Consider the following 72,089-nt stretch of genomic DNA (forward strand, 5'->3'; position numbering starts at 1 on the left):
AGTATACATTTATGAAAAGATACTAAAATGTTGCTATTGTCCTTAAAGGAAATGTTTCACATTAGCAGAATTTTTTACAAAACTATCAGTGACCTGAAATTTTACTTACTTAATTTTACAGCAGTGCTTGGCAATGAAAAAACAGTTTTTAAAAATATATGACTGTTCCAAAATGACTTTGTTTGAAAATCTGAATTTTAGCTTGGGCATTCAGGATGCCTTTACATGGAAAATAGCATGGAAATTGTATTTTATGTTTTGGCGATTACTTTTCTAATGTAGGTGATAGGTTATAAGTAAAGTTATTTTTCAGAGATATGGAAAAACAGGATATTTTAATGTATTGATTCTCAACAATTCCCCAGAATAATTATACCCAATCTTTGATTTAATTTAATGATCTCTTTCCTCTTACTACTTCCTCCTGTCAAAATGGCTTCATGTTATCTGTATATCTGTATATATATGTTACCAGAATAAAAATTTTTTAAAAAAATATAGAACTGCACAACACAAACAATGAACCCTAATATAAAGTATGGAGTCAAGGTAATAGTATAATTATAATAATATTGTTTCATCAAAAGTACCACACTACTGCAAAGTGTTGATAATAGGGAAAACTATGTGTGTGACAGTTATATGGGAACTCTCTACTTTGTGTATGATTTTTCTGTAAACATGTATCTTCTCTAATAAAAATAAATAAGTGTATAAAACCTGAACTGTGAAAACTTAAATTGAAAATAAATGGTTTCAGAGCACATAATTACTTTTCAAATTAAAGTAAAATATCTGGAAGAATTTAATAGTTCTTGTGGATTGCCATAACTAGAATGGGGAGTCCCTGCTTCAGTTGGAATAAAAGCTTTTACTTTGCATTTGTTTCTTCACACAAATAGATCCTTAATCATGTTCTCACAGATCCTGCTGGAGGGACTCAGCAATGGGCCAAAAGCCTTGAGAAAAGAAGAAAAAAAAAAAAAAAGACAAGAGAAAAGAATAAAAATAAGAAGGCTAATGAGGAAGAGGGAACAAAATCTGGGCAGAGAGTGAAAGGGAGCTGGAGCAAGTGAACAAGAGGAAGAGAGAGCAAGACAGAATGAAGGTTGATATGTAGGGGGAAAAGCCTCAATGACAAGAGAATGAAGGTAATTAACACACAAAGGGGGAAATAGAAAGGCATCAGGAATATTTACCTAAGTTTCTGATCAAAGACATTGCAATTAGTTGCCTGTCCCTTTGTGTGGGCATATAGTTTCTAAATCCCTCTCATTTTCATCCGAGTCATAACAGAGAGTAAGGAACGGGATTTAAGGCTATGAAACTTTTCATTAAGGATCTGTGTTCATCTGATGGGTATGCTCTATTCTACACTAGAATGAGGCTGGTAACATGTCATTCCTGGATCTCAGAGGGGTGAAGGGGAAGACATCTAGGGGAATGCCAATATTATTGGTCCATGAAAAAAATGCTGTCCACCTTGATAGAATTTCAGAAATCCTGGGTGACTGCTTAGACTCCCAGCTCATTAGTTTGGTTCCATTTGACCTCCACAATAGAGGTCAACCTGGACATTTTCCCTGTGGTCGAGTAGGATCAGTGTCTCCCAACCTCAGATCTTCAGGTTAGGTCAGAGCTGCATATGAGTAGTCTTGTCAGTCGCCACCTACTCAAGACCTTGAGATACTGACTTATGGTGCATTTGGGAGACCTGAGTTCTAATTTCAAGTGGCACTAATTAAATGCAATATGCTTATTGATTCTTTTTTAAAATTTAATGAAAAGGCATTGGTATCTCTCATATTAAGTGCTCTGAGTAAAAAGATTTACCTGATCTCGAGGACTTCACAGTCTAATGGGAAATAAACATGGAAACAATTTTATAACATAGGGAGCTAAATGGTATGATAGATGTTTGTAAAGAGTGCCAAAGAAGAGCACTGAATGCGGACTGAATGATAAGGATGACTTAGCCATTGGGAAATTACCTTAATGCAATGGCAGCCTCCAAGTATGCTTCCAGGAAGGCTATTTCTCAGAAACAAAAGAACACAAAGTCTCAAAAAACCAAACTGAAATGCCAGATCACATGGTTTATTGAGTCAATTTACAATATACAGCAAGAAAGGGGAAAAGATGAGTAGGTCAATATACTAGGATAGGTCGCATGCAGGCAGAAAGATCATGTTGCCCACCTCCTGGGATATGCCATCTTAATATGTCTTGTTTCTCTCTCTCTCTATTTCTATCAGCCTTCCCCACTGATGTTCAAAGATCATCAGTTCTTTGAGAGGTTCAAAATTAAGGGTGAGCAATGATGGAGGGTGTCTGGAGCTAATATACATGTGCTCTATTAGACAGACACAGGCAAATATGCCTGGTCACACCAGTGGCTTGACGCTTGGCCCACTGAGCACCTATGGACATAACCTGTCTATCTCAGGTGGAGGACATGTAGATCAGAATGGATGTCAAAAACGAGGAGCCGATTTAAGACCTCATGCATATGGGTACCTCATGAATGTTGGGTGTCTCATCAGGTTTATGATTATTTTGTGCTTACTCCATCTTTCTATCCATTCCTATCTGCCTTACTTTATCCATGTCTAAGATGTCTCTCAAGCTACTTGCTTCTACACTTAATTTCATCTATCCTCCTTACATGTTTATCTCACTCTCTTTAGCAGACTTGGATATTCATAAATAATCCTGAAAGCATGCTTTGCAGCTTTCTGAAGGAAACTCTATCTCAGCTTTGGTTCTTACGCCAGTGTGAATGTATTATGTCCCCCAGAAAAAGCCATATCCTTTGATGCAATCTTGTGGGGGCAGACGTGTTAGTGTTGATTAGATTGGAATCTGTTGAGTGTTTCCATGGAGATGTGACCCACCCAACTGTAGATGATAACTCTGATTAGATAATTTCCATGGAAGTGTGGCTCCACCCATTCAGCATGGGCCTTGATTAGTTTACTGGGGCACTATATAAGCTCAGACAGAAGGAGCGAGCTTGTTACAGCCAAGAGGGACACTTTGAAGAATGCCCAGGAGCTGAGAGAGGTGCTGTAGCTGAGACAGACATTTTGAAGATGGCTGTTGGAAGCTGATGCAGACATTTTGGAGAACACCATTTTGAAAAGCAACCTGGGAGCAAGCAGACACCAGCCACATGCCTTCCCAGCTAACAGAGTTTTTCTGGACGCCATTGGCCACCCTCCAGTGAAGGTACCCAATTGTCGATGCATTACCTTGGACACTTTATGGCCTTAAGACTGTAACTGTGTAACCAAATAAACTCCCTTTATAAAAGCCAATCCATTTCTGGTGTTTTGCATTCTGGCAGCATTAGCAAACTGGAACAGTCCTGAAGGGTGAGTAGGAGTGAACTAGGTGAGAAATAGAATGGGGAGGTGGAGGAGAGTTACAGTCATTGGTATCAGCATGGGCAAAGTCATAGATGGAGGCACGAGCATGCATGACTGTGGTAGGTTGAATTATGGATCCCAGAAAAAAAAAAAAGAAAAGCCCTTGTTCATAATCTTAGTCCCATTCCTGTGGGTATGAACTCATTGTAAATAAGGTCTCTTGAAGATGCTATTTTTAATTAAGGTGTAGCCCAACTGAATGAAGTGGGCCTCAATCTGGATTACTGGAGTTCTTTATAAGTAAAAGAAATTCAGACTTAGTAGGAGAGTAAGCCATGGGGGAGGAGCCAGAAGCTGGAAGTCAATGGAACCCAGAAGAGAAAGGAGAGAACACTTCCATGTGATGGGAAAGCCAAGGACCCTAAGGCTAGCAAGGAGGAATGCTACCAACTCTGGGAGGAAGCAAGTCTTCTAGCCAGTGCCTTGATTTCAAATTCTGGCCTCTGAAACTGTGAGCCAATAAATTCTCATTATTTAAGCCATCCCATTGTGTGGTATTTGTCATAGCAGACTGGAAACTAAGGCAATGACTTTTCCAGGGAGTTTGGTATGGCTGGGGATGGAATGCCTATGGGAGCAGCTAGTAATGATGCAAAGTTCAGTCCACAAAGTGGCCATGCTAAGGAATTTGGGTTTGTTGTGAAGGCAATTGATAAAATTGAAGAATGTTAAGCAGGGAAAGGACATAATAGATTTAAATTTTAGAAAGATTAGTGGGGATAGTGTGTGGACTGGATTAGACAGCTACAAGACTAGATTTAGGAACTGATTGCTTCAGTCCACAACCTGCCTAACCTAAGTACATCAACTTAAAACTTAGACTGTGGCAGTGGCTATGGGGATGTCGAAAGGATAATATGGATTTGAAAGAAAATGACTGGATATAGTGAGATTTGAAAACATCAGTATCTTCATCTGACATGAAGTTGCTAGATAGATGATTTGAAAATGTTGAAAAATATTTAAACTTTTAGGGATAAACTTTTTAAAAGGGATTTTAGAAATTATCTAGCCCGACTAGACAGTTTTACACATGAGAAAAATTTCTGTTTCCTTCTAGCTTTAAAATTCTGCAACCTGAAAGCATTTTCCTAAGTAATAGAATGAGTTTTCTTCTAGTTCTGCAAACTGTTTTGTGGCCAACTGTGGGCCTAAACTTTTGTGCCAAAAATGAGTAAAATAGGTAGCAGAGTGGTTTGAAGGGGAGGATAAGGGCCTCCTCCAAAAAGCACCTTACATTGCCCGTGGTCATGATTTTAAATCTGTCACTGTGGTTTATTAAGTTGGGGATGGCATTGCCTTCTCCTGGATCCTCTTTCAAATGGCAAAGTCCCCAGGGTGAGGTAACACATTAGGTCACTGACACCTTTGAGTGAATTCAATTGTATGATATTTTTCTCATGAGAGGAGGGCTCAGGGCAGCTGAGCGACACTGGAGACATATTGGAAAGGCTGGCTGCAAGGCAGGGAAAAACATACGGAAAGGAAAGGTTGGAATGCCAGGGTCTTTGCAATTTTTCCAAGTGAAGGCATTGGCCTGACACCATGGGTCTTTCCCAGCCCTCTGGGCCTGTCATTCAGTGTGGCTGAAGCTGTCCAGTTCTATCTTCTGCATTCAGTTCTAGATAAAGGACAGAGAAATAATGAGGAAGAAAGGCCAGTCTCTAATTCAGCAAGCCACTGGTCTTGCTTCATCATCTCAATTCTTGTTAATTGGAAAGTCTTACATCCTTGAAATATGTCTATGAAATAAGTGATAATCTTTTTCACTACCAGAAGTTAGTTAAAAGATAACAATAATCCACGGTCTTTTTGTTTTAACTATAGTTTGCTGTTTAGATGTCATGCTCGTGAGTAGAAATACTTCCAGGGAACATGAAATGTTGTGAGTAAGGAAAATAGAAAAAATGGAAATATCTACTAATGGTCATATACAACCTTAATGGCCATTTTAATTTCAAAGCCATTTTTTTTGACTAGGGAGAAATAAATAGTTCAAAACACCTTAAAGAGAAATACAAAGATGTTAAACCATTCTGAAACTCATCAGCAGGCTTGGAATATCAGAAGATAAGATTGTACACATAAATTATATTCAATTAATTTTTTTATCTAGACCAATCTTCAAAATAGACTATGGTATGATATAATTATTAGGAAAAACAAACTACTTCTAGATTTATGTGACATGCTTTTCATTCATTGTTATTCTTGTTATGTTGACTCTTATATATAAAATTGGGCACCCTGATATTTTACAGGGATTCATTGAAATATTTTAAGGTCCTTTGTTAAAAAATTTAACATAAGTGGGAGAATTTCAAGATCAAAATTTGAGAAGACAGAATGCCTACCAGATTTTATATGTGAATGCACCAGCAATAGATGCTTCAATTACAAGTGTGCTGGAACTTTTATTGTTTCCATGCGTTAATAGATACAGTGGGTTGAATACTGTTCCCCCAAAATTCACGTCCACCCAGAACCTTAGAATGTGACTTTTTGTTTGGAAATAGTGTCTTTGCACACGTAATTAGTAAAGGGTGGGAATAAAAATCATTCTGGATTAGGGTGGGTCCCAAATCCAATGACTGGTGTCCTTATAAAACAAGAGAGAACACAGAGTTACAAGGAATTAGCCCATGTGACAAGGGAGGCAGAGACTGAAGTGATGTGACCAGAGGCCAGGGAAGATTCTTTCCTAGAGCCTGAAGGAGGAGCACGACTCTGCTAACACCCTGATTTTGGACCTCTAGCCTCCGGAACCATGAGAGAATAAATTTCTGTTGCTGTAAGTCATGCAATTTGTGGTAGTTTGTTACAGCTGCCCTAAGAATTAATATAATTGGTCTAGCAGAGGCTTATATTTTTGTAATAATTTTATAGAATGAGAACAGAGTAAAAGCAAGACAAAAAGGAATCTAGGCTCTTCCTAGATGAAATTAGATGATCATTCTATTTTAAGTTATTATAAAGTACTTAAAACATTAAAATTGCCAAACTGGAGACACTGCTAATAAAACTCACCTGAATATAATCATAGACTCCTGGGACTAGCAGGGTTTTAGAAATCCAGTGGATATCTTCCTTTACTGACAAGGTAGAATGGCTGTTAAGTGCAGCATAGAGGAAGAATATAGATTCTGGAGCCAGTCAGCTTGGGTTCAAATATGACTCAACCTCTCACTGCCCATGTAACTTTAGATAAGTTACTTATCCCTCCATAGTTCCTGTAAATGGGGGAAAATACTGTACATAATTAGCTTGTTGTGATGATTAAATAAATCAAGTGCTAAGCACTTAAAATGGTACTTGGTACTTGACATGTATGTAATATTATTATTTTAAATGAGAACTAAGATGTTGAACCTTGTAGACAGACAAAAGTATTTTAACTCTGGAAGTGTTTAAAGGGTAAACAAGGAAGTTGATGATCCAGTTTTGTTTGTGGAGCAACTGTTCTTACATCCCTGTATCAGTCCCTAAAACCTCAAAGTGCAGAGTGGGGACATCAACTGGAGGAGGTTCCATCATTTATCTATGCTCTGGCTACTGAAGAGCCACTACAGGAGGCATATGACCTCTTCAATTTCTGTATTGGAGGGCATCTCCTCTAACTCTCATATGCAACTGTCTGCTGGATGAACTCAATGTCAGATTTTAACAGACATCTCAAATTCATTTTCAACAAGTTCTCAGATATACCATGCTCTACTGACCTGTTCCTTCCAGACCTGCAAATCAGCAAATTTCATTATGTTGTTCACCTAATTGCCTAGGCTAAAAACCTAAGAGCCATCATCAATTCCTCTGTTTCCCTCCGTCTACCCTCTTCCCCAACCAAGTGATCATGAAGAATGCAGTCTCCTGCCAAGACCGACATGCTGGATATTCACCCAAGAGTAGGAAGATGATTTGGATGCTGGGAAGTTAGAACTCCCACAGAAATGTCATTTCCAGATTCTACAGCACTGAGATTTTCTGTAGCACAATTTAGCACTCAATGACTTGTTTTGACATCTCATCTGCTTCATCTGCATTAGATTGTTTTAGTCCCAAGTAGCTTGTAATTGCCATGAGAACCCAGACTCTCATATTCCTCAGGGGCTCCAATAATGCACCAAATAGGCACTCTTTATATATTTGTTTATCAACTAATACTCTCTCTAGGAAAGTATAAAAATTGTGCATACCTCCATTAGTCAAATATTCCTCAGTTTACCTCAGTGTTACTTGAAACCTAAATTTTAGTCAGTGTAGACAGAAGAGAATGAAATTGAGCAATACCTATTACTCAAAAATCAGAGATTAAAAACATTTACTTTAAAAATACTATTTTAGATAACACTTCTTCCCACAAATATTCACTGAAATATTACCACTAACTGGATTCTGAAATTATGTAGGAAAACAGATCTATAGATCTGGTCTTGCTCACCCAAATGCTGTGGCTCATAACCAGAACAGTGTCTTATTTTGTAGCTCAAGAAGGGCCATGGCAAGGCACAAATATTGGTAGGGAGAAAAAAATACAGTAAAGCAGAAACTATCTGTACATTCTCTGTTTTGTGTTCTTTTCAAAGAAGGAATTAAAGCATATAACACTAAGCTGGAAAAAAAGAAGGATTTTTCAGATGTGTAGTTTCAAAGAACCTGATATCTGTCCAAAAAATAGTTGGAAATTGACCAATCTGAGGCACTGGTCATCAGAATAGGAAGGGCAGTTTGTTCTTTGACAGCTGAGATGTCAATTCTGTCTCTTTCTGATTCCTCAGGATAGCACACCATTTAAGGAGTGGTCCTTTCTGTCAAGATGTGAAGCTATTGTTCCAATACAAGTCTCAGAACTCCTGAGTATTCACTTGACAACAACATCTTTGTGCATCAGGGATAATGCCGACCCAGAGCTGTGCCAAGGTCTGTGGCACATGTGGGTTTCTCTTTGCAGGAAACAGAGAGACTAGTTAGGAGGTCCTTGAGGTAATCTAGGTGAGAGATGACTGCAATCTGAACCGGGGTGGTAGCCTTGAATTGGAATTGGAGTTGACAAATGGAGAAGAAGCAATAATCAATAACAAAATATGTAATAGGAAAATATTCTCCAAGGTAGGAAAAAAAATGACAGAGTTCATCTACTGGAATGGCTCAGTTAATGAATAGCAAAGTAAATGCAGATTCATGCTCATAAATAGTCTCTGAAAAAATTTGAATATCAAAGTTAAAGAAAACATCCAATAGGCATCCAGATAGAAAACAATGATTACTTATAAAGGAATGAAAGTCAGGCTACTTAGATCTTCTTCGTAAGTCCAAATGCCAAAAGAATGCTGTGATCCAAGAAGTTCATATACCCAGTCAAGATTGCATTTATACATGAAGTAATAAGTATAGAAAGACTCAAAAAATATGCAAAAGTTAAAAAAATTATTAAATAAGAACATCATATTAAAACATTCATGTATTTATAAACATATACCTCATTCCAGAAAACAAAAAACAAAACAAAAAACTGAGGTGAATGATAGAAGTAGAAAAAAGTCAGCTAAAGACATACACTAAAAATAAGGAAGATAAATCAATCAGAAGGAAAACAAGGGTGGAAAGTGAAAATTAGCTAAGCAAGCAGCAGAATGTATATGCAATGTCCTATGTAATTTGCAGCAGTGGGTTAAACCCTTGACTCTAAAAAGGCTGGCGAGAAATATGAGCAGGAATCACAGACAATTATAAGATCCTAAGGGTCCGTAATGAAACACATACACACACACATAGTACAAGAGAAGCACAATTATTCCTCATACTGTGACCCAGAAGATGATTTTTTTCATTAACACTCATAGAGAAGGAAGCACTGAATATCATAAAGGACAGTATCCTTGACAATATCTTTATATTAAATACTCAACAAGTTTCTTAGGGCTGAAGATTTTTTAGTGTCTAGAATAATACAGATCATCTGGCTATGCTCAGTAAATATTGTCTTTCTTAACTGAGATTTTGAAAATTGTCAAGAAGTGATTCTGAGATTGTGCTCCTTGAAATTTGGTAAAAAAAAATGCATTAATCTAGGTTATCAGTTAAGTAATGTTCTTTTGAGAAAAGAACCGATAAAATCTTGTATGCATAATTGGAATGCTTTGTCACCCCTAGTTGGAGGTAAGGTTATAATTAAATATTGAGTCATCATCAATTACAATCCAGGATTATTAGCTCCAATCTGTAGTGTCCGAGAGAGAAAGTCCTAGCAAGCAGAGATATCAAAATTAAGCCAAATTTCTTAAAAATTTTAAATTTGAATTTAGGCAACATATATATATTTAACTATGTTTTTGGTCAGCTTTCTTGCACCAAAATTTATAGTCATTGAATAAAAATAACCTTTTGTTGAGTTTCATAATGTATATAGCTAATTCCTATTCTACCACATTTTATCTTCTCTTCCATTTGGAATGGTCAGGCTGTTTTTTCCCCTCTGTAAGGTATCACTCAAAGTGATACCTTATAAGGTGAGGGTAAGGTATAAGGAATTCAAGTGTGTTATAAACTGGGGTGGGGAAAGGTATCTTGCCCCTCTCTCATGTCAGCCCAACATACTCATCACAATTTCAAATTGGTCCTTGTTTATTTGTGTCATGGCCTTAGGCTTAAGAATGCTCTGTGTAGTTGAGGCCATTTTGTCCCTTGGTCCATAATATTAATGAGACCCTTTTGTGTATCAGTGACTGTCCCAAGGGCCCTGGAATGAAGAAATATATTAAGTAAGATATGCACTATAACAAAGAGATCCAAACAATAGGTCCAAACAAGAAAGTTGTTATTTATGTCATGGAAAAGATTGAATAGATGCTCCAGGCTTGGTTCAGTGGCTCGGCCATGTTGAAGATTTAATTTATTGCTCTAATATCCTCAAAACGTGGCTTCCATTTCATCAACCAAGATTGCCACTCCAGGGTCTCTTTCCAATTTTGCATTCAAGTCAGTGGGAAGGGAGAAAAGCCACAGGAAAGGTATGTCCCACTTTTAAGGGTCCTATCTAGAAATTATGCATGTGACTTCTGCTCATATCATATTACTAGATCTTAGTCGCATGGCCACAACTCTCTGCAAATGAGGCTGTGAAATGTAGTCTTCAGCTGGGCAGCCACATCTGGTATATCCGTCATGGGTTCTACTGCTGAAGGAAGAAGGTGAGAATGAACTCTGGTGGATAACTAGCAGACTCTCTCTTAAGTAGTGAGACAAACAGGCATTACTCTTGGCTTCATCTTGGCTGTGAGATTAGATTTTACTCTTTTAGAACTAGTCATAGTCTGTGTCCCAGTTACAAGGCCATTTTACTCAGCCTTCCATGGCCGCTATTGTCCCAGCAGCCTCAATTTAAGGGCATTTAGGTATAAAATAGTACAGAACTTAACACTATATATCAGTTGCATTTCTTCCATTCTATCCCAGTAGCTCCTATTACTACTGCCTCCACAGGACTCATCCAAACTCTGCACAAGTAGTCCCTCACTCTACTATGAGCTCTTTTTAGCAAGGATGTCTTAACCAAATTAGAAAACTGCGTTGAGATCAGAGCCAAGTCCAGAGTTAGCGTCCAATACATATTTGATGGATTTCTGTTAAATTGGAAATGAAAGTTAGCACAAGAATTGGATGCTGAACAGAGCAAGAAAACTCAATCGAATAGACCAATTTAAATGTAAACTGAGCCTACATTATTGCAACTTTTCATTCTGTTTTTACCATGACATTTATGTGCTTGTTTAGTTTAGGGCTACACATAAGAATAACCATGAACATTTGACTTGGGAAAGGGGAGTCAGGAAATTGTTCACCTTCTTGACCACTTTGTCAACCCCTCTCTCCCAAAGGAGACATTCATGTAGTCCAACAACTTCACTAAACTGTAATAAAATATATCTTCATGTTTTCTGTCTCTATAATTTCTGTAGAAAACATATAATTTGCATGCATTTTATAGAAGGAAAGAATTTTGAAAAGAAAAGAAACTTTTAATTTTATATGCTAGCATAAGAAATATAGTCAGAGTCTGACAGTGTCAGCATGAAAGGAAAAAAAAAAGACTGTGGGGAAAGAGATGGAGGAAGGGATAAAAAGGAAGCACAAGAGATCTACAATGATTTTTTTTTGTTATAACTAGCTATTTATCCTTGTGATGTAAATTATTAATGAGCAACTAGTAAAACGGAAAGATGGTACATACACTGAAAGGCAGTTATTAACCCTAGAGGAGCATTAAAAAGCAACTACTACTAAATTAGAGCAAATAAGTCAGAGTATGAAGGAAAAATATTATTTGTGAAAGAGCAAATTACTCAAAGAATACCCACAAAATCAGAGATGTAGTAATAGTGTTATACTTTAAGCTGATGAAGAAAATGCTCTAAATCACATTTTCCGACTTGGAAATTCTCCCAGCTAATGGAATTTTATTTCAAGAGAACCTCTATTTCTGAAATAAATCCATAAATCTGAGAATTTTATTCATGTTTGTCATTTGAGCCACTCAGTAATAAAGCTATGATAAGCCTCCACTCAATCTGAGTGGTGCCATTTCCTCTTGGAAGACATTTTTTTTTTGTTTGCCACACTGTCCTCTGGATGCCAGGACTCAGCACCTTTGACCTAGATGCCTCTCTTCTTATTAATTTTGGCTCTTTGACCATGAAGGTATAATTTACCAGATTATTTCTTATATTAACATTGATGGGGGCATGAACCAGCCTTCCTTTTCAACCCCAAAGCTGTATTTTCTTCTTCGAAAACAACTTTCCTTTGTTTTAATGTTAAATTTTCGAATTTAGAAATTCATCTAATTTTAATTTTAATTTTATTGAAGAGCAGAAAAATAAAGGAGGAAAAAATCTAAGTAATTGTGTCCATTAGCACATAGATATTGATATCTCTTGTGGCCTGGTCAAAAAACACGGGATAGATTTTTCTAATGCTCACATAATTTTTCTCCTCATGTTTTGGGCTATTGTAAGCATTGTAAGTCTGCTCTCTAGTGTGCTTTTACCTACATCCTAAGATTAATTATGAAACAGAGATTATTAACAAAATATATCATTACCTGGAGGAAATAACGATTTCGTGGTCATGAAGAAAAACACAGCACACACGTTTTTCTGAAGCATTTAAGAAAAGAGCCCAGTTTAGATGCAAGGAACTTTTTCTTTCACAGTCTATGAACTGTGAAATAGTCATACAAACAATGGTATGTAAAATAAGAGTAAGGGAACTGAATTCAAATAGTTTGAAACAGAAATCCTCCCAGTAGCAACAGATATACTAAAGGAAAGGTGATATAAATTGAAAGCATAGGAACTAACAACAGCTTTGTAAAGGAGTCCTTCAGTTTATACTCATAAAAGTTCCTTATCCATCCGGCCAACCAAACAATGCTGGGCTGTCTTTGCATGAATTATATGCCAGCCCATACCTGATTGACATGGGCATGGAGCGACATCATAGCTTTCTTGTCAAGGTCACCTCTAGGAAAGGAGACAACGGAGTCAAATTCTGGCTCCACCCATGTCTAATCTTGGAAAAGCAATTTTAACTAATTTGAACTTGTTTCCTTATCTGTAAATTGGAAATATTAATATCTATTTTAGTGAGCCTTTTGTTAGGAATGAATGACGCAACTTAGGTAAACAGCTAGCAATATACTAGTTGTTTGGTGAATTCATTGCTGCCTTCTCTGGTTTTGCCATTGCTCACGCCACATTGGCTGCAATGGGAAGTGGCAAAACTCAGCAGACGAGTCTACAGGAGAGAAGCTGCTTATGTCAGTGGAGGCAAAAACCAGCCAAACAAACAAGATTGGATTAGTTGCTCTTTTTTTTTTTATCTGCCCTTTGTGCTCGTTTTAAGCAGTAGTGAAGATAATGGTGTAGGAGAGCCGAAAGTAAATACTGTGTTGTTTTTCATGAGCTTTTTTCTCTTGAGTTCACCCAAATTTTCACAGTTCGAAGACTGATTAATTTTTAGACAATTAAATGTGAACAAAGAAGAATTATAAATACTGTATAACCTGTTTTGTTAGAATTATCTCTCTCGGGGCTAATCATATTCTAGGTATTAATTTAGCCTAAGTGGCCCCCTCTTAAACTGTTTTGTTTCTATGGAGAGTTTTGTTCTGGTTTACTGGTATGTAACTGTTTCCTCACCTTTTCATTTCCTGAAATAGCACCAAGTACAGTATCTAAATTTTGACTAATATAAATCAAAGCACATGCATTTCTTTCAGGAAAGTCCTCTATTTCAACACGTGTGCAGGACGTTTCCTTTTAATGCATTAGACATCTGTTATTGCTAATGGGGCTAAAATGTCACATGTTAAAAACAATAAAAGTTATTAAAAGCAGTTCAGGTCTTAAATATTTTTAAAACATTCTTGTTAAAAATGTAGGGTTTTTTTTTTCTTCTTTTAGTCTATGGTAGAGTTTTCAAGCCAGGAACACATAAATTATGTAAAAATGAATAAGTAAAAATGTATGAAAATATGAGTATATAAAGCTTTTTGGGTCACATTTATCTCTGTATAATATATCCTTTTTAAAAGTAAAGTAAGTATTAAACTTTACTTAATCCCAATGTAAACACACACACACACACACACACACACACACACACACACACACACACACACACAGTAATTCCCATGGGGATATAACTGTATTCTTGACTGGTTAATAAATGTCTTAGCATTAGTATGTTACTATAGCTATTTTTATTGATCTTATATAAATATCTATACTATATATAGATATGAATTTATATATAGATATGAAATGTGAGTGAACTTGGTTAAGTTTAAGAAGGAATCGCTCAACATCTGAACTAAATTTTCCATTTCAGTGTCAGTGATATTAAAGTGCATATTCAGTAAGTACTTCTTTTAATTTTTAAACCCTGAGTATTTGATGGTAACTGTAATACTCATACTTCTCATTAATTTCAACTTCTCGTTTTTTGAGGGGATTGTCAACAAAATTGTTTTATTGAAGGTGACTGAGAAGTGGGAATCAATCCTTTTTCCAAAAGCCAATACACTCAAATCCCAAAGGTTTTAGATCTACTTGAAAGCGAGCAGCCATACAGTTGATTTTGTAAGTGACAATGAGCATTATCTTAGTCCTAATACAGTATGGCAAATTCTCCACGAAAGGTACAACCTGTTGGAATTCTACAGAGTAACAGAAGGGATTGTGGGGCAATAGGGATGAATCACACAAATATAATGTTGAAGGAAAAAGCTAGACACTAACTAATGCTATTATATGATTTCATTTAAATAAAACAGTACAAAAACTGGGAAAACTAATTTGTGCTGTTAGAATTCAGGATACTGGATATCCTTGCAGGGAGCAGGGACAATGATTGGAAGGAATCACAAGGGGGAAATCTAATGTGCTGCAATTTACTGTTTTTTTTTTGTTTGTTTTTTTTCTTTAGAATAAAAAAAAACAAATTGCAGAATATCATTACTAAGCATCTTAAATGCTTAGGTTAAAAGTTTTACAGTTAAGAAGGCAAAAGTCCTCATCTAGGTAACAGCCTTCCACGCTTCAACTAAAAGTTAAGCTTACCAATTGTATTGTATTGCTCTTTAAAGTGATTTTATTATTTTTCTGATTACAAAAGGATGCCAGAAAATTTGGAAAACACAAATAACTACCAAAAATGACCAGTTATCTTATTTATATAAAGACAAACATCTGTATTTATAGATTTAAAGATATGCACACAAACACATGTATACTCATGCACATTCCTGTATGAAACAGAAGTGAAATCATGCCTGACATTTTATTTTATAAAGTGCTTTTTAACTTTTCAGTTATTAGAGACATCTTTCCATAGCATGTACTATTATTTTACATCAGCCTTGCAATGGCTGCATAGATTTAAAATTAGAACTCATTTTTAGATGTTTATGTTATTATCCATATTTTAATATGATAAGCAATGTTGAGATGCATATTTTAGTAGAATCTTTATTTGTATTCTCATTATTTCCTTAGGTTAAATTCCTATAAGTTAGATATTTGTGTGAAAGTGCGTGCAATGATTTAATAACTTTAATATATAAGTCAAATTGTATTCCAGAGATTTTTGTTTTTATTTTGAACAGTTTATTCTCTCACTAGCAAAGTGTGAGATATGTTAATTTTTAAATCTTTGACAGTCTGAAAAATCAATAATAAAAAATCAATGCAATTACTAAAATTTGCCTTTCTTTGGTTAGCATTTTGTTTGAGCATTTTTATACATTTATAGACTATGTTGAGACTATGTTGTTGTTTTTAAAAAAATGTTTTTTGACTTTTCCAGTACACTTTTGCTATGTTTAATTTTATTCTATGCATTTAATTGATACTTATACAAGAATAAATTATATATTAAGGCTTTTAACCAATTTTCTTATTGCAAATATTTGCCTAGTTTGTGTATGTCAGTTTGTTAAATTTGGTTTCCGCTCAAATGTTTTAAAATTTTATGCAGGCAATAAATAAATTTTTTTTTGTGTTGTTTTTCACCTTTGAAAGTCCCCCACCTCATACCATTTTTAAACAAACATAGATGCTGACCTGGACAAGTTACATAATTAAAGATTTCCTTTAATAGTAATTATGTAATTATATGAGGCTTAGAGTAGATATATGTCCAAAGACATACAGTTTCATGTAATAGTATTTCATGTAATACTATTTTTCCTTGAAGTTTTTGAACTCCCATGGGTTCCCTAATGCCTAGATTCTACAAATACTGGAATCTAAACTCATTTCCTCAACGTACCAGTCTGGAACCAATCTTACAATAAGTCTTATATAAATTATCAGGAACTTAATTTAACGAAAGTATAACACACTCAGGCAGTTCACTTAAAGCCTTCTGATTATTTATTTATTACTATGAAGGTAAAACCATGTAGGCAAGCTGTAAGAATTCACAAAATGTCATAATGTAATGTAAAATCTGGCTCAGATCTCTCCACTCTGAGCCAAGGTTCAGATGGTATCCTTGAATCCTTCCTAACTGCTTTCTTGATATGGTAAATTACCTGAACCTCATAGATACTCTTGAATCTCTCCAAGAGGAAGCTGCTCTGTTCTCAGGGAAAATTCTGTTTTTCTCGTCGAGTCAATGACCCTCATGTAATCAGTGAGTGTTCTGTAGGTTTCCTGAATGGCAATTCCAGACACTTTCTTTTCTACCATTGACTGGCCGCTGGTCTTAGTAATTATATTCAGGCTTGATATACTTAAGTAGGACCAAGGTTCAGTGAAGACCTGGGGAAATTCCTGGGTTTCTTTTCAATGTGTGCTTACTGATGCTTACTTAAATACTCGTTTCAGTAACAAAAGATGGATATGTTTAGCAATCATTAACATTACGCCATATGAAGTACTCATGAAAGAGATGTTGATTACTAAAAAAGAGGGAATCTCCTCAAGCACAGAGGATAAGGAAGAAAAGTCAAACCCTTTCTAAGGTTTGAGCCAAGAGTAAAAAAAAAAATTACATATGCACCATCCATATGCAAATACATGCGAAAGTATTTTCTGAAGGAAATATTTTGCAGGAAATGCATGTTTTCATGAAGATGAATCATACAGTAGGGGAAGGAGCTTTGAGTATAGAAGTAGAAGTTCTGAGGGTGTCCAGGGTAAGGACCTTGTGGTTTGGGTAGAATAGCATGCATATTTTTGCAGTGATGTGAACTGGGAAGATTTTTGTTGTGTTTTCTCGTATAATTCCTTGAGTTCTAGGCTTTTTTTTTTTCCTAGCTTGTTTTAGGATAACTTTAGAAGCAGTTGATTGGATTTGATGAAAAGTAGTACACTTATAAAGGATATGAAGTTTAATTTGTGGTTCTGTCATCTTGAAACCAAGCGGCATCCAATATACATTTTAACTGAGCCCATATGCTCTAATTTTAATGGACTTCAGTGAGATTAGGCAAATGAATAGTGATGAAAGAAATGGTGTGGCAAGTTCAATAAGCTCTACAATTAAGAAAACCAATACTTGTCAAAAGCTTGTTACCTACAGATACTATGTTTTTTGCCAAAATATGAACCCATGGTTAGAATATTTGAAGTTGGTATTCTTTTTTCCAAGTCAGAAAAATTTTTGTAAATTTCAGAAGACTGTGTTTCTACCATCAATTCTCAAATAAGCCACTGGAAGTTGAATCAAAGCTTTTAAAAAGAACAGGATATTAAATAATTCTCCTTTCAACATTCTAGGCAAGGAGAAAAAATTATCATATAAAATACTAGATATGAAAAAATTACCCAATTTTAAATGTTGAGAGATTATGTGCAACTAAAGACCAAACTTATCTTTTCAAAAACTGATGATTAAATCGCAAATAAATCTATACCAAATCATACAAAGCTTTTCAGAGATATTGTATAAATCCACTAGCATCAGAGTGCACAAACCATCTGTGTGTATAGAGAGGATAGGTCAAGTGCCACACTGTCAAACACTGTGTAAATGGCAGAAATAACAAAGGATGTGCAAGGATGCACTTAGGTAGCCACGTCCCTTCTCTGCTTCTCCAAAGAGAAGCCTTTTCTCTTTTTCTCCCGGACTCTTTTCATGACAGGCAGGTGGCAGTCACTTAACTTTCTTGAATGAACAGGGAATCCTGTATCTCTCAGGATCATGAAGAAGAGCACGGCCATGCCAGCCATTCACGGTTGACTTGAACGATCCGCAGGTGTTCACATCAGCTGAGATCAAGCACGCATAAATGCTTGGTACCTTAGGCAGGCCTGTTCCCCAGTTGCTATCACCAGCAGCACATCTTTCAAGATAAATTTATTCAAAAATAAATTCCCAGAGGATTTACCAATTGAGCTATCTTTTGTTTTCATATGAAAAACTTTATATGCATACTTTAGAGATTTTTGGACTGTGGGGTTTAGTTTTCTGTGTGGCAGTGATCTTGCTGGAGGATTTAAGATTGTGATTACACATGTCATGGACAAAGCATCAAGTTTTTATGATTTGTTTTTGAAGAGCACTTCATTAGGACAGTAGCTTAAATTGGGCACAAAATGCCATGCTATATAAAATCTGATTCTGTTTAAAAGCAGGGCAGATTATTTAATATTTCTTTTTAAATTTGTTCTCTCCTGAGCCCTTCTAAAAGACTGAATTATTATTTTGCTCTATGTACACATCCAGAATAACTCTTTATTATTTCCATTTTACAGATTAGGTACTGACGCTAAATTTTAAAGTGAGTTATCCAATTTAATGATTTGCACAGATAGGATGTGAAGCTCCCACAATATTACAAATCCACACATGAGAATAAATCTGGCCAAGAATGTCAGCATGAAGCAAGGGACCCTGATTCAGACACTCAGTTCTTGGTTCTGCCCTTCAGGGGCAGAGTTGAAATGTAAGTCTCAAGTTTTATTCTAGGACCCACATAATATCATGCACAAATCTTTGGTTTCACTTTCATGGAACGTTTGAAGAAAAATTGTGGAACATAACAGGAGTCAAGGATTTGTGAATGGCTCCTAGACATTAATTTACATTCACATTTATATAGTACTTTATAGGTTCAAAGGATTGTCATGGTAATTATCTGACTTTTATTTTTACTTTTTAAACTTTTTATTTTGAAACAGTTACAGATTCGTAAGATATTACCAAGATAGTACCAAGAGTTCTGTATACCCTTCACTGGTATACAGTGGTTACATCTTACTTGGCTATAGTACAATATCAAAACCAAGAAATTCACATTTTGGTGTAAAATGACACAGTTCTATGTCATTCTAGCACATGTATAGATTTGTGCAACTGCCACCACAATCAAGATACACAGTGATTCTATCAAGATTTATTTAATCTTAATAAATCCCCACTGACTTGGAAAGAATATACTTAAAAATAGTGTCTGGGCTACTGACAAAGTAGCAGCGCTCTCCTGAATGAATTCAGATACTTTTTCCCCTTTAAAATGATTTACCTGCACTTCCATTGCCACAGAATTGTAAAAGCTATAATAATTATAATAACAAAAATGATGATGATATGCATTTCGATAGCGGTTACCATTTAATGAGTGCTTACTATCCACCATTAACCTTGCATATGTATGCCAATCAATCCTCATAATGGCCCTGTGAGATGGACTTCCTGAAGTAAACTGCCCTGACTTCCATAGCATGATGTGACATACCTGTGATTCAACCCACTTCTGTCAAATTCCAAAGCTTGTGTTTATAACCATTATGTTCATCAAAAGATGTTCATCTCTTCTCTTTCAAAAGGATTAGACTGAAGCCACTTGAGGAAAGTTGTGGCTTTCAAATATACGTAGGCGATTATCTCAAAGCTTCTTCAAGAACTTCCACCAGTCATCTACCTACCCACTTCCACTTCAGAGCCTATATGCCTCCACAACATGGTAAGTCATGCTCACATCCTGATCGTCAGCAAAGGTGGAAAATAGTTGCTCATTTTGCTGCAACATTTCTACTGGAATATAATAATTATATGATCTTTTCCAAATAACATCACTCCCTAGCATTTGGTCTCTAATATCCTTGACAGTGTGTAAATCTTAGCATCACTGCTTATGAACTGGTTGAACTTGGGAAAACTATTTAACTTCTTTATTCTATAGTGTCCTCATCACTAAGAGGTAATAATAACATCTATACTCTAGAACTATTTTGAAGTTTCACAAGTTACGTAAAGCACTCAACACAATGTTTGGAACATAGGCTGTCATGTAAACAGCAATGCAATAAATATATTATTATATATTATATATATAATATTATTATTTTAGGTATTACTACTTTTGCCAGACCCAATAATCTAATTATCTGGTTGATTTCCTTTGGACCATTTCTAGCTTATCCAACATTTAATTAAACTCATGGGATTCAAAAATAGACACTATTTCAAGATCTTCCCAGTAACAATTAAATATAGTTTGATGATTTACTACCTGTGATGTCACAAAAATATCTGCAGTAAAAGAATACTGCTACTATTCATCCATTCATCCATCCATTCATTCATTCATTATTTTAACAACATTTATGTAATGTTCCCTTCTTTTGTTCAACAACTGTTTGATCTATTTCCATATTCTCATAGACATTTTTTTCCCCTTTTGAAGACCGGAAATCATAAAAAGCTGTCCATGGCAGCTGCTTTGGGTCCTCTACATTTGTTGGCTGCAAGTGGAAATCTCCTTCACAGAGCCCTAAATAGAAAGTTGTAAAATCTGGCCTTTGAGGGAGCCATACCATACCAGCCTTTGTATAGTATATCATCCACAGAATGTACTAAGGTGCTTTTGATCTTTGAAGGCAATATCTTTCAAAGTGATGTGGTGCTTACATGTGACCGTCAGTCCTTTTAAGGAATCCTGGTATCAAGCTGATTTCAGCAATGAATGAATGAATTTTTAAGATGGTACACTCATGACTCAATTTAATTGAGAGGCTCTAGATATTGCTGAAATCCAGTTGTGAAGATCAAATAAGAGAAAGTAAGTGAATGGTGCTTTGAAAACAATAAAGCAACAGGCAGCCATGAGACATTTTATTATGGTTTCTGTCTTATTGGTCAAATTCTTGATTTCACTGAATATTAAAATCCTTCTCCTTCTGCTGAATTAAGGGTGGGATTCTACCAATTATCAGCCATAAAGAGTGTTTTAAAATGCATTCATGCTTTTCTTCATATTTCCTTATTCATTCTCCTTTAGGGAATACACACAGAACAAAAATTCTGTGTTATAGAGAAAGTTATGGAAATTCACAGGCTTTGGTTTATAGAGATTTGAAGAAGTTTTTCAGTCTTTCTGGTATTTTATTACTGTCAGATTGCATTGCTTCTTTCCTTTCCTTCTCTTCCTCCACCAGGTTTGGTTTTGAGCTTTGGATTCAAAGAAACCCCAAAGTCAAAACAAAATGGTCAGAAATGCTGACTCTTGTTTTGTAAACTTTTTTAGCCCAGCATTCACAGGAAAGGGGGTGCCAACCAGAAATTGGGCCTAGCTTAACCTAAAATGTTGGCAAACTTCAAGAATCTTTGAAAGAACTTACACCAAGTTATAGATACATAGCAAAATGTTAACACTTTTCTAAAAACATGTAAAATATAATTTAGTAAAATAATATCACTCCATAAAAGTTAAGATTAGTACTTAACATTCAATATTAATCTGCCAGGTATTTTTACTAAAAATTAAAATAATTTAATTTTTATTTTGTAGTAAATAGAATCTCTGTTTTTAAGGTTACAGGTACATTTTGAAACTCCATATGTAAAATGTGATTAAATCTCTTCATTGCCTTTGAAGTTTACTTTTAAGGTTTGTAATTAAGAAAAAAAAACTTACACTAAAAACTGTGCTTATTAAGTTTCATCTCAGAATTATTATAGGTATGTTATAAACTTCCTACAATAGTGTTTTTATAATGGAAATGGCCGACAAATGTTATAATAGACACCAATCCAAGGGATATAATTGCATGTTCATGCAAGAATTATGCATATTATCATAATATTTGGTTCAGTTTCCAATGCTAATTTTGCCAAAATCTGCTTTCACACTGGGCAACTGTAAAAGAATATCAGCTGGAATGGCTGCCTGCTGATGGCAAATATTTCTTATTATTTTTAATTTCCTTGGAAATCCTGGTTATGTCTTTCAAATCTGATTTCATTTAGACCTATTTTGGTTTACGTGTCTGAATACTAATAGTAACCTGATAGTTATGGGGAACTTAGTTTTAGACCAAAAGGCAGTTTTTAGTCAGTAAAGATGGGCATAAATATATTGCCTTCAAGCAATGTCTAAAATGATATTTAGATTCCAATGTCCAAATAACTTTAAGATTTCAGAAACCATTTATTATAACTTTCCAGAAGTAACTGACACCATTAGGGTTGTTTTTTTTTTAAACTGGTGAAAGTTATTGAAAAGCCAATGCCCAGTGATATTTCTATAAATGTTGATTTAGAATTAAAGAGTAAGACAATGTTAACACTGTGCGTGTTATATACTTAAAACCTTGTATTAAAAAGTACATTGAATTTATGGATCCAACATGGGGGAATCTAAAACAACTATACTGCTTAGAAAAGTTGGGTGTTAAAATATGAACCAGCACTGGATCAGATTGTGGATCATTTTGTCTTATCTCTATGGATGATTTGCTGAAAGGAATAAGTCAATTCATCTCTCTGTGTCTCTGATTCTTCTTCTGTTTCAATTTATTCTATTAGTACAATGATTACATTTTGGGACGTTTCTAAATATGTAAAAACTTTAAAAAGGCAAAGCATATATAACTGTAACAGTTTCAAGAATGGTGGATATAATTCTTTTAGACACAATGGGGAAAGAGCTTTCCATTTCGAGGCTCCTACATAACATTTGCTATGCTGAAGAGATATTCATCAGAGGAATAATATGTTCTCACTACAAATGTAACAGAACACGATAGAGAGTATTAGGAACGACAGATGGCTGTACTTACTCTAGACCCAGTGATTTTCAGGGTCCTTTGCTACTCAGTTTTGCTTTATTTCTGGCTTTCAAAATTGGGTTTTTCAACAGATCACTAAGGATTCCAAAATTTGAAACAATTTTTAAAATTTATTCAGCACTTACAGATATTTAAAAAATAAAATTTCATACTCAAGAAGACCTAAAGTGAAGGAATGATGGGGAGCTTCAGTGTGCTTTTCAAATTTGAGCCCATCTAACTATTCTGTACAAAGTCAGCACATTTTTTAAAAAATTGAACGAATGATGAATCAGGTAGATAAAGTTGAGAGATTGATGGAGTCACTAGTACCCCATAAAAAGTTGGGAACAGAATACTGTTTGATTGTGACTTGAGAAATTTAGTTGGCTCTTTCCTTTAACATATTGAAATGAGTAATTTTAAATTCATCTTTAAAACTATAAATGTGATAGTCTGGGTGACCAAAAAGTTATTTAAAAGAAAAGAAAAAAAGAGGAAATGAGTAATTTTAAATTATAAAACTGAGGTAAAGGTCTTTGTTGAAGTCTCAGTTTATTTAAATAAAGATGCTAGAGAATTTTTTTTAAAAAAAAGCACTCCTTGGTTTTGTTGTTCTTTTGTTTTATCTGCTTACATTTTCTCTTACCTGTTTATCTTAATGTTCTTATGGCAAAGGAGGGAAAATTCCTCATGAAGAGACATCATCAAAAGTAAGAAAACATCTTCCTGAGGAAGGGGGCTCATTTGAGCATGAATCCAGCTGGTATAAAAAGGAGAACTAGGAAAAGTTTTAATTGTTAACATTAAGTGCTGATGAAGATACTGGGAGATGGGCAAATTCCTGTGCTTGGTGGGAGGTAATCTGGCCATTTGTATCCACAAATTTAAGTGTTTGTTTGATCCAGATACTTTCTTCTTAGATATCTAATGGGAGATTATCTAAGGCAGAGAAGAAATTTATCAGATTCTTTGCAGCATCATTTTTCTTTAAAGGAAATATTTTAGCTATCTACCTGTAAGGGATTGGGATCAAGTACATAATTATACACTAATATGGCAATAAAATACAGTAATCAAAATCATGTTTTGAATAATATTTGAAGTCAAGGTAAAAGTGGTCATTCTAGAATTCTAAGTTAATAAAGAACTGTATACAAAAGTATTCCAATTTTATTAAATATTTTGAATTTAATCTGCATATAAAAAAGACTAAAAGGAAATAGATTAAATTAGTTCAGTGTGGTGATGTGAGGTGATTTAAATTTTGTTTCTCTTTTTTTACTTTTGTTTTCAAACTTTCTACAATGAGCATATGTTGCTCTTTAATAAAATGGATTGTATTTCTAAAAGTATGACAGGGAGAATTGTGTGTTTATGTGCGTGTCTGCAATGAGCCGCGAAAAACCTGTTGGAGGAACAACTGAATATTTATCCTGTAGGATTCCTGAATTTACAGTTAGATCGGCATCATTCCTTCGGTTCGTCTCCTCACTTACCGGCTCCTCTTTACTCCTGTCCAGGTACTAGCAGGTTACTCAGAAGGAAGGATTGCAGGATAGCAGACTGTCCAGACTGTAGGTGGCCCCTCAGTAGGGTCCCGCCTCAACCTCATCTCCATCGAAGGTGTTTTGCAAAACCGAAGAACGCATCTCCTCTTTTGACTTTTCGCTTCCTTCCTCTCTAGATGTGATTAGAGAAAAAGCTATTTTCGCTACCATAGCTTATCTTGAAATTTAAAAGTGCGCGCTCGGGGAGCTCTGTGCTTGGACAGACCCCGCTCTTTTCCCGGAGGCTGCAGGTGGCAGCGCCGGAGGACAGCGAAGGTGTGGGACACCCACGGCACCCACCAACCCCCGCCCACCCCGGGAGCGTGGGCCTGAGCTGTCACTCCCCTCTCCCCGCCCCTGACTCCACCCCGGTCTAGGAGCTTTGGGAAGGACCAGAACAGGGTTGATGGTTCACTGCCAGAGGGACATAAAGTGTCCGCAACCGGCGCTTGGGGGCAAAACAGCGATTTGCACCCTGGCGAAGGCACCAAGGGAACAGTGATGAGGCCTTGTGACGTGCCTAGGTCCTTCTGGGGTCATCTGGATTGTAACGCTTCCCACTTTCCAGCTCAGAGAACCAGGTCTTCACCCGCTCAGAGACAGAGAGACAGGGAGTAGGGAAAGAGGGAGAGAGAGAGAAATGGTGTCCGTTTTCAGCTGCTGTGCTTTCCCAGCCCGTCCCCTTAACAACTTTTCTTCCGCATCGCTTCCTCCTGTACCCCTGCAGTCCCGGAGCACCAGATGAGAGATCAGGAGCCCCTCAGCCTCGCAAAGGACTCCCACCCCCGGGCCTCCACCCCGGTCGTCTGTCTGAACTCCGGGCCACTCCGGGGACGCGGGCCGGGGCGGTGCGCCTACCTGGGATGGCGCAGCATAGACTCTTGAGGCTTGGAAAGAAAAAGAAATCAGAAACTTCTACTTTATTGTTTCTATTTTTTTTAAAGGAAGAGGGCGGGGAGATTGGACTTTCTAGAAGCCCCGAAAGGCTGCCTTTTGCTGAAAGGATTAGCTTCCTACCCACCTCGGCCCTCAGAAGCTGCTTGCCCGGCAGGCCTCGACGGCCCCACTCGTTGTAACGTATCGCCCCTGCCCTTGTCCCCGAGTCCATCGAGGGCGATCGTGTATATATTAACTCTATAGCTTTCCTTCCCCGAGGGCAGTGGGGATTTTACAATCCCCAAACCAGGCCCCAGAAGCCCAGACATTCTGTCTTGGAGCATCTCTCCTTGCCTTTCAGCCACATCCACTGCCGGGTCCTGAAACCACCCCCAGCCCGCGCCCGGGGTTAAGGGGCGGCAGGCACCCCTCGACCCCCAGCCTCAGCCAGTTCCCTTCTTCTCGCAGGTCTCCAAGAGCTCGGTCATGAAGGAGATGTAGACAATGGCCAGGCGCAGGGTCTCGATCCGCGACAGCCTCTTCTCATAAGCAAAAGTGGGCACTTTCCTCCGCAGCTGGTCGAAGGCCTCATTGAGGTTAAACATTCGCTTCCTCTCGCGGATGTTGGCGGCCTGGCGCTGGGCGTAGGTGATCACCCTTTTCCTCTTGGGGCGGCCCAGCAGGGAAGCGCCTCTCCCGCGCTCTTCTTCTTCTTCCTCCTCCTCCTCCTCCTCGTCCCCCTCGTCTACTTCGCCTTCTTCTTCCTCGGGGTCCCCCTCTTCAAAGCGCGCCAGCCTCCTGGGTCTTACCTCTCGGAATGCAAAGGCTCGGTCCCCAAAGGGGACCCCAGGTGCGAAGTCGCAGAGGAGAGGGCCTCCAGGGGAGGCCAGGGACAGGTCTGCCACGATGTCCAGCACAGTGGCGTCCACGCAGCTCTCCGGATAGGCCGCCATCGCGTCGACGTGGCCCTGCGGCTCATCGATTTCTCGCAGGGAGGAGCGAGGCTGAGGATGGGCTTCTTAACAGCTTTGAATCTGATGCGGCACCATCACCGAAGGGCCAGAGGACGTTAAACTTTATAACCGGGTTAATAACGGGATTAGTCGCACAGATAGGGAAGGCTCTGACAACGTTCCTACTCGCGAAGTTGATGGAAGAAAACAAGCTTGAGCCCAGAACGGGGGCACGCGTGGAGCACTCAAAGGAACAGGCCACCAGTTCTGAAATCCTTTTCGCTGCACCACCCGGGGGAGTTCCTCCTTGGCAACAACTCTCAACTCTTACCTGCTGTGCTATATGTGTCTTTCCTCACAACCGCAGCCAACTAATGTTCTTCAGGCTCTTTATCTCATGCAGTTCTTTAATTTAGGTCTGTATTTTCAAAGCGAGGATGTTTTCCACCGCGCTGGCTTCTCCTTGGCTTCGGGGTAGGCGTCCTGAATCTTGCCACACGAAGCTGCCCATGGATGTGAAACAAGTGCATGTGCTTTTAATGATGTCCTGACGGGGGGGCCCTGCCTGCCAGGGGTCACCGAGAGCTGTTTGCCCGGTATCCCGGTGCAGCGGCTGCTGAAAGGCAAAACCTTCCATTAGCTTAAGTAAGCATGGCAGGGGGGCCGAGAGCGCATTCCCTAGAGTCGCTGTTGGAACCGGCTTTCTCCTTACAGGGCATCGCAAACAGCTCTCCTGCCGTCCTACAAACCCTGACTTCCAAAGTCTGTTTTGTTGCAATCAACCTAACAATTGAGATACTTGACTTTCCTTTCCCTACTCTTGTCTCCTACTCCTGTAAAGTAGAGGATTTTCCTTCAAGGGCAAAAGTTATAAAGGTAATAAAGTGAAAAGTGGAAGCTCAGAGCATTTACTCTGAGCGTGCTTTAGTGTATAATTCCAGCATGGGGTGGGAGTGGAGGGGCAGAGTAAACGCTCCCCCTTCCCAAACAAAACCACTTTCAATCGCCTTCCAAAAATGCAATTTTCCCTTTGATAAACAAACGAGTCGATCTGCTGAGGAGATAACCGTCTGCCGAGGAGTCTTTCGACTTTTGAATTACTGAGCCAGTATCTGTGAACAAAGAAATACCCTGACACTTCCCGTCTGGCTTATTTTCCGTATTGATTTGAACAGTAGAAATTAAGAGCAGAAGCTATTCTTTATTGATTTCTATTTAATGAAGATTTTGGGCTATCTTTAGATCACTTTTGGAGATGAGAAAAGAGGTTTTAAACTGGTATAAGTAAAATGAAATTTTAATGATTTCATATTATCCCCAATATTTTAACAAAGAAGGGTTCTTTTTTTTCCTTCTTTTCAGCAGCTATATTTATTTAATTATTCAGGGTAAAGATTTTTTAGGAAGAAAACGTGGAGCCAAATGGCATGCTAAGAAACAATTTAAAAAGTGTTTTAAAAGGAATGGCCTAAAAAGATGATTGTAGAGATACGTTGATTCAAGGACAAACCATTAAGGACATTTTCCTTATTAAAGAGGTAAATTGTGGCTATGACGGTCTAGTTAGTACATTGGACAGCTCCCAGAACTCGCCTACTACAAAACAGGTAAACGCATGTCGTTTTCTTCTTCCTAGCTTGGGAGTGTGTAATCAAAGCACTATCACCTTGACGTATTCTTCTCCTTCTCCTTTTCCTCCTTCTCTTTCTTCTTTCTCGTTCTCCTCTTCCTCCTCCTCCTCCTTCAACCCATTTGTGACTGGTCTGTCCCTCCCTTGTTTGTCCTTTGGTTCATTTTCTCTTCTCTTGCTTGCGTTACCTCTTCACTCTCCAATTTGTGTTGTGATAACTAGGCAAAGAAGAATTGGAATTTATGTTCCTTGGAGATGTTAATGAGAATGAGATCTTTGGTTATGATTGCTTATTTAGGTTTTACAGAATTTCTTGCAAACAGAATACTGAAAAGTAAAAACTTATGGGAATTTCAAGCACAGCTAATGGGAGAATGCATTTTTGTTTTGACAAAGAATAACATGCTTTACAGCCCTTTTAGAACGTTGTGTTGTAAAATATTTGAGCAAATTTTATAGTTGATTTTTAGTTATGTTAAAGTTTTCTTCAGACACAATTTGTTTCTTTAAATGCATATGTAAGTAGATTAAATACCTCAGCTAAGTGAGAATCTCTAGTTCTGTAACAAAATACATTAGAACACTTAATGAAGAAAAACATGGTAGAAATTTAAATTTTTGATTTAATAAAATAGGTGTTAGAAGCTATTGTGAGACTCTAAAGATACAATTTTCTTAGGATAAAATCCTTTATGTTTTAGCCAAGGAAAAGATATTTCAATAATGCTATCAGAAAAGAAACTGTAGCAAGATTGATGGAACCAATACCCAGGACTGTGTTGTAATATTAGCATTAAATACTAGGTAATCTAGAAAAATGTTTTAATAAGTATGGTTGTAGCAATAATTTAAAAATACTTTTTTTATTTCATCATAAAATTCCAAGAGAAACACTTCTGTTTATATAACAGTAATTTCAGTTTATTTTATGATAAAAGAACAATGCTGACACAATTATTAAAACCTAAGATTTTATAACAATTGGCTCATTTTTTGTTTATAATTGATTATAACAGATAAGTGAAATTGTTTTTCTTTACTTATTTCTAAACATCAACTTTATTTTTCAAAGGCTTCTGTGGATATTTGGTTTCACTTATAGTCAATATGCACAGTAAATGTAGTAAATTTACAAAATATTAAGTGATTTAAAACAGTTTATCTCACTGGAAGGAAGCATCATTTTTCAATTTTAGATTTGAAAGTTAAGAAAAATAAGTTTTTTTTTTTTTTTTTTTAAATGAAAAACTCAACCAAGAATCAAAGAAAGCTAAATTCAAACTGGATTCCTCTGGGTTGCAAGCCTATACTTTATAATTATTCTGTGACCTACCTGGAACTTTTCAAAAATAATATGCTAATCCCTGCACAAATTTTGTTCAAGATGTTTCAGGTAATGATCACAAAATGTCATCAGTTTTGCTTAATTGATTGCCTTCTTTATTTCTATAGACCATTCAAAAATACATTAAGCATATTGTGTATACACTATCATTTATCCAGAATTGAAGCAGAAAAAAACAAATGACCAGGAATTCCTTGAACAATAATTCTCAAAAGACTGGAGGATGGGAGGAAGGGTGATATGGAAGAAATGTAGATAAAAAAGTATCCAGGGAGTTAAGCCGCAAGGGCCCAAATCTCCTGTATTTGTTAAAACTACCTTTCCCTTCCTTTTTCATGTTCCTTCCCTTCTCCTTTCAGAATCATTAGGCAATTTTAGGGAAAATGATACAGTAGGACAAAGGTAGATGATTCACCTGATTATGGGGAGAAAAGCCTAAGAAATACTTCTTCAGCTGACCTAAGAAAGGATGTGTGTCCCTCAGACAACTCAATTTCAATCATGTATGGCTTATGGCCATGGCTGACTTTAGAGTTAGGAGAATATTGATCCATCTTTTACATTTTTATTTTATATTTTAGGTAAACTTTATTTGAAGTTTTATATATACACTGAAAAATTCACAGTTCATAAAGGTGCAGCTTAATAAATTTTCATCAAATGAACATATCCCTGAAACCAGTGCCCAAATCAAGAAATAGAGGGCTTTATTTAAGTTTGAGATAACGTGCTTACAGACAAATGCACAAATCTTAAGTGGATAGCTTGAGACTACTTCACAAAGTGAGCAGCACTCAAATTCAAAAACAGAAAATTATAAGCATTCTAGAAGGCCCTCCCAGCTTCTGTGCCCTTTTCCAGATGTGAATCACTTCCCAAGATACCATAACTCTCTTGACTTCTGAGACAAATTAAGCCAATTTTTGAAGACCTATAAAATGAATCATAGTTTTTGTACTCTTGTATCTTTGGCTCAACATTTTGTTTGTGAGATTCATAAATACCATTCTCATGGTTGAATAGTATTTCATTGCATGAATATACCACTATTAATTACTCCTATTAATGATGGTCATTTGGGTAGTTTCCAGTTTTTAGCTATAAAAAATAACAGTGCTGTAGTACTTTTGTATCTATCTTTGGTGAGCACATTTATGCTTTTCTGTTCTGTATATACCTAGAAGTAGTATAGGCTATGTATATGTTCAGGTTTAGTAGTTATTGCCAAATTGTTTTCAAAATTGGTTGTAGCAGTTTACTCTAGCATCAGTGATGTATTAAAGTTCCAGTTTCTTTACATCCTTGCCAACACTTATTGAAGCCGTGCTGAAGAACTGTATGGGTATCACATTATAGTTTTAGTTTTCATTTCCCTGATGACAAATGAAATTGAGCACCATTATATATTGATCAATTAAGTATGCTCTTTGGTGAGGTGCCTGTTCAAGTGTTTTGCTAGGTTTTCTAATTTATTTTACTTTTATTAATATTCTTGATATGAGTCTTATGTCAGATATATATTACAAATATCTTCTACCAACTTGGTGCCTTTCCTTTGCACATACTTGGTGGTATGTTTTGATGAAAAGAAATTCTTATTTTTAATGTATTCGGATTTATCAACTTTTTCCTCCTTGGTTAGTGCTCTTTATGTCTCATTTAAGAAATCCTAACTTATTCTAAGGTCTTGAAGATATTTTCTTATGATTTTTTTCTACAAGCTTCTTTTTTCTCTCACATTTAGAACTTTAACTATCCAAGAACTGATTGATATTTGTATGGTGTCAGTAAGGGGGATAGGATCATGATTTATTTCATTTTCATGTGAATATCTAGTGGATACAGCACCATTTATTTGAAAGCCAAACTGTTCCTCATTAAACTTATTCATTTTATTAAAACACTTCTAATCTAAATGAGTACCCTTTCTGTCCTTATAAGTTCTAGGTAGGAAATTTAAGAAGTATAAAAGGAAATCAATTCTACAGTTTGGTGTTTATATTTACAGTTAGGTAATCCTTACATTTAAACAAATTTCTGGCTATTCTAATTGTAATTCTGAGTTCAAATTAAAACAAGGTCTCATCAAAACACTTGTTCAGGGGTAAGAAACCTTTTTTATAAAGGGCCAGATGGTAAATAATTCAGGCTTTTTTAGGACATACAGTTCCTGTTGCAACCACTCAATTCTGATTTTGTAGTGTGAAAGCAGCCATAGACAATACATAAATGAATGAACTTGGTTGTGTTCTAACAAAACTTTATTTACAAAAACAGGCAGCAGGCCAGATTTGGCACTTGCCCACAGCTGGCTGACTTCTGCCCTAGTTAATAATCCTATCTTCATATTCACTGGAACACATAATATGGAGAGTTGCTAAGAAAAGCATTCAAAAACACAAGTGAATATGTGATTGGAAAAGTGTGTGTACTTTATGTGTGTGAGGAGAGGCAGGGTGGAGAGGGAGTATAAACATACTCCTGAAGCAATTGAATCTGTAGCGTTTGTCTTTGAGATTACACAAGATGTTAGAGGCTCTGCGGTGGTTGCCGGACATGAGGCATGCATGCCAGGTTAAAGTTACCACTGCAGAGGCTAAAGCCTTATATCCGGTCACTGGCAATCAAATACCATGTCTGATGATCTGCTCTTAACAGTATCAGCAGTATTAGGCTCTGAGTGAATTACATTAAACTAGGAATAAGGTAGTGTTCCGGTTTGCTACTGCTGCCATTATGCTAACACCAGAAATGGATTGGCTTTTATAAAGGGGATTTATTAGGCTACAAATCTACAATTCCAAGGCCATAAAAGTGTCCACACTAAAGCATCAACAAGAAGATACCTTCACTGGGGAGAGGCCTATGGCATCGGAACACCTCTGTCAGCTGGGAAGGCACGTGGCTGGTATCTACTGATTCTTTGCTCCCAGGTTTGTGTTTTAAAATGGTGTTCTAGTTTGCTAATGCTACCAGAATACAAAACACCAGAAATGGTCCAGCTTTTATAAAGGGGGTTTATTTGGTTACAAAATTACAGTCTTAAGGCCACAAAGTGTCGAAGGTAAGTCACTAACAATCAGGTACCTTCACTGGAGGATGGCCAGTGGTGTCCAGAAAACCTCTGTTAGCTGGGAAGGCACATGGCTGGCATCTGCTCCAAAGTTCTGGTTTCAAAATGGCTTTCTTCCAGGGCATTCCTCTCTAGGCTGGAGTTCCTCAAAAATGTCACTGTTAGTTGCTCTTGGGGCATTTTTCCTCTCTTAGCTTCTCTGGAGCAAAAGTCAGCTTCCAACAGCCGTCTTCAAACAGTCTCTTATCCGCAGCTCCTCTCTCAGCTCCTGGGCGTTCTTCAAAGTGTCCCTCTTGGCTGTAGCAAGCTTGCTCCTTCTGTCTGAGCTTATATAGCGCTCTAGTAAACTAATCAAGGCCAACACTGAATGGGCAGGGCCACACCTCCATGGAAATTATCCAATCAGAGTTATCACCTATGGTTGGGTGGGGCACATCTCCATGGAAACAACCTAATCCAAACGTTCCAACTTAATTAATACTAATATGTCTGCCCCCACATGATTGCATCAAAGAACATGGCTTTTTCTGGGGGATACAATATATACAAACCAGTACAAATGGCTTTCTCCAAGATGTCTCTGTGCTTCTGTCTCTCTTAGCTTCTCTCAGCTCTCTGCTTGGTTCTCCTGGGGCGTTTCTCTTTAAACATCTGGGAGTACTCTCTTAGCTTCTCTGGGGCAAACGCTGGGCTTCATCTCTCAGCTTAGCATCTCCAAACGTCTTTCTGTCTGCATTTCCAAGCTTCTCCAAGGATCTGGGTCTGTGTCGGCTCTCAGCTTCTCCCGGGGGCAAACTCTGCATTACATATCTTAGCTTCTCTTTAAAATGTCTCTCTCAGTTTTTCTGCTTGGTTCCTCTCTGTGAGATCTTTTCAAGGACTCCAGAGATCTAATTAATACCCACCCTGAATGGGTGGGGCCACACCTCCATGGAAATAACTTAATCAAAGGTCTCACCCACAGTTGGGTGAGTCACATTCAATCAAAAGGTTCCACCCTAGTCAAAAGACTAATAAGTCTGCTCCCACAAGATTGCATTAAGAACATGGCTTTTGTTGGGGACATAATAGATTCAAACCAGCACAGGTGGGAAGAGGTTAAGTTCCTGGATAGAGCAGACTTTTTCTTTATGAAGTGCTTCTCTTTGTCAAAACTTTGGTTCATTCAGTGAAGTAGGTCGCTGCTTTAGAGGCTTTTCCTTTTTACCCACATTTCCACCTATGCCATCTTCTTTTTTGCAATAGCTAATTGTGGCCAAGACTGCTCATTGCTCTGTTACCTTTTTTCCTTTTAGTAATAAACTTACCCACACTTGCTTTAGCTGGGCACATTTCTGCCCCACTACATTCATACCAAGGGAATATGAGCAGAAATGATGTGTACAACTACAAGTTGGTCTTTTGAAAAGGAAATTGTCTTCTATTTTGTCTTTTGCTCTCTTCCCACAGCCTGAAAAGGGGATGCCTTGGTGTTAACTAGCTTGGATCATGTAGGCAAGGACAACACCCTACTGCCAGAGTTGGCAAATATTTTTTGTACTGGGCCAGAGAGTACGTAATTTAGGCTTTGCAGTCCATATGCTCTCTGTTGCAACTACTCAACTCTGCTCCTGTAGCATAAAACCAAGCCATAGACAACACCTAAACAAACAGGTGTAGCTGAGTTTCAGTAGAGTACTATTTACAAAAATAGGTGGCAGGCAGAATTCAGCCCTAGGGCTATAGTTTGCCTACTCCTGCCCTAGAGGATGGCAGAGCATTGGGAACCTGGGATTTGGGGTGGTCTAGGGGAACAGAGCTGTACTTCTGAAATACAGACTAATATGTAAAAATGAATACACTTCCATATTGTATGTGCTACTGCATTTCAGATCTCTTTATTAAAGTAGCTTGTTTTCTGCTGATACCTAAAAATTAGAAAGATTAAATACATAAAAATGCTATTGTATGCCTCTTTTTACAGTACCACTTATAAAAATGGCTTAAAATCTGTTATTAATTTTTTTTTTGCCTCAAGGGTTTCCTCTTCCAGTGAAATAATTCCACTTCAGTTAGCCTTTGGGGTTAATCTCTTTTCCAAATTTTCAATTATATTAGTTCTTACTTAGCCATTTGAACCCTTTCCAAAGTCTTCACTCTTTCTGAAAGAAAAACATGAAAAATTAGAGAGGTACAAAGGAAAAAAAAATATCACCCAGGATGCTATAAACTACTACCTTCAAATAATTTCCTTTATTTCTCATTTCCTAGGCTATATTTTATACATTATTTTTTAAGAGTGATTTTCTTTGTAATAAATATTACAGGTTTAGCACTCTTTTTTAAATCTATAGATTCTTTGTGTATTTGCAGCTTAAATACTGTATTTGTGGTTGTACAATTTCATGATTTTTTAGAAGTTTCAACTTTTATATTTTTCATTTACGATTTGGGGAGTATTAGTCTTAAGTTGAAACATATGAAACTGCCAAAATCAAACCATGTACCAGTAAGAGTAGTAATATGTGGTAGAGTGGTAACATGTAGAGCATTTTAGAAGTTTGGCTTTTACTTTGAATAAGGTGGGAAACTACTAGAGCTTTTTGGAGATTTTGAAGATTTAAAAGGATCCCTCTGGCTAATGTGTTGAGAATAAATTCCATGGGGGACAAGGAGGAGAGAGAGAGAACTGTTTGGTGGTTACTACAGTATCCCAGATTGGTAGCGGTATCAGTGATATAAGGTGGTACTATTCTGGATATTTTTTGAAGAAAATTAATTTTGCTGACAGCTTGTATGTGGAGAGGGAAGGAAAGAAAGGAATGAAGGACAATCCCAAGATTTTGAGCCTGAGCAACTGGAAAAGAGTTGCTATCAGCTGAAACGAGAAAGATACCAGGAAGAGCAGGTCTAGGGGAGAGGCAAAAATCAGGTGTTCAGCTTTGAACATCTGAAGTTTAAGGTGTTTATTAGACAACCAAATGGAGACACTGAGTGATTTTCTATCTCTTTCATGGACAAAGCCTTTTCCATGCCCTGCCAGGTGCTACATGTTACACTACTTTCCAACCCAATGTCTATAGAACTCATCTCTTATTATTTTCCTCCTCCCTCACCCACTTAGTTATACTGGTCTCCCTGCTGGTTTCAAACATGCAGAGAGTTTGCATTTTTGCCTGCAATACTCTTAAAGTTTCACATTTTATTTTGAAAAGATTTCAAACAGGACAGTTGCAAAAATAACACAAAAACAAAACAGACTTGTCCAATGTGTTCCCTACCCACATTGCCAGAGTCACCAACTTTTAACATTTTGCCACATTTGATATATCATTATATCTGTCTGTCTATCCATCTTTCCATCCATCCATCCATCCATCCATCCATCCATCCATTTTCTAAAGGCTTGAAAGTAGGTTTCATACCTCATGCTCCTTGAACCCTTGATAATGCGCATTTCCTAGGAACAAAGATCTTATGTAACATCACCAATACAGTTATCAAGTTCAAGCAATTTAACATTGATATAAAGCTTATGGTCTATATTCTGTTTGTTTCAGTTGTCCAATAATGTTCTTTTGGGCATTTTCTCCTCCATTATTAGATCCAGTCCAGGATCATGTATTGCACTTAATTGTCATTGTCCTTTTCATCTCTCTCTGTTTTTTTAATTGTGGAAGCATATAGACAATATAGACTTTCCCATTTCAACCACAACCAAATGTAAGATTCAGTGAGTTTCATCACATTCAGAATGTTGTGCTACTTCCACAATTTTATTGATCTTCTCAAAGACAGTCCATTACTAAAACTTTCCCATCACCCTGAACAGAAACCCTGTATCTATTGCATTAACTCCCTTTTCCCCTCTCCTTACCCTTGGCAACCTGTACTCTACTTTCTGTTTCTGTAATTGGCATATTCTAGTTATTTCATATGAGTGAGATCATACATTCTCTTTCCTTTGGGTCTGGCTTATTTTACTCAACATGATGTTCTCAAGGTTGTAGCATATATCAGAACTTCATTCCTTTATATGGCTGAATCATGTACCATGGTATAGATATACCATATTATGTTTATTCATTCATCTGTTGATGGAAATTTGAGTTCTGTCTACCTTTTGGCTATTGTGAATAACGCTGCTGTGAACATTGGTGCACAAATATCTGTCCAAGTACCTGCTTTCAATTCTTTTGGGTATAAACCAAGAACTGGGATTGCTGGATCATATGGTAGTTCTACGTTTAACTTCTTTTTGTTCTTTAATTTCTATTCTAGTAACATGTATATGACCTAAAACTTCCCCTTTTAACCAAATTCACATAGAGAATTTAGGGCTGTTACACTAACAGTATTGTTCTACCATCACTACCATCCATTCCCAAATCTTCACAATCAACCTAAATAGAAATTCTGTTCTAATTAAGCATTAACTCCACAATCCCTACTCCCAACCTAGCCTCTGGTAATCTATATTACAGATTCTAACTCGAAAAATATTCTTTATTCTAATTATTTCATATCAGTGAGATCATATAATAGTTGTCTGGCTTATTTTACTCAACATACTGTCTTCAAGGTTCATCCATGTTGTCACATAAATGAGAACTTCATTCCATTTTAATGCTGAGTAATATTCCATTGTGTGTATCTTCCACATTTTGTTTATCCATTCATCAGTTGATGGACACTTGGGTTGCTTCCATATTTTGGCAATTGTGAATAATACCACTGTGACAATCAGTGTGTGAATATCTGTTTGTGTCCCTGCTTTCAATTCTTTTGGATATATACCTAGGAGAAGGATTGCCGGGTAATAGAGTAATTCTATACTTAGCTTCCCGAGGAACTGCCAAACTGTTTTCCTCAGTGGCTGCACCATTTTTCATTCCCACCAGCAATGAATGAGTGTTCCCATTTTGCCATATCCTCCCCAACATTTGTAATTTTCTGTTTTTTTTTTTTTTTTTTTTAATAGTGGCCATTCTAGTGGAATAGAAATGGTATCTCACTGTGGCTTTGATTTGTACTTCCCTATTAGCTAATGATGTTGAGCATCTTTTCATATACTTTTTGGACATTTTTATGCCTTCTTTGGAGAAATATCTATTTAAATCTTTTGCCTGCTTTTTAAATTGGATTGTATGTCTTTTATTGTTGAGTTGTAGGATTACATAATATATTCTGGATATTAAATCCTTCTTGGATATGGATATGTGGTTTCCAAATATTTTCTCCCACTGAGTAGGTTTCTCTTACTTTTGTGATAAAGTCCTTTGATGCTCAAAATGTTTTAATTTTGATAAGGTCCCATTTATCTATTTTTTTATTTTGTTGCTTATGCTTTGGGTGTAAAGTCTAAGAAACCATTGCCTAACACAAGATCTTGAAGATGCTTCCCTACCTTTTCTTCTAGGAGTTTTATAGTCCTGGTTATTATATTTAGGTCTTTAATCCATTTTGAGTTCATTTTTGTATAAGGTGTGAGAGAGGGGTCTTCTTTTACTCATTTTTATATGGATTCCAGTTCCCTTAGCAGCATTTGTTGAAGAGACTTTTCATTCTCAATTGAATGGATTTGGCAGCCTCATCAGAAATCAACTGGCTATGGTGTGAGGGTCTATTTCTGAATCTGTTTGATTCCATTGGTCTATATATCTATCCTTGTGCCAGTAACCATGCTGTTTTGACCACTGTAGCTTTGTAATAAGTTTTAAAGTCAGGAAGCATGAGTCCTCCAACTTCATTCTTTCTTTTCAAGGTGTTTTTGGTAATTTGGGACTCCTTATTCTTCCAAAAAAATTTGATAATTGACTTTTCCATTTCTGCAAAGTAGGCTGTTGGAATTTTGATTGGGATTGAGTTAAATCTGTAAATCATTTTAGATAGAATTGACATCTTAACCATATTTAGTCTTCAAATACATGAGCATGGTATGTCCTTCCATTTATTTAGATCTTCTTTGCTTTCTTTTAGCAAAGTTTTGTAGTTCATGCATAAGTCCTTTGCATCCTTGGTTAAATTTATTCCTAGATATTTGATTCTTTTAGTTGTTATTGTAAATGGACTTTTTTTTTCTTGATTTCTCCTTAGAGTGTGATATTAGATGTGGGTTTTCATATATACCCTGTATCATGTTGAGGAAGTTTCCTTCTATTCCTTTTTTTCTAAATGTTTTTATCAAGAAAGGGTGCTGAATTTTGTCAAATGCCTTTTCTGCAAAATTGAGAGAATCATGTGGTTTTTACCCTTCATTTTGTTAATGCGCTATACTGCATTTATTGATTTTCTTATGTTGAACAAGCACATGAAAAAAGAAGAAAGAGCTAAAATCAAAGACCTAACTGCACACCTGGAAAAATTAGAAAAAAAAAAACAGCAAACTAAACCCAAAGCAAGCAGAAGGAAAAAATAAAAAAGATTAGAGCAGAAATAAATGAAACTGAGAATTGAAAAACTAGAGAGCATTGACAAAAGTAAAAGTTGATTCTTTGAACAACACTTGCATACCTGGGATAAAACCCACTTGATCATGGTTTATAATTCTTTTAATGTGCTGTTAGATTCAATTAGAAAGTATTTTGTTGAGGATTTCTGCACCTATATTATAATTTTCTTTTCTTGTAGTATCTTTGTCTGATTTGGGTGATGTTGGCCTCATAGAGTGAGTTAGGCAGTGTTCCTTTCTCTTCAAATGTTTGGAAGTGTTGGAGCAGTATTGGTATTAATTCTTCTTGGAATGATTGGTAGAATTCACCTGTGAAGTCCTCTGGTCCTAGGCTTTTCTTTTTTGGCAGGTTTTTGATGACTGATTCAATCTCTTTACTTTACTGTTGATATTTTCTATTTCTTCTAGAGTCACTGTAAGGTTGTACATGTGTTCCTGGATAGAAATGTGTCCACTTCATCCAGGTTGTCTAATTTGTTGGCATACGGTTGTTCATAGTACCCTTCTATGATCTTTTATATTTCTGTGGGGTCAGTGGTGTCTCCCTTTTCATTCCTGATTATATTTATTTGTATCTTCTCTCTTTTTTTCTTTGTCAGTCTAGCTAAGGGTTTGTCAATTTTATTGATCTTCTCAAAGAATCAACTTTTGCTGTTGTCAATGCTCTCTAGGTTTTCAATTCTCAGTTTCATTTATTTCTGCTCTAATCTTTTTTATTTTTTTCTTCTGCTTGCTTTGGCTTTAGTTTGCTGTTTTTTTTCTAATTCTTCCAGGTGTGCAGTTAGGTCTTTGATTTTAGCTCTTTCTTCTTTTTTCATGTGCTTAGGGCTATAAATTTCTGTCTCAGTACTTCCTTTGCTGCATCCAATAAGTTTTGATGTGTTTTGTTCTTGTTTTAATTTGTTTCCAAATATTTACTGATTTCCCTTGCAATTTTTTCTTTGCCCTCTGATTGTGTAAGAGTGTGTTATTTAACTTCCATATATTTGTGGATTTTCCAGTCGACTGCCTGTTATTGATTTCCAGCTTCATTCCATTATGATCAGAGAAGATGCTTTGTATAATTTCAGTCTTTTCAAATCTATTAAGATTTGTTTTCTGATCCAATATATGATCTATCTTGGAGAAAGATCCATATGCACTTGAGAAAAATGTATACCCTGCTGTTTTGGGGTGCAATATTAGGTATGTCTGTTAGGTCTAGTTTCTTTGTCATGTTATTCAAGTTCTCTGTTTCTTTATTGATCCTATGTCTAGATGTTCTATCTATTGATGAAACTAGCATATTGAAGTCTCCTACTATTATTGTAGAGGTGTCTATTTCTCATTTTTGTTTTGCCAGTGTTTGCCTCTTATCTTTTGGGACATCTTTGTTAGCTAAATAAATATTTATGGTTATTATTTCTTCTTGATGAATGGTCCCTTTTATTAATACATAGTGTCCTTCTTTGTCTCTTATAACAGATTTTGACATACAGTCTATTTTGTCCACTCTTAGTACAGCTACACCAGATCTTTTTTCGGTTACAATTTGCATGGAATCTTTTTCCATCCTTTCATTAGTAACCTATTTGTGTCTTTGGGTCTTTGTTGAATCTCTTGTAAAAAACATATCGTTGGATCATGCCTTTTTTTAAAATCCATTCTGCCACTCTCTGTCCTTTGATTTGAGCGTTTAATCTATTAACATTCAGTGTTATTACTGTAAAGGCAGTACTTACTTCAGCAATTTTGTCCTTTGGTTTTTATACGGCCTATCATTTTTGTGTCTGTCTTTTCCTTTATTGCAACCTCCTTTTCTATATAGATGTTCTTTTGTGATGTATCTGACTGATCCCTTTCTTGTTACTGTTTCTTTATGTTTTTAAAATATGCAGGTTACCCTGGGGTTTGCAGTACACAACCTATATCTATAACTGACTATTTTGAAACAATACCAATTTAGTTTCAATAGCATTCATGTTCTCTGCTCCCATATCCCTCTTTTTCCCTTTTTAATGTTGTTTTGCTCCATGTTATCTCTTTATATGCATGTGTGTGTGTGTGTGTATATCAGGAAATATGCCTTTTTCTTGTTCATTTGTATTCTGACTCTTATAGGAATTAAAGAGTAGAGGTTTATATTGAGGATACTGTACTACTGGGTTTCACATTTATCCTCTTACTTATCCTTATTGAAGATTCTCATTTCTTCACACTACCCCAAGCCACTCTCTCCTGTCTTTTCCTTTCAATCTGCAGAACTCCCTTCAGAAATTATTTTAGGGAAGGTCTTTTGTTGATGAACTCTCTGTTTCTGTTTATCTGTGAATATTTTAAACTCTCCTTCATTTTTGAAGGACAGTTTTTCTAGAAAAAAAATTTTTGTCTGGCAGGTTTTCTCTTTCAGTACCTTAAAAATATCATAGCACTGCCTTCTTGCCTCCATGGTTTCTGATGAAAAATCAGCACTTAGTCTTATTGAGGATCCCTTGTATGTGATGAATTGCTTTTCTCTTGCTGCTTTCAGAATTCTCTCTTTATCTTTGGCATTTGACATTCTGATTAGTGTTTGTTCCAGAGTAGGTCTATTAGGGTTTATTCTGTCTGGAGTATGCTGTGCTTCTTGGGCATGTATACTTATGTCTTTCATAAGATGTGGGAAATTTTTGACCTTTAGTTCCTCAAATATTCCTTCTTCCTCTTTTTCCTTATCTTCTCCTTCTGGGGAACCCATGATACACATGTTTGTGTGCTTCATGCTGTCATTCAAATCACTGAGACAATGTTCAATATTTTCTATTTTCTTTATCTGTTCTTCTGACTGTATGATTTCAATTGCCCTGTTTTCTTCTATCTGTTCAAATCTGCTATTGTATGCCTCTAGTGTATATTTAATCTCCATTACTGTCACTCTCAACCCTATAATTTATGTTATGCTTCATTTTACACTTCCAAATTCTTCTTTATGCTCACAGATGGTTTTCTTAATATCCTTTAGCTCTTTATCCATATTTTCCTTTATCTCCTTTAATTTATTTAGGAGATTGATTTGTTTGAACTTCTTTGATTAGTTGTTCCAAATTCTGTGTCTCCTTTGAAGTTTTAATTTGTTCTTTTGTCTGAGACATATCTTCCTGTTTCTTAGTATGGCTTATAATTTTTTGCCAGTGTTGGGCATGTGATTATCTTGATGAGTTAACTCTGAAGGTTCATTTCTCTCTCTTGTCTGGGCTGTTATTGTTGATTGGCTTTGTGCTAAGGTTCTTCTTTGATGCTTGGTCCAACTTTTTCTGGACCTTTAGCGTAGCCTGTGTTTAACTGATTAGACTTTCTTGGCTTTTCTTTATCTGATTCTTGCCTTGGATCTGTGGTACATTTTTTTCCTGTTTTATTCTATGTTTTTTTTTATGCATGTCTTTATTTTATTACTCATCTACCCAAACACTGGATAAAGGAGGTGTCAGTCACAAGCTTTTTACAGTCACATGTCACAAGATGAAAGCTGTATAGTTATCAAAGACCAAGACTACTGGATTACAATTCGACAATTTCAGGTATTTCCTTCTGGCTATTCTAGTACACTGGAAACTAAACAGAAATATCTATATAGTGAGTCAGTAGTCATAATAATTTGTTTAATCCTAACTTCTCAGTTACAAGCTCTCCCTCTCATTTGATAATTCTTTCAATCTTCAAGGATATCTGGGCAATAACGATTCTTCTTCACAGTGAAAATGGGTGTTGATGTTATGGGGTAGAGGAATGAAACTGGTCTGTGTTCTTGGAGAGACTGGTACCTCTGGGTTTCAGGGCTTATCTGGTATAGGAGCCATCTGGAAGACTTAAGTTTTTGTAAAAATAAACTTAGTAGGTAAAACTTTTATAGAGTCTTCGATAGAGCCCAGGGTATTCTTTAGCATTTTCAGGAATACTGTTGGTTGGGGCTTGGCATGCTGTGACAATTTGCAATGTCTGGCTGAAGTGTGCATAAGAGTAACCTCCAAAATTACTTCTTGAGTCTATCTGAAATCTCTTAGCCACTGAAACTTTATTTTCTTTAATTTCTCTTCCCCCTTTTGGTCAAGAAGGCAATGCCAATCCCATGATGCCAGGGCCAGATTCATCCCTGGGAGTCATGTCCTGCATTGTCAGGGAGACTTACACCACTGAGAGTCATGTTTTATGTATGGGGGAGGGTAGTGAGTTTATTTGCAGAATTTGGCTTAGAGAGAGAGGAGCAACAAAAGACGTTCTTTGGGGGTCATGCTTAGTGATCCCCAAAGTCACTATAAGTAGGCTAATATTCACCATTACAGAAATAAGTTTCATAAGGGCAATCCTCAAGATCAAGGGCTTGGCTTATTAAATTGGAAGTACCTAATTCTTGAGAGAATATCAGGAATTCCCCAGGTGGGGAAGTTTAATAGTTCCACACTTTTTTCTCCAGTCTCTCAAGGGACTTTGCAAATCCTTTTTAATTTTTTTGTCCCAAATACTCTGGAAAGTATCAGGGTGTTACAATAACCTATACAGAATAAAAAGATCTCCTTCCTTAACCTAGGTTCCATGTAATTAGGCTGTTTAAATAAACTGACCAGACAGTTTAAATTAGATAGTGTGCTACAGGAAATTTAAATTTTGAATAAAATAAATATCTCTTTCTTTGGTCTCACACAGAAGACCAATATCACCCTTTGCCTTGTATTCTGATTTATCTTAGTCCTAATCAGATCAGCTCCATTCTTATGTCTAATTGAAGTCTGTTCTCTCTTTTCAGCTCCTTTAAAAGTTGCTGTATGGAGTAATGCTGACTTTCAGAGCTGCAGAACTCTAATTCTGAGTCTCAGGTATCACACAGATACTCACAGTTCCAGGGAACTGCCAGATTATACGCAAAGAGCCCAGCATCTCAGAATTTAGAGATAACAGTTAAAACTTAGAGTTAATGTGACTGCTCTAAGAGCTTACAATCTAGGAATCTTTACAAAGAGCCTTTTTGAGCATTCTGTATGCCTTAATCACCAATTGCCCAATCTCTGCCCACTTTCTCTCTCTTGATAATCTATGCTTTCAAATTTAATTCTCAGAGTTTGCTCATTATAGTTAGCTTACGATAATGAGACTATCTTTTTATTTTTGGCTTATTTTGCTCAACATAATGTCCTCAAGGTTCATTCACCTCATTGCATGCCACATGACTTCATTCCTTTCTGCAGCCACACAATATTCCATCTTATGTATACATGGGGTACATTGCTAATATTGCAATTTTTGTGCAATTGTTTCTCCTCCAGAAAAAACTTCCTTTCCTTTGTTCCTTCTCCAGGAATCTTGATCTGTTTGGTTTGTTTTTGTGTAGACTTTTCTCCCCTACACATATTATTTGTTTAAATTCTCTCCCTCACCATGCGCCCCATTTTCCTTACATTTTTCAGTCCTGGGACCCATCGTATCTTACAGCAATTTAGTTTTCCCCTCCATTCTTTTTTTTTCTATGAGATTTTCCTGCCCCTGGATTCTTCCTCATTAGGGTATTGTGCTCTGGGGACCTAGATGGGGTCCATTTAGAAAGGTGGGTCAATCCAGAAAAGTCCTTTTTGTGTTTAGGTGCAAGAACTCTTGCAACAGTTCTCCTGAGGTCTCTCTGTGTCTCTTTTATACCCTCTGGGTAGCCTTTTGCATACACATGCTTTGGCAGCTTGTGTTCCATGCTGGTCTCTGTGGACATGGGTTCCTGTGCCTGAATGTCTATTGGGTTTTAACTCGCTACTGAGTGGCTCTATAGTCTGTATCTGTGGCAGGAGGGACCTGGGCTGCAGTGCTTCTGTATGACTCCCAAGCTGTGCTGGATCAAGTGATGGGGAGGGGTCTGAACTGGTGGGTTTGGAACACAAATTTCCTGCTTGATCTTGGAGATTCCTTTTCTTTTTCTTTGATTCGGCATTTGTGAAGTCCTTCTCCAGTCTCTAGCCTCCTCCACAGTTCTAATTACAAGTGGGATTTGTCTTTTTATTTGTTGATTCTGTAGGGAGACTTTTCCAGGGGATGTCTTACATCACTATGTTGATGACATTCCCTGCTTGCAATACTCCATTCTTCTTGGCATCCATCTGGACAATTTTCAGTCCTGTGTCCAAGGACCAGAGGCAGAAAGAGGAGTCACTATCCTCTGATGAGCAGAACTAGGTATGAAAAAATGCATGGAACTGAGGTAATCGACTTCAGCCTTCTTGGCATTCTTTGGTTCATTTGTAACCGAGAAGGGTATTTTTACCAGGGACTCATGCTCCTCAGGAAAGAGGACTTGGACCGCATATCAGGTAAGCCTCTGAGTCCAGCAAAAGTGATAGCTTAAGAGGAATTAAGAATGCAGAGTGGAAGGGGAAGACAATGAGTACCAGCTGCAACCCAAGAACTTAAGCGTTGGGGTCTCTAGTTGATTCCACTAACCCCCCTCTTCTAAGTTTTTTCTCAGGAAGGGATAGCAACAAGAACTCTGGAGAAGCTGCATCCCAAATGCACATGGAGATGTGAATCCATGTGATGCAAAGAGGGACTGTGGCATCCGAGATGTGAATCCATGTGATGCAAAGAGGGACTGTGGCATCCGTGGACATTCACCACTTAGATCTCCCTTCCAGAAAGAACTTGCTCAGCAGCATGGAGTGAAGTTAGCTGGCAGTCCCCAACTGTAGTGCCTAGAGAATTCACTGCAACTATCAAGCCAGGACATGCTCTTCCCAGGCAGCCTGCAGCCAGTGACTGAGAAGGTAATGAACCATATTTGCCCAATGTGGGACTCCTCTAGTAGGAAATCATTACTCTGGAGTTCACCATTGGGTTGGCTGAGAATTTGTCACATCTTCATCTCAGTTTTAATCTCTCCCTGCTCAGTTATGCTTTTCACCTCTTTCACAGATTTCAGATCAATATTGTAATCTGTAGGTTTTCCTTCCTTCTTCTTTTCCTTTCATAGGCATTAATGCACACACACACACACATACACAAACACACACACACACACACACACACACACACACACCACGCTCCCTGTTAGCCTCTTGCCTTCCTAACTGGGTCTGTTTCCTGGGGACCCAAATTCACACACTCCCCAAAGGCAGGATTTCATTTTTCTGATTCCCTGCTAAATTCCCAGTGTTCTGAATAGTCCCTGCTGAGTTGTAGGCATTAAATAAGTAGACTTTGAAAACTGTAACCTCAGTTATACATATAATTGTCTCTCTTCTCATTAGGCTGTGTACTCCCTCAGAACCAGTACATTAATAGTTTATAAAAGGCTATTGGGCACTTACTATGTTTTAGGTACTATGTTTGTATTCCCTTATTTAATCCTTACCAAACTCTATGCAGAAGTGTTCTCATTTTCTGATTTTTCAAGTGAGAATCAAAGGAATTGAATTCACAAATGTGTAAATGATCAGTATTCAAACCTAGGCCAGAGCCCAGAGGCTTGATCACCAGTTTACACTGCCTCCCACTAGCATGTCTTAATGTTTTTGATATCAGCACTTAGTATAGAACCTAGCATTCTATTTCCTCAATAAATATTTTAAAATTAAGCATTTCTTTCTAAATATTTCTATGAAAGATATGCCTTCAACTTTATTTGCATTTTTTTTGGATGCTTTTGATCATCATTTTCTTTAGTGCAGATATTGCATTGGCTTCACTAGATGTTTTATTAAATAACTTTCTTTAAGTAGGGATAACAAGGGTATCATTTAGATTTATTTTTGTCCTACTTTATGTCTTCTAAATTTAAGTGATTTATTTAAGCTTAAAAATGCTAGCTGGATCCTGTGCCTTGACTCACTCACTCTCCTTGGGCAGGATTTTCTGGTTATCCTGCCACGTCTTTAGCCTCTTTGTGGCTTCTCATAGCTATCATTTGAGGATTATGGACTCTCTATATTGGTTAGTATCATGGATAGAGAAAACCATCATCATAGTGGAAGCCATTACTGTCTTCATTTCTGTGGGTCCTAAAAGATGATGACCCTCATCCACACTCTCACAAGTGTTGCCCTATGTGAAGAGAAAATTCCATTTTTTTTAAACTAATACCCTCTCATCCAAATGGCACTAATGTCATATCAGCCATCTTATTTGGCAGAGGGGTTTGATCATCTTTGGTCATCTTTTTCCTAGAGGACAAACTTAAAAAATAAATCTTTCAATAAATTCCCTTGGAATTTCATGTAGTTAGAACATAATTTGAGTCCATCTTGTTTATGTCTTTAAAGCTGCCTCAGCTCACCAACAAACCATTGACCTAAAGGCCCTTTAAAAGCAAGGTACACACACTCATTAGTGGTCAGATCAATAGAACTGTTTTTCAATCTTCCATTTACCTTTTAGCCCACACAAGTTTGCAGTCTTAGTCTATCCTTCCATCTCCCCAGGCTTCAATATTTAGTCCCTGCTACCCCTACCTGGATTTTTGATTAGTATCCTAGATTTGATCTCTTTTCCTTCTCCATGACCAGTTGGCTTTGAAGTGGGCTCTGTGGACCACTATTTCTAGATTGGTTTATTCAGTTGGAATCTCCACTTCAGTTTCGATTCTACAGAATTCTCTCTGGGAATGCATTGGGAAATATATAGTTTATTTTTGTTCATTATGAGACAGATATAAGCTGGAGGTAGTACAGATACTTAGATACTAAACTTAAACTTTTAAGGCTCCAGAGAAAAAAATGGTTCAAATGTTTTAAAAGTTTCTGGCAATATATTTGTACTTTATAGATAAAACACTACTTTAATGATCTGTTGTTTTTTTAATTCTAGCTCATAGTCTGGTGACTTTGACCTGGTTTGAATACCAAGTTTAAATGTGGCATACTGTTGAGAGCATACAATCGGTTGCAAATATAAGCTGGTTCAGTGCTGCCATTAGAATTAATAAACCAATAATGTTGAAAGCAATCCTAAAGTGATGTGAGCCATTTTCAACTTGCTTTCTCTCATCTGGGAAGAAGCATCCCAAACACACAATATTATAAAGAAATGGGACTCTGGCCTTAGAATTTTCCAGTTTCTACACTGTTCCTTTCCTGCTTGCCCATTTTGCTTTCTTTCTCTTGTCAAGTTTTTGTTCATTTCTCCTTAGATCTCAGAATAATCTCCTCTTCCACTAGGCTAGGGGCCCCATTATGACCGATTCTATAATATTAGAAAAAGGAATTGATCACTCACTATGTATTAGGCACTGCTTGTGCTGTCTCACCACTTCTGAATTCTGCCTTCTCCCAACCATGATACACATCCAGCCCAGACCAAGGGTTTCTCTTGGTATTTCTTAGTTGAGACGAGAAATTTTCTTGAATTTCCATCTACCAGTTTTACTCTCTTTGGGTGGCTGCTGTTTAAGTTTTTATTTCATAATCATAAACTTAACTCTGGAATCCAGCTAGACTTGAAGGGGAGCATAATGTAGAACCCAAAGAACTGCAGCAAGAGCACAAAGATGATCGGACACTGAGAGCAGACCAGGGGAGATGGGATGCTCTCCTGAGCTACAGAAGGAACGGTCTGGTGGTCATGACAAATTAGACTTTATTAGATGTGTCCACAGCCAGCAATGTGATCTTCTTGCTGGTCCTGCCATCCCTGACCCAAAGCTCTCCATGGCTCTCACAATGTTCATGCCCTCTTTCACCTTTCCAAAGACCACATGCTTGCCATCCAACCACCCAGTCTTAGCAGTGCAGATGAAAAACTGGGAACCATTTGTGTTGGGTCCAGCACTGGCCATGGACAAGATGCCAGGACCCATCTTCTTCAGGATGAAGTTGTCATCATCCAAACTTCTCCCCATAGATGGACTTTCCACCAGTGCCGTTATGGCATGTGAAGTCACCACCTTGGCACATAAAGCCAAGAATAATTCTGTGAAAGCAGGAAACCTTATAACCAAATTCTTTCTCCCCAGTGCTCAGAGCATGAAAATTTTCTGTTGTCTGTGGAATTTTGTCTGCAATCAGCCTGAAGGAGATGCAGGTCAAATGCTCGCCTTTGACTGCAATGTTGAACATGGTGGGGTTAGCCATGGCTGCTGGTGGAGAACTGAGGTAGCGAGTAGCATCGTCTGTAAGACCAGTTTTACTCAGTCATGAGTACACAGAGACAATGATTTTTTTCCAATAGGATATAGCTATGCAGAATAGCTTGAGTAAAGCTTTGATAGATTAGGTACATTACCTCAGGAAAATTTTGGCCTGGAATATTCCAGTTCAGAGGTCTCTAAGAAAGGCAGGATGGTTTCGTTAAATATTGGAGTGACTGTAAGATGATGTTTTACCTTTCAAATATAGCTTCCATTAAACAATATTCTCTTTATGGTCTTAATTTATTTAAAGTTTGAGGATTAAAGTTCATAGGGTACCGCTACTAGTCCTGAAAAAATCAACTAAATTTTTTTGTAAAAATTTGATGGAGATGGAAGACAGTATGGTGGTTCCTCCAGAAGCTAAGTACATGGAACTTTGAATAGGAATGAGATCTGGTAGATTTGTGTAGGTTAATGTGAATTAGCGACACATCTCAAAGTAATTTAGGCAGAGAATAAAAATATATTTGCAGGCCCCACTTCTTCACCTGGATTGTTGCTGATGTTCTCACAAACATTGAGGACTAACAGTTTGGTATGCTGAGCCCTCTATCTTGGGGCTTGCCCTTATGAAGTCTGCTACTGCAAAGGAGAGGCTAAACCTGCTTATAATTGTGCCTGAGAGTCTCCCCCTGAGTACCTCTTTGTTGCTCAGATGTAGCCTTCTCTCTCTCTCTAGCTAAGCCAACTTGGCAAGTGAACACTCTGCCCTCCCCCCTATGTGGGACTGACTCCCAGGGGTGTAAACCTCCCTGGCAACCCAGGATATGACTCCCAGGGATGAATCTGGACTTGGCCTAATGGGATTGAGGACATTTTCTTGATGAAAAGGGGGATGCAAAATGAAACAAAATAATGTTTCCCTGGCTGAGAGATTTCAAATGGAGTCCAGAGGTGACTCTGGTGGACATTTTTACATGCTACATAGATAAACCTTCTTAGGTTTTAATGTATTTGAATAGCTAGAAGTAAACACCTGAAACTATCAAACTCCAACCCAGTAGCCTGGACTCTTGAAGACAATTGTATAACAATGTAGTTTACAAGGGGTGACAGTGTGATTGTGAAAACCTTGTGGATTGCACTCCCTTTATCCAGTGTTTGGATGGATGAGTAGAAAAATGGGGCCAAAAACTAAATGAAAAATAGGGTGGGATGGAGGGATGATTTGGGTGCTCTTTTTCCTTTATTTTTTATTCTTATTCTTAATCTTTCTGGTGTAAGGAAAGTGTTCAAATATAGATTGGGGTGAAGAATGCCCAACTGTATGATGGTACTATGAACAGTTGATTGTACACCATGGATGATTGTATGGTATGTGAACATATCTCAGTAAAGCTGAATTTAATTAAAAAAAAAAATAGATGGAGAGAGGCCCTGCGCACATCAAAATGGAGGATGGACAACCTTTAGGGCTCATACTCCCACAGAAGCTTTGAACAACATGTAAGATCTTGCAGAAATATCTTTCTCAAAACTCCAGAAAATAGTTAAAGGATTGCAGTAACAAGGTGAGCACTGAATAAAGAAAAAGGCAACTTGAAAGCAGTGGGATCTCGTGGTGCCCTAGCTGGCCCCTCCCCACCCCCAAAGCTTGACGGCAGTGCCTGTCCATGCTCCCACTGTGGGTCTCTGGTCCTGGTTCCAGAAGAAGCATAACAACCTTTATACACATACTGGGAGCATGTATGGCTAGCTCAGCCTCTCTGGTGGCAGCCTGAGGGACTGACCCAGGACATTGGTAGGCTCACCATCCCTCACCTTGCCCTGCATGTAGATGGCAACTAACAGAGCTCTCTCACAGAATGATGTAGGAGACCAGTCAAGTAGTGGCTGCCTGAGCAAGGAATTGCTATCTGTAGGATACAGAGTGCAGTGCCTGAGACTGAGGGAACTGTTTCCTAGGAAAGGGGACATTTATATTCATGTAAATGGGGGAATTCCTAGGGCTATATGCACATGCACCAGATGAGACACGTGCACAGAAAGGATCAGGGCAGTTCCTATGCTCTGGCCTCGAGCTAGTCTCTAAATTCATTGTATGGATGAGCCCTGAAGGAGAGCACTTGCACAGAGTAATCTACAAAGACCAGGAAATATGGTTTGTTTCTCTTTCCTTCCTTCCTTCCTTTCTTCCTTCCCTCCTTCCTTCCTTCCTTCCCTCCTTCCTTCCTTCCTTCCTTTCTTTTTCTTTCTTTCTTTCTTTCTTTCTTTCTTTCTTTCTTTCTTTCTTTCTTCTTTTATTCTTCCTTCCTTCCTTCCTTCCTTCCTTCCTTCTTTGAGGTGGGGAATGGGAGTTAGCTCCTGGCATTCAAGGAAAGCTCTGTCATAGGGTAGCTGGATACAAGCTTAAGGAACATATGACTGAGAGTCTAAGTTCTAGCAATAACATGTTAAAATATCAAAATGTCCAGGTTTCAACAAAAGATTACAAAACATACAAAGAAACAGGAAGTGATGGGCCAGTCAAAGATAAGAGTAAAGCATTAGGAACCAGCAATGAGGAAGACCAGACCTGGGACATTCCAGACAAAGACTTAAAAAAAAATGGCCCTAAATATGTTCAAAGAGTTAAAGGAAAACATGGACAAAGAACTAATGGAAATCAGGAAAACAATAAAAGAACACAAAGAGAATAAAGTAGAGAGATGGAAATTATGAAAAGGAACAAAACAGAGCTGAAGACTAGAGTAATAGAAATAAAAAACTTCCTATAGGAGTTAACTTGAAGATAAGACAACTGAATCATCCAGTCTTAGAAGCAGACAGAAGAATGAAAAAAAGTGAATAAAGCCTGAGGAGCCTGTGAAGCATATTAATATGCACTTAACTACTGGTTTCTCATCAGAGACCATGAAGGCAAGAAGGCAGTGGGTTGCATGGTTAAGGTGCTAAAAGCAAAATAATTGCCAACCAAGAATTCTTTATCTGGCAAATCTCTTTTTCAAAAGTGAGGGAGACATTAAGACATTCCCAGAAAAACAAAAGCTGAGGGAGTACATCACTGCTGTATCAGTCCTACAACAAATGCTAAAGGAAGTTCTTCAGGTTGAAAGGAAAAGACAATAGACAATAGATCGAAGCTGCATGAAGAAATAAAGATCTCCAGTAAAGGTAACAAAGTGGATAAATATAAATGCCAGTACTATTGTATTTTTGGTTTTTATCTTCACTTTTTATTCCTACAGGATCTAAAAGGCAAATGTAAAAAATATAATGATAAATCAGGTATTTTGGACTCATAATGTATAAAGATATAAAGCTGGTGGGGGATGGAGGGATATAGGAACATATTTTGTATATACTCTTGAAGTTAAGTTGGTAGCAAAGCAAATGAGATTGTTATGGATTTAGGATGTTAAACTCAAGCCCCTTGGTAACTAGGAAAAAAAGTATGAGAGACTATGTAAGCTTATAGAGACGGAAAATAGAGTGCAGTTTGCCAGGGGTTGAGGATGGAGTGAGTGGGGAGTTAGTACATAATGGATGTAGGATTTCCATTTGGGGAGCTGGGAGAGTTTTCATAACGGAGAGTGGTGGGGTTTCCACAACTTTGTGAATGTGATTAATCCCACTGAATGGTATGCTTGGGGGTGGTTGAGATGGGAATCTTTATGTTGTATATGTATGTTTCTACAATTAAAAAAAATGAGAGAGCAATTAAAGAAACAATGGCAATTAAATGCAGTAAGTGATCATGGATGGGATCTAACAAGGGAGGAGAAAAAAGTCAAAAGGACATTATTGGGGCATATTTAAAAATCAGAAGATAGACCAAGCTTTATATTTACGTTAAATTTCTTGAGCTTGATAACTTCACTTAAGGTGTTTGTGAAACTGAATATTCTTGTTCTTAGGAAAGTACATGGCAGTATTCAGGGTTCAAGGAACGTGATGTATACAACCTACACTTAAGTGTGCAGAAAATGGATTGATAAATAGACAGACAGACAGACAGAGAGATGGATGGATTGATAGATGGATAGATAGTTAAAAGATATGACAAATGTGGCAAAATGTTAAAGTTGGTGGATCTGAGTATCTGGGGGTTGGGGTAGGGGTGTATTGGAGTTCTTTGTATGAGATCTGTATTATTTTGTAACTGTCATGTAAGTTTGAAAATTTTTCAAAATAGTTTAAATTAAAAAAAAAAGTAATGGAGAAAGTCCTGGTCTTCTGGAAGAACACAAGGCCTGTCCTGTTTCTCCTGTTACTTCATTCCCAAGGAGGAGATGTGGTTTCTGAAGCAGATTCCAGAAACTTTTATTGGCTCACAGTCCTAGTGGGTGGCGCTTGTAAACGTGGAGGTGTAAAAGTGGGTGTTTTGTCTTATTATTCTTCATCCCATTCTATGAAAGTTAGAATGGAGCGTTTACATGTCTATCTGCCCTCTGACTTCTTTTCATCCTTTTTAAATCTTTTAGTCTTTTTTCTTCAGACACTGGGAGGTAGTATTAGATAGGTATTAATGAATGCAATTTGGAAAATACACACTTAGTTTTGAATTTAGGCCAAAGTTCCTAATTTGATCTTTAAACTGCCTTTCTCAGAATTGCTTGCTAGTTAAAATCTAAGTTCCTGAATCCATCCCAGGGTTATTGATTCAGAATATCTGATAGTGGGTAGAGATTGCCCTATCCAGGAGATTGTTTTGCATGCCAAAGAGTGATAGTCATTGGTTTCACTTAGCAGTATTTCTCAATCTTGGCTGCATATTAGAACTGATAACTATTGACAGCAGGGCACCATTCCAGAAAAATTAAATCAGCATTTAAAACTACATTCTTGAAGTGATTGTAATATGCAGTCAGAGTTGAGATCCAGGGGTTAGGAAAGCAGTATTCCTTGAATAGTGAAATCCTACTTTGACTTGCTTTGCTTTCTCTGTGACTGTAGGGTATATGATATAATCAGAGTAAGATTATTACAGAGTCAGTTTGGTCAACAGTTCCAACAAGAAGAAAGATAGGATACATTTGGAATTATTACTAACAAACCAGAACTAGAATATTGTACTGAGCTATTAATCCATGAAACTGCATTTGTCCTACGTAAGTTGTAAAAGTAAAAAGACAGTCATCTTAGTTAAATTCAAATTAGTTAAACTGTGTACTAAGAAAATGGAGTAGGTTTTAAGCATAACGCACCAAAATTTCCACTCTGAACTTCAAATTTTAGCTGTGAAGATAATGTGGTGGATTCAGGTATGTACGCCAATTTGGACATGTTCTTAGTCATAATCTGCTTTCTTGTGGGTGTGAACCCATTGTAACTAGGATCTCTTGAAGGTGTTATTTTAGTTAAGGCATGGCCCTTCTGAACAAGGGGGCCTTAATCTGGATTACTAGAATCGGTTATCAGCAGAAGAAATTCAGACATTGACAGAGAAAGCCATGGGGAGGAGCCAGAAGCCAGAAGTCAGTGGAAGAGGAAAGGAAAAGAGAAGATATCACCATGTGACAGAAAATCCAAGAAACACCAAGGATTGCTGGAAACTCAGTGCTAGAATGTTACAGATTTTGGAGAGAAAGCATTGCCTTGCTGATGCCTCAATTTTGGACTTCTCTTAACCCCCAAACCATGAGTTAATATATTCTCACTGTTTAAACCAATTCATTGGGTGGTATTTGTCATAACAGCCTAGAATACTAAGACAGGTAATGATCAAATTTTATCACTTTAAATTGTAAAAAAAAAAACCTTTCCATCCGTCTTGCTAGTGAAGGAAATCTGATTCATAAAGGCCCAATTATTGCACCTAATGCTGAGATTTATCACCCTCACATTGATATAACATGAATCAGTGCTCATAACTATGTTTGTGTATCCGCTGATTTCCTATATGACTTCCCAGGACACACACACACACACACACACACACACACACACACACTGACACTCTGTCTTTGTTATGTGCTGAAGCATGCATATTTGCTTATACAGTTACTGAAGTTATTGCTTATGATTTTTAAGTTTATGATGATGATAATTTGTGAACCTGGACCCTTGTTTCATTTATGTAATTTAGTTTTCTTGTTTTGAAACAGTAATGATAGCTTAAACTGAGGCAGAAATTCAATAGTAGTTTCTATAATACAATTTGTGAATCAAATAGTCAAAGCCTAAATTTTGAATTATAGCACACAGAGTCTATTTTCTTCATCACCAAGCTTGATTTGCTGAGAATGTTTTTTCCATAAAAGGAAGAGGAAATGTACATGCATCAGTCTATTATCACTTTGCCTTCATCAATAAATAATTATAATTATGAAGATTTTGGTTTTATTTGACTTTGTACTAATCATTTTACTGCCATGAATCTATTAAATAGTTAATCACATTTGGATATAAATTAATAGATGGAAAGTGTATTTATAGTTAAGATGCTAATTAAAGCTTAATTAAAAATATGTGGGTTGAAAGAATACTAAATATCTCAAAAATGATTTGCACAATAGACAAAAACAATAAAAGATGATATAATTTGGGTATCTTAAAATTTATAAAACATTTTTGAAGGCTAAAAAATACAGTAACTTTATAAGAGACAATTATTCACATTTAAGGTAGAATTGAGAAATGAGGTTGGTTTAATGAAGGAGTGTGAATAAATTGTAGAATATCAACCCTAGGTAAAGAAACTTCTGTTCTAATTTCAATTTTCATTTTCACTAATCTACCCCAATCGCATATTACTTTGATTCAATATCTGTAAATATATACTACTGTCCTTAAAACTCATCTTCATCTCTTTTAATCCACAGAACACATTATCAAACTAAAGAAATTCTCTGATATTCCTCCACCTTCAATTGCTCAATATTCAATTTTGTAATACAAATTTTAAGAACTCCTGTGAGTACCTCCAGACTCCCTTGTTTTCTAACTTAACATTAAACCACACATGCTCTCTCTTAACCATCCCAGGAATATGCTTTCTCATTCTTGCTTATTTGCCTTTGGTACAGTGTCATCACCCTACACCCCTGACTATCATTATTCCACTCTGCTGCTCAGTTTGTTTCCTATTTCCTAATTGGCTTCTGAATAACTAATTTCCCATGTTCTTATGCATCTTTTCACTTTGCAGCTAAAGGGATCCTTTTAAAATGATAAATATGATTATTACTATCCTGTTCATAACCTTTCATTGACATCAACTGTTTTTAGGATGGAGCAAAAAATTCCTGGTTTGATTTGCAGGGTCCTCAGTAATCTGATCTCTGCCTACCTGATCTCTCCAGACCCACGCCTCTCCTTCTCTCTTTGTTCTAGATTTGTGTGGGCTCTTGGAATTCCTCAAAAGGGTCACCGTTACTCTTCAGGCCTTGTAATATGTGGGGCATTCTCCCCACTCCTGCAACGACATTCTTATGTTTTTCAAGTTCTCCAGGTAGAAAATAAAAATTGTGAAGTTGATGCTCTGTTAAAGATAAATAAGAAATGGGGTACTTCCACTTTTGGGCAAGATGGAGAAACAGGGACTAAATACACCTTCCTGCTTGGAACAAACAAAACATGGGCAAGATATTTGAAAAACCTCTCAGGTGGAGGGTTTTCCAACAGTCCTCCAACTCTTCCCATCACTGAACTTGTGATTGTAACTCTCAGCTACCTTATTAGTCACCATGCATTTCTTCCGTATGACACCATAAAATTTAATTTTATGAATATTGAAATCAAATAGAAATTATTAAATGTGTTAATCAAATACAGCTAAAGTACAACCTAAAATTATAAAACTCCTAGAAAAAATAGGAGAAAATGTTTGTGATTTGGGGTTAGGCAAAGATTTCTTCGGTATTATTCCAATATCATAATCTATAAAATACCAAATTAGTAAATTGGACTTCATCAAAGTTAAAACTTTTGCTCTTCAAATACACTGTTAAGAGAAAGCAAAGACAAGTCACAGACTTGGAGAAATGATTTGCAAATTATGTATCTGACTATATAAGACATTCAGAATATATTAGAAATACTTTCAAAACTCAACTGTAAGAAAACAAGTCACCCTATAGCAAACTGAGAAAATACTTCAACAAAGTATGTTTGAAAAAATACTTCAACAAAGAAGATATACGCATGACAATAAGCCCATGAAAAGAGGCTCAACACCATTGGTCATAAGGGAATTATAAATTAAAGCTCTAAGGAGATGCCACAAAACACATTATCAGAAGGGCTAAAATTAAAACGCCTAAGCATACCAAGTCTTGACGAGTATGTGCAGAAACCGAAACTCCTTACAGTGCTGTAAATGGTATGACTACTTTGGAAAATAATTCAGCAGTTTCTTACAACGTTAAGCATATATTTACCATAGGATCCAGCTATTCACTCTTAGGTATTTTTCCAAGAGAAATGCAAGCATACGTATTGTGCGTGAGTGTTCATAGAAGCTTTATTTGTAATAGCCCCAAACTGGAAACAATCCAAATGCCCTTCAACAGATGAATGGATAAACAAATTGTGGTACCTCTAAACAATGGAATACTATTCAGCAACAGAAAGAAATGAACTAATGATACTCAGTAAACAGGATGAATCTTAAAATAATTATGTTGAGTGAAAGAAGACAGACTACTAAGGAATACATATTTTATGTTTGCATTTATATGAAGTCCTAGAAAATTGAAACTATCTATAGGAACTGAATGCAGATCAGTGTGCCATTGGATAAGGGGCCATGTGGCTGGGAGGAAGGAATTACAAAGGGCATGGGAAACCTTTGGGGGTGATGAATATGCTCATTATTTTAATTATGGTGATGGTTTCACAGGTATATACACGTTAAAATGTATTAAATTGTATTTAAATATGTGCAGTCTATTAAATGTCAGTGACACTTCCTTGAAGCTGTTTTACAAAAAAAAAAAAAAAAAAAGGTGGGATGTGTTTTTTAGGCAGTGCATACTTTGTGCTATTTCTGTGGCTCTCCTGAATTCATAAGAGGTATGATTACTCATCAGACTGCAACGCACGGCCAAGTCTGAGAATCAGTAATGGAGGGGTTTGAAGAATGTGACTTCTAGTGGTTTGAGAATAGATCTGTTTTCTTGAGGTATAGACCTGGGAATACCCAAAACCAAAAAAGTTAACAGCTTAGAATTCTGGTCCATGTTCTAAATATGCATTTCTTGAACTCAGTCTTCCAGTTTTGTGTCAATTGCAATTTACTAAGATTGCTTTATACCCTAGTGTTTAGATTATGTATATAACACTTCCTGCAAGTATAGTCTTGTGGAATCCAATTTGTAATCTCCTTCATGGATTTTGGTAACTCTGGAAAAGGCCTTCATATAATAAGTTTAAAATGATGTTTTAGTAGATCACACTTACTGAGCTAAAATGTCTTGATTATGTTTATCATCAGTTTTTAACCTAATGCAATTCTCATTCTAAACTTCATGGAATTTAATATGCTTCTATTATTTTGGAAGCTTGGAAAGCTTCTCTGCGTGGTGAGCTATTAAATGTTGGACCAGCAGTTTTAGTAAATAGACTAAAAATTATGACAACCACATCACCCAAGTGGTTATATAAGACCAAACAAACTGAAAGACTTTTTTAGGGCTATATTCAGTCCAAAATACATGGAATCAGCAGTTTTCCCATGGATTATTTTTTAATATTCTGGCCATTGCATGACTGAAATCATAGTTGTAGTGCATCAGAATTTACATTGCAATAAAATTCCCTTCCTTTGCTGTTCAATAGTATTGTTTTTGATTAATATTATGGTCTTTAATCTACCTAATGTTAGAAAGATGATCCATTTATTATGTTGAAAAATATACAACTAACTGTACTGTTAGGCCATGTAGTGTAAAATTAGGATTATTTTGATCAAGAAGTAAGAATAGATATGCTTCCCATCAAACACTGAATTACTATTATTTTAATCTTGCTGTCCAGATAGGCACGATTAGTTATTGTCTTCTTAACAAACAGTAATGAAATTCTAACTAACAATTTTGTGGTGGAGTTCTGAAAAGGCTATAAGATTGGTTCTTTTACTCAGGAGTGTAATAGATTTCTAAGCAGTTGATTGTTTTATATTTGAATATGCATTACTTACCTACCACATTTTAAGGTTAAAATTATGATTTACCTGGTGATCATTTGTATTACTTGAGACGCAGACTCATAATTTGTTACAAGTGAACAAATAAACTATTTTTTCAGATATTAATATTTTGATAATGACTTAATTGTACAAACAGGTGTCATCTTCAATATCACATTGGCCTTTGCCATATGGATCTATCTTGTCTAAAAACCACCTTGCTAATTTACTCCTCTTTTTATTGTTGTTAGTCATATCAGCCTCTTCCTCTCCATTTTCTTCTAGAATTGTGGTTTGTTACCTCAACCAGCTTTTAGTGGGACAAGTACTCTAACCTTTCAGGCAGATTTTGAGACTTTCCCCAAGAAAATCTTTGAGCCTTAGTAGGGAGAGTCGTTTTTCTGTATCATTTTGAAGTGCCAGGTTAAATACTTCAACTGTCTCTTGAAGCTTGAAATGATTTTCGGTTTTACTTAAATGTAATTAAAACTTTTGATTATTGTTTTTGTGGTTTTGTACAACTTTCTGTATCCCTTTCTTTTCTAGGAATATGCTCTAGAGCAACACCATCTAATAAAAATATAATGCAAGCCACTATGCAATTTAAAAATTTCTAGTGGCCTATGACAGTCTGAGTCCAAGCAAGGGACAGAAATCACACAGTAATTTAAACCAGGAAAGTTTAATATAAAGAATTATTAAGCTAAGATAGGAGGGTAACAATGAAGATATAAAGAGGACTCTTGAAGTTACTCCAGAGCTGAGGGAGTACCTGCAAGGAAGGACAAACTTGAAAGGGAGTCTCCTTCCTGAGGTTGGTGTTGAGACTTCTTTGGAAAACATGTGGTTGCAGCCAACTGGAAGGCAGAGACATTTGCTGGGCTCCCTGGGACAGAGATGGTTCACGGTCACTCGACATCAACAAATAATCCTCTGTGGTGCAGTGAGCCATCGCTGATGGATGTGTGAAACCCGTTGGGGCACAGTTTTAGTTTACCATAAAATGGGTTGGCTTAACAATAGGAATTTATTGGCTTACAGTTTTAGAAGTTAAAAAGTTTCCTTCCTCCTGGGGTTCGTATCTCCTGGCTGGTTGGCAATCTTTGGTGTTCCTTGGCTTTTCTATCACCTGGCAATGCACATGGTGGCACCATCTCCTTTCTCTTCTGGGGTTTCATTGACGTCCATCTTCTGGATGCTTCTCATGGCTTCTCGTTCTGTCTGACTGGCATCTGCTTATAAAGGAACCAAGTAATCTGGATGAGGGCCCAACCTGATCCACTTGGATGACACCTTACCTGAAGTAACATCTTCAAGAGATCTTTTTCACAAGGGGTCCACAGCCCCCATAATGTGGTTTAAGACCAAAACATGTCCAAAGTGGAGTACATAATACAACCACCACAAGCACTGCTGAGGTTGTGGAGTCTAGAGCATGCAGTGCCTGTTTCAGAAAAAATGTGAGTATGTGATCATTGGGCCCAGGATGGAGCCACAAGGTTTCTGAGGAACTGCATACTTTGGGTACACAGTTGGGGCGAGCACCACTGTTGTGCCCCAAAATGTGACAGTAGATGTACAGAAAGCAAACACTCAGCAGTCACACCCAGGAAAAGAAGCCCCATTCATCTTGCATTGTCCTTCTAGCACCCTCTACTGACAAGGCTTAAAGTTATGTTCACTGTTAAGGAGAAATCCTGAGAATCCAGTTCATGATTGCAGAGCAGGTATTAAAGAGTGCATTTGGAGCTCAGAGGCAGTAAATTGATAACTGACACATAACCACATTATAAAAAGTAAAAAGATGCAGGTGAAGTTAATTTTAATAATATTTTATTTAATGCAATATTTCAAAAATATCATTTTAGCATGTAACCATTATAAAAATTATTAATAAGATATTTTATATTTTGGGGTGCTAAGTCTTCAAAATCCAGTGTGTATTTTACTTTACAGAACATTTCAATGTGGATGCTAAATTTTCATTGGATATACTTAATTTGTATTTGAATTTAATAAACAGACAACTTAAAAAGTAGATTCATGTACCTGACTTATTCCAAATATACTTAAAAGTTTTTCCAATAACTGAGAACCCAAAAAATCTTTTCCTTTGCTTTCATATCCACATTGATTAAAATAAACTTTTTTAGAGAAATTGATATGACTTCAAAACATCTGTTCAAAATTGTATTTGTCCAACTTAAGTAATTCACTAACTCTTGTGAAAACTCAGTATTGTTAACATCAAATTCAAAAGGGTATTGCAAAATTGAAAAGCATCAATGAATTTATCGATATCAAAAAATGTTCTCCAAAATTTCTTGTAGAATTTCATACAATTTACATAATGCTGTCAAATACAATTAAAATATTTTGCATATAGCTCTACATTAGAAAAATGTATAAAATCATTATTATTGAATGTATTATGAAAAGTTTCAATTTTAACATAAATTTACATACCTGTCTAGCTAGGTCATCTATAAACTTTTCCTCTTCTCAGAGCTTCAAATTTAGTTCACCTATATGCAGTGTGATATTGGTGAAAGCTATAATTTATGTTTTGCTTTTTGTCTTTGATTATTGAATATTTGGCATATTCCACATGAATAATTCTTGAAATCTTTGAGTTGAAAAAAAGATACTTTCCTCAATTTTATACTCAACAAGATACAATTTATAAAATAATATGAGGTAGCTGGTATTGAAACATGGCCTCAAATGTTCCTTCCTCTCTCTAGGCTTATGTTACACCGTCATCAAGTGGAGGAACTTACATAACTTCCCCTTGAATCTGAATTGGGCATTATTCCATAATAATTTCACAGTGGCTCAAGGTAGAAACAGGCTTGTCTTAGACAAAAATTTAAATGTGGCTAGAGTGAATTATAATTTAATAAGGAAGAAACCCATCAAGTTTTTAAAGGAAATTTAAAAGTTATCCTAACTTGAAATTAAGGAGCAGAGACATTTTATAATGAAAAGAGATCTCTGCATCCTCAAACCTCTACAGATATGCAGCAGATGGAGAAAATGGTTTAGCTCTCAACACAGACCGGAGGGCAGAGCCAAGAGCAATGGAAAACCACTCTTGGGCAACTGGACTGGCTTTAATAAACAATTTGGAGATATGTGTTTGCTTGGTTTGCAGAATGGCAGTCAATCTGTGATTGCTACATGCTTTTCATTTCCCTCTCCTCTCTTTTTGAATGGGAACATCTAGTCCCATTTGTCTGTCCATTTCTTACCATTGTACAATGGTGTTTCTTCACATTAAGGAGGGAATGTGTTAATCCCAAGGAGCTGCATCCAGAGAACCACACCCAATAGGCCTTGTCTGTACCTGGGCCTGAGACAGGTAATACAGTTCTCAACCTTGAACTGTAAATTAATGAAATGAGACTTTAGGGGTCTTGGAAGGGGTGAATTTATTTTGCACATGGAGGGATGCAAATTTTTGTGCCCACTGTGTGGGCAGTTGAGCTAGTCTTCAACGATGGCCACTGATAACACTTCCCTTCCCTGTCTGTACATACTTTTCCTCCCATTAAAAAGTGAAGCTTATATTCCCTCTCCTTGAATCTGGGATGGGACTTGACTGCTTTGGCCAATAGAATATGGAGGAAATGATCTTTTATAATTCAAAGCCCAGGGATTTAAAAGTCTTGAGAGCTTCTGCTTCCTCCCTCTTAGAACCCAGCTTCCATGCTATGAGAGACCCCATGCAGTCACATGGAAAGACCCAAATATAGGCTAACTGAGCCCCACAACTGAGTCCTCAGCAGACAGCCAGCACCAACTTGTGAGTGAGTCAATGGTGCAGTAGATACTCTAACTCTGGTCAGGCCACCCAGCTGATGCCATATGGCGCAAAGACAAGTTGCCTTCTCTGAGCCTGCTTAAATTGCAAACTCAAGAGCAAAGACATGATTGTTATTATTTTAACCTACTGAATTTTGTTGAGGTTTGTTATAAAATAATAGATAACCAAAGAGCAATTTTATATATTATTTTGGGATATACTCACTAATATATATTTGTATGTGTATATTTATAGGAATATATGTATCTACATCTATATGTGATAAGTGTGAAGAGGCACCACTAGGACCCCTTAAAGGAAGGTTTTGCTGCCCATCTGCAGGGAGTGTGATCAGCAGACGGCCCAGCTGTCAACTTCTTTGGAGTATACCACAGTGTGGCGGTCTGGAAGTTTTGGGGCAGTCTGCATCTGGTGACAGAGCAAGGCCCAATGAGGAATAGTCTGATGGGCATTATTGCCTCCAGAGACTGCTGCCGGGTTGGAGCCTTTATTGAGCCTGTATCACTGACTTCTTCCTTGACCCAATCCTGCTTTCTCTCCCTCCCTTCCTCTCTCTTCGCTTCACAGATGTTAGTTCTTAATGAACATACTGCACCCCACATTCTGCCTCAACATCTGCTTTTAGCGAGCCCAACCTGCAATAATATCTATATATTTATATCTACTAAATGTATTTAAAAAGCATTGGATAATTACCAAATTTATAATGTAGTTGTTTCTTTTGAAGAAGGGGAGAGGGGAGATGAGAGTGGGAGGGGAATGTATGAAATGCCACCTTTAAGTCTAAGGTTTAAATTACAAATATGAAACAGATATGACAGACTTAATATTTGGCACATACATGAATTTTGATTCCATTATCATTTGTATTTTTTTGTCTTCTATTAATTTTACAAAACAAAGAAAAAAAAAGAAATCAAGTTTCATACCACCTTCATTTCTTCTTTGTTCTCCAAAATAAGGAAAACTTTGAGGACTAATTAAAGTGTGTATGTATACATAAATATTTTTGCTAGTGTTCTGTAATTATTCTTTTGTGAAAAATCTTCATAGTTCCATACAGACTTCCTAGTTTGTCCTTCCTCTGAAATTTAAGGTGTCACTTAGTTTTGCAATTGCAGGTAGCTCATCAGAAGTGGATAGTGCATACAAATGTGGCCTTTTTGAGGCATCCTGCAGAAAGAGAGATGAGAGAGTTAGAGTTAGCCAGTGCAAAATTGGTCTGCTAATGCTGTTATAAGGGAAATTCGTGGATGGTTAATAGAATCCATCTCTAAACATTTTGCTCTATCCCTAAACAGAGTTTTTTGGGACATACACCAGCATTCAAAGTATGTTTTAAAGGGCTTTAACCTGGTGTGGAAGGGAGTGAACAAATCACGGAAGTCTAACAGGCCCTTTTGAGTCCCTACCACATATTATTTTAATATGAATGATTTTTATGTACAATGATATTCCAATAGTTTTACTTGTCCCATATGTTATTTCACCAATAGCTAAATATATTTACCCAGCTCTAGAATGGAATCTATATTATCTAGTCATTTACAATTTCATTATTGATGAACTTAATTGGATCATAATTTGTTGCAATTGGCGAAAAAAGCTTGAGTCAATCATACTTCTCAGTTTATGACAAATCGTTGCCACTGGCCTGTGCAAAATTCGTCTGTTTATTTTCTATTTATTAACTTTTAAAAATATTCCACTTTTTCCCCAATTTCCCCCATAGATCCTCACTCTCATAGGCAATCTTATAGTACGTTTGAAGTGTATCCTTCTGTTTATATTTATTCTTGTAAAAAGTACATACTTTTTGGTGTGGATTTTTAATTTACATAAGTTATATTTTGCTACTTATCTTATTTTATTTCCTGAGTTTTCTACTCAGCATTATTTTTTTTAATAACTATGTTACTCTTTTTATACCCATTCAATATTTTCCTTATTGCTACCCAGTAGTTTATATTGTGCCTTCACACATTTTATCTACTTCCTTTTCCAGTCATGGACTTGCACATTTTCTACGTCTCACTGTCACAAACAATTCTTGTACTACTTCCCTTGTGGACTGGGCCATAAATTTTTTTCAGCATAAAACAGTATTGCTAATGTTGCATTTGATATAGCCTACATTCATATATGTAATTTTAAAGACTGATATCCTATGTTTCTCCCTGAGAATTTAGACTGTTAGAAAAAACCCTTTTAATCTGAAATTAAGGGGCTACTGATTTTCCCACAGACTTACTAATGAAGTGAATCAAGCCATTAAGATGTGATTTAAATTCTCTACAAATGTCAAGCATTATTTAAATTGTCATTAAAAAATACTTATGGAAAGAAAAATTCTCACATGGAAGTGTATGAAAATTGTTACTATCATTATAAAGTCATTTGAAAGTAGCCTATTGTTTGCTATACTGTTTATCATAACTTCTTTAAAATATGATTGTAAGAGTTATGAGCAAATTGCCATTTTTGGCCTTATAATCATGAATCTTGGCATCTTTCAAATTCATCTGGGCTGAGTTGAAGTGATGGTCCATAAATAACACCACCCATCACATTTTCAGACTAGTAGCTTACATGAATACCAAGTACAATTGCACCATTGGCTAATATTATGTATTAATTGTAGGATAATGAAATTTTAAAATTAACTTTCTAATAGAAAATAAATCACTTTATTCCTCTAAACAATGATTAAATAAATTGAATTACAATTATACTATCTTTTTACTTTTATTCTTTTGAAAATCTTGGAAGTTAAACATTTTTTTCCCATAATAAGATTTGAGATTAATGTTTTATTGCTGGCCAATAGCTTAGTAAGGAAGATCGAGCAGGGCCACAAATTATTTAACATTCCTCCCATTGGAGGGGGGGCTTGTCCCCTTGTTGAATCGGAGTGAGCTCTGTCACTGCTTTGATCAATAGAATGTGGCAAGGTGATATTGTTCAGTTTCTAGGCTCAGGTTTTTAGAGATCAGCAGTTTCCAATTCTTTCCTATTGGAATACTCACTCCGAAGGCTGGCTTCCATGTAAGAAGTCTAATTATGCTGGAGTGGCCATGCTGTGAGGAAGTCCAGAGCAGCCACGTGAAGAGGCCACATGGAGAAAGAGAAGTCTAGCTGGGCCCTCGCCGTTCCAGCCATTGCAGCCCATGCATCAGACAGGAAGGCAAAGTCTCATTTAGATGAGACTCGAGTCCCAGCCACCATCAAATGAGAGGCCCCTAATCAGAAGCACTCCACCGAGCTCAGTCAACCCATAGAACAATGTGAGATAACAAATCGCTGTTTTAAGCTACTAAGCTTGGGGGAAGTTTGATCTGCAGCATTGGAGAACTGGAACACTTGATCTCAAAATTGTTGTTCAGGCTTATGGGATGTCATGGTGATTATTGCTAAAATAAAATGTGTCAGTGGGGTCATGTACTCTCTTTTTACTAAAACAGTTTATGTTCATCTGTCTTAACCAGGACAAGAAGCAGGTGAGGCAATAAAGGAGGAGATAGTGAGTGATATCTGAATGTTTAAGGATTAGATGGAGTTTGAAACTTATGACTGTTGCCATCTATTGGTGAAGGAAGGCCTTTAAGAGACCACAAAGGAAAGGAGACCAATGTGTTTGCAACGGGGCACCAAATTTGATGGGCCTGAAAATGATTCAATTCTTATGTTGCAAAAGAGTGTCTTTTCTGGGAGTTGTCTCATCATTTTTTGTGCGTGTTTTTCATGATCAACAAATGAGAGTTTTTTTAGAGTAAACTTCAACAGGGCAAAGGGCCCAGTGGAATCTCAATCCTTCTCCACTCCCATTTGCTGTTGTCCTACAGATCTTGGAGTATACAGCACTCTAATTTTCTTGGGTATGTAGTAAATAGTGGGGCACCAATGTAAAATGTTCATTGTAGATTTCTTTCTTCTTAAAATGGATTAAGTCTGCATTTTAGCCACCTGAATTTTGCTTAATCTAACACATATGTCATTGTACTGAAAAATTTGGTATTATTTGTCTATCTTTTCTACTAGATTGTAAGCCCCATGAGGGGAGGGACTGGATTTTGTTCACTGGTATGTACATTACTGAGCATACAGAAGGTACTTGATATATATTTGTTGAATTAATGAACAGATTCTAGAGTCAGAGGGTCCACTTCATTGAGGCAAGTACAGAGGAAAAAGGGAATGCAGCCCAAGGGAATTCTGATCTGTGGTTTCAGCTCTCCCCATAGACTCATGACTACTTGTCCAAGTATCTTCTGGAGCTCATTGAGTTTCATAAGATTTTTTTCTCCACTTCACATTTACTTGAGCATTTGTGTTTCTGTATCTATCTAGTTTGTCACATATTATTTAAGGACCTGTGCTATGTCTTTGCTATGTAAAACATTGGCTTTTTATTTTGTAACCCAAAAGATTGAATTTATTTTTGCAGCAATAGCAGTGGTGATCTTCACTGCAAACATGGATGTTCCCTTAACACACATTAAGATAGTATCACATGCTATAGTATTCCAAAAAGGAGGGTGTATTGTTTTCAAAGGTAATAAATAGCTTTAACAACAGAGGATGTAAACACCTCATGAAACAAAAAGTCTCCAGTCATATGAATGAATTGTGGCTAAATATTTCAACAGGATCAATCTTTGTTTCTTTGATCTTTAGGTTTTTACTTTTGAATGTCCACACCTGGCACCTGCAATAAAATACACAGCATCTGGATTACTGAATACAAATAACATCCATTCAGGCAGATCTTCAAGAATAGCTGCTTTCATATCTACATCATGCCCTGGAAATAAACTGATTTGGGCTGCAATGGATACTTTATGTGATTTGGGGAGTCACTCCTTTTCTGATGTGGAATAGATCTTTTGCTGTTCTCAATCGCACGTTAATGGCAAATTATCTTAACCTAGTATATTAGTAAAAACGTCTAGTTTTGCTTCTTGTAGTTTCTGTGTATCTTTATGCTTCAAATGGATTTCTAAAACTCAGGAGAGAATTAATAAATACAATTAATTCTGAAGGCACTGAAATAGTTGCCTTACCTTTTTGTTGCCAATAATTTTTAGGTACCATGGGCAAATGTTAAATTTTGAAACTAGTTAACATATTATTTTTCTAACCATACATCATGATTTCTTTTTTCCCAAAAGTTTTGTATAATTCAGGGTAGGAAAAGTAGAGGAATTGGCAGGAAACAACAAAAGGAAAATATTGTTTTGTGTAGTTGAGTAATGTGGATATTTAAATTCAAAGTGTATCTACATCCTTAAAGGCAAAATATTTCTGAGACAGGTTTTATATTAAATAGACAACCATGTGATTCAGTGCTCCAAGAAAACTTGCAAATCATGCTCTCTTTAAGTGGACTGTTAAATTTCCTTTTAGATATAATAAAAGTGATTCTAGATTACTCCAGCAATTTATAACATATTAATAGTTTGATTTCTTTTTCACTGAAATCTGTCTTGTTATTATACATTTATGTGTCAGTGATACTATGGGCTTTTATATCTATTATAACCTGGCCATTGTTTAAAGACAGCATGACAAGAAAATCATTATAAGAAAATATTATAGCTAAAGTGAATAAAATTATACAAAGACAATGCTTTTGTTTCCATTAATTTTCCCCCTATAGCTATCCATCTAAACATCCAGATGTTTGATGTTACATGTGATTGTATGAAAGCTCTGATCCGAAATCCTATGGCTTACTGGATTACCCTTTACCCACATGGTTCAAATTAATAATAAAAAATAAATAAACCAGGGCAATCTTGCAACAAAAGAACAAGACTTTATTGTATAACAGAATTGCAGATGTGGAAAGGTGCTCATAATAAAGACAGAATATTTCTGTTTCATAGAGCATCTGGAATGCCACAGGAACTCCAAGTTATAAGAGCTAATGTTAGACAGCCTTGGCTTGTGATTAACTTAATATTCAGGGAAACTTTTTTTTAAAGCCTTGTGCCATTCATCATCATAATGTCATTTTTCCAATCCTAAAATGATTTACAAAGTCAACCTTTCCCCCTAATTTCTAAAACAATATTAGGACATCAAAAAGTTTCACATACAAACTTCAAAGAGCAGCCAAATCAGAGATTTCTGGCTAAGACAGTTGAGATCATTTAATATTCTCTGGTTTTCCTGGGATTAAATTACAGCCTACAGAATTCTTGGAATCTGGCTAAGGAAGTATTAGGTAATATAGCATGGCAGTTTTGTGGGGGCAGCGAACGACTGCACAGGGAAGGAGGAGCCATCTTTCTAAAGTATCAGTCTTGTAGTGAGTGCTTGTGAAATATTAGTGGTGTGAGAAGTAATCCCAATGAGAACACCAAGCTCTGATAAGCAGAGAAACATCTGTGTGTGCACTCCGGATGGCATTCATTTGGAGATGGTTACTTCTTTCTTTGTGGTCATCACATTACAGTGAAACTTGGCTTCAGGGAGTGAAGTGACAGCTGGTGATTGAGTATCTGAGGCAAGAACAGATAACAGGAGCTGATTCTGGCACGGCCACAGAGGGAATGCTTCCAGGGATTGTGGTTTTCTGGGGACACAACAACTTCTGGTTGCTTGTGTGCTGCCATGACGTGGCATGTGAGAATCACACCGCACATCATTCTGGCTGCAAGAACAATCCCATATGTAACCACTGTGGCTCCCTGAGGAAATTTAGCAGCTTCTAAAAGAAGCTCGAAGTTCAGCTGGTAAAAGTAAAGGTCTGTGAAACAAATGTGAGCGCTATGATTGACCCAAAGTATAAGTGGTTGTTACGGGAAATGACCTGTTACAAAGGACATTCCACCCCCAAACACACACATGCTTCCAGAAAGGGGAGTGTGTTACAGGCTGTGATGTGCTTACCATTAATTCATTAGCTATTTTCTCCTTACCTTCTTTCATCTGTCTTTAAAATGAGGATATATATAGGAATATTGCAGAAAGAATGTGAAAAATGATTCTGATGCATGGATCATGCCTGTTGCAATTTTGAATGTACTATTAATGGTTTCCTTTATATTAGACATGTCACACCCAAAGAAATTAAAGAGGCAACTATACTATTCTCAGGATAATATATAATTTTCAAACAAGATTTTGATGGCTCCCAAACTACACTGTTGTGTAGTGCATAAGAGGTTCAGTAACTTTAAGCCACAAGACTGTGATTATAAAGTCAGAGTGTGTGATCTGCTTAAATATGTAATGCATCTAAACCATAGTCTTAGGAAACCAGAGTTCACGTTGTAAACACATTTCAATTTGGCATAACTAAATAGATAGAAACCATTATTAGTTCAAGCTGTATTCTATACTGTTCCTAACTTGTGTTGATTCTCCCAGTACATTTTCACATCAAATTTTAAACCCAAATAGCTATTCCATCAGAATGTGGCAGCTTTTATATTGCTTTTGAAGGATTGGGAACATAATTATTTGCTTTAACACAAAGTTTTGCATAAATTTCTCTATGTCTCTTTTGGGATTTATTTGCTTCCTTGTATAAGCCCATGTCTTAGAATTTCTTTGGGTGTGAAATGTCTAAAATAAAGGAAACCATTAAATCACATTCAAAATTTCAATAGTGATGACCTATACATCAGCATCACTTTTCACATTCTTTCTGTGATATTCCTATGTATATCCTCATTTTAAAGATAGATAAGAGAAGGTAAGGAGGGAATAGTTAATGAATGGATGGTAGCACAAATAAGGTTAGAAATCAGGGTAGAGAGACAGAGAATATCTAAAAAGGGTTAAAAGATCCAATTTAAAAGGTGAAAGATTTATAAAATCTGGAGTCATCCCCAGAGAATCTCTTTTGTTGTTCATATGTGGCCTCTCTCTCTAAGACAACTTGGCAGGTGGGCCCACTGCCCTCCCCGCTATGTGGGACATGACTCCCAGGGGTGTAAATCTCCCTGGCAACATGGGACATGATTCCCAGGGATGATCTGGACCTGGCATCATGGGACTGAGAAAGCTTTCTTGACCAAAAGGGGGAAGAGAAATGAAACAAAGTATAGTTTCATGGGCTGAGAGATTTCAAATGGAATCAAGAGGTCATTCTGGAGGCTATTATTATGCATTATATAGATACCTATTTCAGTTTTTCACATATTAGAATAGCTAGAAGGAAATACCTGAAACTGTTGAACTGCAACCCAGTAGCCTTGTTTCTTGAAGACGAGTGTATAACTGTATAGCTTATATGGTATAACCATGTGATTGCAGAAAACCTTGTGGTGCACATTCCCTTTATCCAGTGTGTGGACAGATGAGTAGAAAAATGGGAACAAAAAAATAAATGAATGATAGAGGGGATGGGTTATTTTGGGTGTTCTTTTTTACTTTTATTTTATTCTTATGTTAATTTTTATTATTTTTTTTGGAGCAATGAAACTATTCAAATATTGTGGTGATGAACTCACAACTACATGATGATACTGTGAACAACTGAGTGTACACTTTGCATGATTGTGTAGTATGTGACTATGTCTCAATAAAATTGCAAAAAAAAAGTTAAAATAAAAAACAGCATGGTACTGGCACAAGGACAGACAATTGACCAATGAAATTGAATTGAGAGCTCAGAAATCAACCCTCACATTTATGGCCAACTGATTTTTGACAAGGTGATAAAGACGACTCAACTGGGAATGAATAGTCTCTTCAACAAATGGTGCTGGGAAAACTGGATTTCCATTTGCAACAAAAGAGAAGGAGGACCTCTACCTCACACCATATACAAAATCAACTCACAATGGATCACAGACCTTAATATAAGAGCCAGAACTATAAAACTCCTAGAAGAAAATACAGGGAAGCATCTTCAGGACTTTGTGTCTAGCAATGGTTTCTTAGACTTTATACCCAAGCAATAACAACAACAACAAAAAACTAAAGATCTCATCAAAATTAAAAACTTTTGTTCCTCAAATGATTTTATTGTGAAAATAAAATGACAACCTATACAATGGGAGAAAATATTTGCAAGCCCCATATCCAATAAAGGTTTAATTTCCAGAATACATAAATAAATACTTCAACTTAACACAAAAAGACAAACAACTCAATTAAAAATGGGCAAAAGACATGAACAGACATCTCTCTAAAAGATATACGAATGGCCAGAAAACACATGAAAAGATGTTCTACATCATTAGCCACTAGGGAAATGAAAATCAAAACCACAATGAGTTACCATTTCA

General features: G+C 36.8%; 1 protein-coding gene and 1 pseudogene across 1 annotated transcript; both read right to left on the reverse strand.

Moving 5' to 3' along the window:
- Positions 1-25,853: 25,853 nt before the first annotated feature.
- On the reverse strand, positions 25,854-26,363 carry FERD3L (Fer3 like bHLH transcription factor). The gene has a single exon (XM_037835901.1). It carries the CDS (start codon positions 26,361-26,363, stop codon positions 25,854-25,856), a length of 510 nt encoding a protein of 169 aa, XP_037691829.1.
- Positions 26,364-48,392: 22,029 nt separating this feature from the next.
- On the reverse strand, positions 48,393-48,893 carry LOC119535436 (annotated as a pseudogene).
- Positions 48,894-72,089: the final 23,196 nt, after the last annotated feature.

This window comes from Choloepus didactylus, chromosome 5, assembly GCF_015220235.1.
Source record: "Choloepus didactylus isolate mChoDid1 chromosome 5, mChoDid1.pri, whole genome shotgun sequence".
NCBI lineage: Eukaryota > Metazoa > Chordata > Mammalia > Pilosa > Megalonychidae > Choloepus > Choloepus didactylus.

Bases quoted from the DNA above. Each gene is read 5' to 3' on its own strand.
- FERD3L (XM_037835901.1), bottom strand. From the start codon at position 26,363: ATGGCGGCCTATCCGGAGAGCTGCGTGGACGCCACTGTGCTGGACATC.